Source organism: Pollachius pollachius (assembly GCF_949987615.1).
Source record: "Pollachius pollachius genome assembly, chromosome: 9".
NCBI lineage: Eukaryota > Metazoa > Chordata > Actinopteri > Gadiformes > Gadidae > Pollachius > Pollachius pollachius.
Window position 1 is genome coordinate 6870430 of NC_136942.1, and position 71318 is coordinate 6941747.

A 71318-nucleotide genomic window follows, 5' to 3' on the forward strand; every position below is an offset into this window, starting at 1 on the left:
GCGATGAGGTGAGCACCAGGGGGGGAGGAGAAGGCTGAGGGACCCCACGTAGCACTGAACGATTAAAGACCATGTTTCACTGCCTTTGTGAAACGAAACCCTATCTGCTTGTTAAACGCCTGTATTTCCTTTAAAATGCGTACGTCCCAGCAAGATTGTGAGGCACATTTGGGCCTCCCAAATGTGCCTCACAATCTTGCTGATAGGGGTTGCATTTTGCCCAAGGATGCCTACAGATACACTAGTGGTACTGGATATTGGACATGGGTTTGAATGCCGAAACCTTTCAACTGGGAGTCACCCTAGTACCCAATGGACTATCCTGCCCCAACTAGACCACCCTGCCTCCCAAGAGTTGAGGAGGGTGTTCTTCATCTCGTCAAGTGTGTGTTTGTGTCCCTCCTCCAGATCATCTTTGCTGACGAGTGCACCGAGGCGGAAGGTCGCCACTGGCACATGAAGCACTTTGCGTGCTTCGAATGCGAGACGATCCTGGGCGGCCAGCGGTACATCATGAAGGACGGCGGGCCGTACTGCTGCGGGTGCTTCGAGTCGCTCTACGCCGAGTACTGCGAGGCGTGCGGAGAGCACATTGGTAAGGCGGCGCTAATGGAGTTCGGCTAGGTTCTCCTGCTGTAACTCGACCCTGGTACATATGAGCTCATAGATAGGAATTCATTAGTTAAAAAACGAATGTTTCAGACAGGTGCCAGATGTGCACTTATTATTTCCCAAAACAAACATACATTTTAACCATTACTAAAACAATAAAGAATACTAAAAAATACAGCCCGAAGGACCCATAAAGACCTAAAGGTTATGGATGCTGGCCAAAACCCTGCTAATAAGCCTTTTAATTATTCCAGGTGTGGATCACGCTCAAATGACATACGACGGGCTCCACTGGCACGCCACCGAGTCCTGCTTCAGCTGCGCCCAGTGCAAGAGCTCCCTCCTGGGCTGCCCCTTCCTGCCGCGCCAGGGCCAGATCTTCTGCTCCAAGGCCTGCAGCCTGGGCGAGGACATGCACGCCTCCGACTCCTCCGACTCCGCCTTCCAGTCGGCCCGCTCCCGGGAGTCCCGCCGCAGCGTGCGCATGGGCAAGAGCAGCCGCTCGGCCGACCAGTGCCGCCAGTCGCTGCTCTTCTCCCCCTCCGTCAACTACAAGTTCCCGGGCCTGAGCGGCAACGCCGACGACACCCTGACCAAGCTGGCCCACGTGAGCCTCTCGGACGAGCCCTTCTGGAGGGGCCGCGGTGAGGAGGCTGAGGGCCCCGAGGACCGGGAGGAGGAGTGGGCGGAGCACGAGGACTACATGACCCAGCTGCTGCTCAAGTTTGGCGAGCAGGGGGTCTTCACGCAGGCGGACCCCGAGGCCCGGCCCAACGCCGACGGGTGGATAAGCGAGGCCGACGTCAAGGCCAAGCAGGGGTCCTCTCAGGCGGGGGGAAGCGGCGGTGGAGGTGGAGGTGGTGGTGGCGGTGGTGGTGGTGGAGGAAGGGGAAGTCAGAGCCTAGCCAGTAAGAAGTACCAGTCAGACATGTACTGGGCCCAGTCGCAGGACGGGCTAGGGGATTCGGCCTATGGGAGCCATCCGGGCCCGGCCAGTAGCCGGAAGATCCAGGAGCTGGATCTGGATCATGGAGCCGGAGGGGGCTACCAGGAGGAGCAGCAGTGGTATGACGACTCCCTGGAATGTATCACTGATGAGCTGAAGAAGACGGATCAGAGTGTGAGGGACTCCATGGACTCATTGGCTCTCTCTAACATCACCGGTGAGCAGAAGTTACTGCTTTTGAGTCACAGGAATAACAATCGCTACTCTTTCGAACAAAATCCGTACAATGACCATGCTTTAATTCTCGTTCTTCCTTCCTTCCCTTTCTCTTAGGGGCCTCGGTGGATTGCGACGGCAAGGACGGCCCCTTGGTGTACCCGTTCGCAGAGCTGGAGACGGGAGACTGCGACAAAACCAGCAACATGGGGACCCTGAACTCCTCCATGCTGCACAGGAGCGCCGCCTCCCTGAAGAGCCTCGTGTCCGAGCAGGACGAGGCGGAGGACCACAGCCCGGCGGAGGAGGAAGAAGAGGTGGAGGTCCCGCTAGCAGAGGAACGGGCTCAGCTCCCTCACCTGCCTGCCCTGAGGAGGGCCCGCTCCCAGAGCAGGCAGCACCAGGTCAAGTTCTCCGACGACGTGGTGGACAACGGCCCCTACGAGCTGCAAGTCCGCCCGCCTCCAATGAGCGAACGGACCCGACGCAGGGTGTACAACTTTGACGGGCAGGAGCAGGACGCCCAATCAGGCCGCCGCCACCACCACCACCACAGCCACCACAGGAGACGCCGCAGCCAGAAGTCCCGCTCCGACAACGCGCTTAACCTGGTGCCCAAGGAGAGGGCCCTGGTGTACTACAGAGAGGACCACAAAGGCCGTGTCACCCCCGCACAGAGGGGCAGCCAGGACCTGTACGGCCTGCCCCCCAATGGACGGCCCAGTCCCCCGGCGAGGTCAGACTACGGCCTGGCGAAGGGCCCAGCGATGGAGAGGTTCTTGGGGATGTGCAGGGAGGACGACGACTGGTGCTCGACCTGCTCCTCTTCCTCCTCTGATTCCGAGGAAGAGGGCTTCTTCCTGGGTCAACCTATTCCCCAGCCCCGGCCCCTAAGACATTATTACACCGATGACCTGCCCAGCCCGGTGGCCAGCATGCCCTCTCCGCCCTACGGCCCAAGGACTAAATCCAAAAGGAAGGGACACAAGGGCAAGAACTGCATCATTTCATAGACTTGTCGTTAACGCTTCTCATTTGAGGGAGTTCTCCGCCACTTTTCGCCATCTATCGTTGCCACTGATGAATTTGCCTGAACTGCCTGGTTACTTTTTGACTCAGTTAATGCTACATTAATGAACAGCACTCACATTATTGATCCGTTGAATAAAAAGCAAAAAGTGAACATCCACGTTTCTTTCAAGCAAGTTTCCTTTTGAAGCATTACAAAAAACGAGTCATCCGGGTCAAGGTAATTCAGAGCCATGCATATTTATGAGGCATAACTTAGAGGTCAGTCGAGATTGTTATTTAACATTACAGATATGAATGTAAATATTGTAGAGGTAATAAACAAAATGGCTATTTTTTATACCCCCCCCCCCCCCGTTTGAAGACCTGTTTTGTAGTCGAAAGACAAAATTATGAAACAGCTGGCCCATTGCTATTTTTACATCACGGTGTTCAATCCATAAATAAATATGGCCCATGCTCCTAATGTGTTGCTTCTGTAAGAGCTTGTGTATCTTTCCCCCCAGAAAAACTTTGTATGTAATATTAGAGCCTGGCTGTGGGGTGTATTTAAGGGTCATTTGTATTGTAAACAAATCAATGTAATCTGTACAAATGTACAAACTGGAATATAAGGCGAAGATTAATAATTGTAATAAAACTATATATATCATGACCTCAACCACGGTTTCCCATCAATCGAATGTCTGAAAGATGAAAGAAAACATACAAATAAATGTTACACAAATTTATTATCATTTATAACATCAATTGTTTTAACAAAGTTGCATCAAATAGCCCCTATATATAGGAACTATATGAGCTATATCTTAGAATCTTGCCTATACAATTTGAATCTAAGCAATGTCAACAATATTTGCCAAGGCAGAAAATCTGGAATACTTTATGTGTATGCTACGTTTTACACCGGACAGAAGGGGTAAATCGAAAAATAGGAATAGAATAACATACAAATTGGAATGTACATTGGCATAAAAATAAAACTGTTTGGTTTGCTTCACCCAAGACACAGGCGTTGAACATCATTTTTTTGTGCCGCTTACTTTGTACAAAGCAATACAAAATCGAAAAGTGAACGCCACTTTTCGATTTTGTGTCTTTCCTCAACAACCCAAAAATAACAAACATTATTTATGTACTGCAACTAGGGTTGGGCATCGTTTGAATTTGAATGATTCCGGTTCCGATTCCGATTCCTCGTTTCGATTCCGGTTCCTAACGATTCTCGATTCCGATTCTCTTAAGAGGCAGGGTCAAAAAAGTTTACATGTTTTAAATGAGCTAGCTAACCAGAGGTCTTTCTGGATGAAATGGTCTGAACTTCTCCATGAATTTTAATTCTATGAAATTTTTACTTTTTATGAACTTCATTTTGAATTTCGCACAGGGCTGTTTTCAACTAGTATAAAAATATCAAATCTATGAAATGAATATAAATGTTATGAATTCTCTTTTCACAGAGGTACACTTTTCACAAGATTAACGAGTTTAATTTATTTTTGAAAACTTCACATTTAGACATCCTGCAGGTACTTAAACATGTAACTGAGCTCCCACTGATGGGCTAACCTGGTGCAGAATATCGAACAAACAAAGAGGAGCAACTTGTACAACCTAGCCCAGATTAGCAGCAGGTACAGTATAAAATCAGAAACAGTTCTTGTTGAGGAAAATGATCATATCTGCCTTCTCAGGCAGTATGCGTGAGCGTTCTGGACAGATAGTGTCTCCTGCAGTGGAGAACACACGTTCACTGGGTGTAGATGAAGCTTGAACGCATAAATATGAGAAAGCAAGATCTGCCAGCAAAGGATAAGTCTTTCGTTGGTTCCACCACCATGCAGCATGGTCCTCACATAATGGCCGGTGGAATTTCCTGGTATGTCTGCAGCTCTCTCTCCACTATTTTCTTGATGGACATAGAGCTCTGCTGTGAGTCACAGCAGAGCTCCATGTCCATCAAGAAAATAGTGATAGATAATACTTGTTAGCTGCCTCAATGTTGGCATAAAACATATTCGTTACTTACCCGATAGTGCGGTGCTAGGGTGAGAGTCGGATCCGGAGGATGAAGCAACGGAGGAAGGCCGGCGCAGCGCGTCAAAGACGGGGCACGCTGTTATCTCTACACCATGACCCTGGAGATGTTTAATCATGTTGGTTGTACACCCTCCTTTGCACGATATAATCGTTTTGCAAGTGTTGCACCGAGCCGACTTGTCATTTATTTTATTAAAGTTAAGCCACACTTTCGAGCGCCGCCGCACAGTTTCCATGTTTACGCGAGCATAAACAGTTTCGCGTCTTCTCCGGAAGCTTCTTCTTCGTTAGTTTTCGGCGGCTTCTTCTTCCGGTCGGCGGACTGGGCATCGAAACTAGGAATCGAAATTTTAAAATTTTAACGATTCCGGGAGAACCGGAATGTTAGTCCTGGTTCTAATTGATGCTCGATGCCCAACCCTAACTGCAACTGTACATAACAATAGGAAATGGCACCGAATATCAGTCTGTAGTCCCTCCACACTCCCCACTGTACTCTTGCCCTGATACACACGGAATGCACACAGTGTGCATGTTTGTGTGAGTACACCACGGTCCTCAGGCGGTTATCTGCGGAGGTGTGGGCGACCCCGCGGCCCTACTGCCGCTGCTTAGCTGGTCCAGCTCCTTGATGAAGTGCCTGAGGTCGTCCAGGCAGCGCTGCTTGAGCTCCAGGAGGTTGGCCCTCAGCGGGGCCTGCAGCGGCTCCTCCAGGCTGGGCCTCTTCTCCACCAGCAGCTTCACCACCGTGCCAAACGTCTGGCACTCCCGCTCGTAGAGCTGTGGGCAGGACACAGAGCGGGACGCATCACAATCATGGAACTGATGAAGTGCTATTGATGATACAGTAATAATGCATAATAACGCTTTTTTTAGGCACACAAGGCGCACTCAGACCATAATCTAAGAACACCCTGTGTGTGCGAGTGTGTGGGTGATTGTGAGTGTGTGTGCATGTTTGTGTACATTTGTGTGTGTTTGTGCGCGCATGTGTATAAGTGTGTTTGTGTGTGTGAACATGGGAACGATAAGTTCCACAAGCTGTGAACACACCTCTCCAGATGCCTGCTCTCCATTCCAAACGCCTCCTCTGTGAACTTAACGAACCCATTCCAGCCGAGGAGGGTGTTCCACCAAACAGGTGTTTGAATGCGTCGGGGTGTACGTGCGGTTGTGGTTGCGTGTCCGAGCTTGTGGCCGTACACAGCGGCGAGAGCGAGGGTGAGGAGGTGTCAGAGTGGTGCGTTCGCCCCTGTGTTCTCCCTCGCAACATTACACCCAGCTCCCAGGTCCTACTCAGTGCTTCGGGGTCTCTTTCCCCCCCGCTTTTTTTTTCCCGTTTTACTGCCTGAACAAAGTGGCTGTTAACCTCTGTATTATCGGCCCAGGTGCCAGACCACTAAACCTTTTTCACCTGCAGGGAGCACAGGGGGGAGGGGCTATGCTCCAGCCCTGCATTTGATGCTCGCTAGAGGCTAGGGTCAGGCCTGGCTTTCACACCGCCCAATCAGAAGGCCTTAGAGCCAGGGAGCCGTCTGGAAGGGCGGGGTCCTGAAGAGGTCACCTGTACCGTGGCTGAGGCCAGACTTAAAGTCTATATGTGGCAGGGGTGTTTGACGCACAGCCCAAAAGGTACTGGGTTCAAACCCCAATGACCACAGCGCATGTCCGAGCGCAAACGCCCAAAGGCCCCGATATGCGCTGTAAATGAAGTACTCACCATCAACAACAAAATCGGTGTGTTCGAAGTGCTGTTCAACTGACTACGATGTGTGGGCAGTTTGTTTGATGACGCCAGTCACGTTGAGACGAGATGCTAACAATCACGTGGTGTGACTGCGTCAATAGCGGTTTGGTTTTAAGTGTATCGGGTTCTTAACCCCAACCTGCTCAATGATGACATGCATCGGAAAGGATGATGTTTACTGTAAGTGGCAGTTGTAGTAGCTTGGGATAATGTGTATTGACTTACATAATAGTAATAAGCAAGTCGACCAATGAATAATTGCTAAAAGGAGAGAAATATTTTTTTGCCAACTAAAAAACAAATGGTCATATAGTTGTTGCAATTGAAGGACTCAATATTTCTTCACTTGTATCCTCTTTGACATGTCAAAGCTAACCATATAACATTATGACCTATACTTATGGATTAAATGACTAGGCGATAGTATTCCCACTAAATAACCAGGTGGCATTTCTTTCTTGGGACTATAATACAAGCAAACGTTAATACAATCTAAATAAATGCTTGCAAGTAATTCATTTGTATATATTGATCAGAGCTGAATCATTTAAGCTCAACCAACAAGTCCCTCCAATATGTCACAAAAGTGAACGACTCATCCGTCTCAAAAGCAGACAGAAACAGACAGAAAGAAACACACACACAAGGCTCAGGATCTGACCGACGTGTGTGAGGGACCAGCAGAGGACTGGTCTGCTGCGGGCGCTGCCAGGGTCACACAGGGAGCTGAGGTTAACCACGGCCCGGCCTCATTCCCGTCAGGAGGACAGTAAATTTGATGACTGCATGGGTAGAGGAGGTGACTTGCGTGCATCTACCTCCGGACCCAGGCCTAACTCCTTATTATGTGCACTGGTTTCAAGTTCATTGACGGCTTCTGGGTTTGCTTACGCCGGGAAATGGAGTATGAGGGTATGACAGTGTTATATTAAAAGTACAGTCATTGATATTGTATGGTTTGCTTCACTGCCGGGAAGACTCAAGAATCAACGTTGGACTCCTAATTGAAAGGTTCTGAGTTCAAACCCCAGTGTGTGTAAGTGAGGCATCCTGGAACAAGATGCCAATCACCTACGGGTTCATTGGCATGTCTCGACAACAAAATTATGTAAGACGCCTTTGGTGAAAATCACTGCCAAGTGGCTAAAACCAAATCGAAGAACACCCCAAAACGTTAATTGAATTGACTATAATGGCAACCGTAAAACTGTTTGAACCCGCTGACATTCTATGTCTACAGCTGTGCAGATTCGAGGACTAGACACAGGTAGATGAGAATCTGAATAATAACACTACAGTCTGCCATGCTCTCCCAAAGAGGGAGGGGGGGGAATGAGTTGGGCTACATTTCACTGCTCTACATGCCAATTAAATGTCAGAGGAAGTAAAAGAGAGAGAGGGCGAGAGAGACGTGGTCCCTCTGGCCTCCTTGGAAGTCTGAAGCTCTCTTGAATTCCCATCCTAGACCTTCCCTCCCCCTTCCTCCTCTCTCCCCTCTCTCCCGTCCGACTTCCCCAACCAACCCTACAACCCTGATGGCACCCCGGATGAACCAGCTCCAGCATGTTGATCTGTCTGACACACACACACACACACACACACACACACACACACACACCAATCTGTTCCCTCCCGCATCCCTGAATCACCCTGACATTCCGCAGCGCGTCAGTCAGGAGGAGACAGAAGTGCGCCGGTCGAGACAGACAAAGAGACGCATTTATGTATCCAATGTCACGGCTCCTGGGATGAAACTCAAAACGAAACGGGAAAAACCGTGAAACCTGTTTAAGTGAGTAAGGATGCAACACTCTGTCTCCTCTGAGCCAGTCGGAGGCATCCAGCGGCGCTGGTGAAATGGTTGTCTTTGTCTGGAGTTTAAATCACAGTATTGTTACTGATAAAGGCGATTCAAATTTTCGTTTTTTTTTTAACTATTTCTGTATTTACCATTCAGCCTGAATATCACAAATAATTGCCAATGGAAATCGCAGGATAAAAGCCTACATTGACCTTGTGCTTTTGCTTGATTTGTCTGACAAGCAGCCAACCGAAACTGAAGCAAACCACTCATTTTTTTGTAAGAAAACAAAGAAAAAGACGACCCAACATTGGCCTCACAAATACCTGCAAAAGTGATTCACAGGTCAACTAAAACAAAACAAAACCAAAAACGACCGGCAACGCCTTGCTGTTCCTCCTCAAGCCTGGGAGAAGGCGGGACATCGGAGAAACATAACAAAAGCAAAAGCAACACGCGGCGTCCTCGCACTCAGGGGGCGGGGCCGAGAGGGGCGCGAACCCGCCGGGAGGACGCAAATAACCCCGGCGGTGGAAGATGTTTGGGCTGCGCCATCTCCTCCAACGTCTGGAGACGCTGCCGAGCGCGTCCGTGACCTCGCACATAATGACAGTGTTGCGGCGGCGGTGGCGGCGACGACCGCAAAGCTGCTCACGGCCCGTGTGGCCGAGCGAGCCCGGGGCCGGGTTTGTTCCAGCAGCTACGAGCGAGTCGACTGGGAGCTTTTCCCGGTTCAAGTCAGAGTAACGAGGTGTCGTGGAAGAGGGTGTGACTTTCCCTGCTGCGCCCAGTGAGAGTTGGAAGGTTTCGTTTGGACGGAGGATGAGTGTAGCGCGAGGGGAATCTGTAACCGATTGCGAGGGGTTAAACGAGACTAAAGTATGCCGTGTGCATACTGCTACCCACCCGCGCACACAAACGCAAGCCGACAAGCACGCACACGCACACTGAAGCACGTAGCACTGATTGTGTTTGCCATCTTTCAAAACAAAGTCTCTCTGTAGCCTCTCTCAATCCACCGTTGGCACCGGCATTGATTACATTTTCACCTCGTGTGCCCATAAACCGTTTATTTATTCTTTGAAGTCAGAAGGGGAGAGGGGCCTTGTAGCCCTAGGGTTTGGTGAATACCACTCCCATGTCAGTTAAAATACAGAAGAAAAACAAAAACAGGAAGAATGCACTGGGGCTTGGTGTATGCGAGTCCTTGTGCGACTGTTTGTGTGTCCTCTTGTGTGTGTGTGTGTGTCTGTGTGGAATTTGAATGTCCACTACACGCAATTAGACTACGTATATTGTAATTTGCCATTACAGTGGGTGTGTGGGCGTGTGTATGTGTGTGTGTAGGAAAGGCTGTGGGAAGGTTTCGCCCCATGTGACTGCTGATCCATAGGCTGATCCCGGGGCTGATAGTGGGGGCCACACACACGGGCCTGAAGCCCCAGAGATACAGCAACACTGGGGGTCCATGACTGGGGCAACCACCCAGATCGGATGTTTGTGGACTTACTAAATAACGGGGGTACAGACAAGAGATGTGTGTTTGTGAGCTGGGATATGGAGTGGAGCCTGGAGGGGAGGGTCCGATAAAGATTACACACACACACAAACACACACACACTTGAGTTCTGCTCAAATGAGTGGCTATGCAGGCAGGGGTCCGGCCTAACAAGGGAAGTGGGGTAATGAGTGAACGGCTGGTACACATTAGGGGATATTAAAAGAGCCATTTTAATCACTCAAGCTGCAAACCGGACCTCTCGACAGAGAGCGGGCTAATAGCTAAAATGGATCTGTTTCATTTGCGCTGATTGAAATAATGAATGGACTCTGTAAATCACTACCAGGCACTTAGCCAGGGCTGGGATAGCCACAGCCTCTGCAATAGCGTAATCAGCTTGCTTTTGTGTTTCGGTGTACTTCTCTTTCTGCGTACGTTCACTTCCTCCGGCCTGATTTGCCTGGTTCAGGTATCGAGTTTCCCTTCTGTCGGTCAACCTGAACCATCCTTCTCCCCACTGGTACGAATCAGGCCCCTCAGTGTGATTGCAGCCTTCAATACGTATACGTTCCCACTGTTAGGAGAAGATATTCTGATTTTCACATCGCCCTCCAATAGCCCTATGGGACACAAGGGTTGCTCTGGGTCAATGCTGTGTATTTGAGGTTGTGTTTCCTTGTAAAAAAAGAAAAGAAAAAAGAATGAGAATGAAATCCATCCGGTAGCGGACATGTGATGCAGACGTCTGTCCATCTCTCACTCTAGCAATAAGCCACTAAACCTCTCTCGACGCAAGGCTGCCTTCCAGGGATGTGATGGATCAGTGTGTGTGTGTGTGTGTGTGTGTGTGTGTGTGTGTGTGTGTGTGTGTGTGTGTGTGTGTGTGTGTGTGTGTGTGTGTGTGTGTGTGTGTGTGTGTGTGTGTGTGTGTGTGTGTGTGTGTGTGTGTGTCTCTGCGTGTGTGCGTGCGTCTGTGTGGTGTGGCCCTCGCCACACCACAACTGTATTCTGGTTGGGGAACGGCACACTGAGCATAACGCACGCTGGTGCCAAGAGACGTAGGCCCTCGTTGGGTGGCCCCTCATGGGCCCCGCGGGGCCGATTCTTCCCCGCTTTTAACGGGAAGAGATAAGTGGTACTGTAGCGGGCCGCGCTGCAGCTGTAGGGGTCGTCACACAATATAATAGCACCGCCGCGAGGAGGGCATCGCAACCTGTGGTTAATTAAGAGCGTTCTGCCGACTCATCAGCCCTCTCAACGGCAACGATTCCACCGCCCAAATTAGGAGTTTGCATGAGGGAGCAGGCTGCCAGTGACTGCGTTTCATTGGTTTTGAGGCAACCATGTGAAAGGCAGGGGTTGTTGAGGATAAACTCGCTCCTGGCAGATTTAGCATCACATCACGTGTTGTCGCTTTTCTGTTTTGTGTACCATAACGTGTCAAAGGTTGGGAAAGGAAGGTTATTTGGAATCATTATAATAACGACTACCTGATTCTGTAGTACTGATGCATTCAATTGAATACAGGAACGGTCTTTAGAAATAATGATAATAATAACAACAAAATGATTCCTCGCACAGCGCTTAAGAAGTACAAACCGGTAGCACCATGTTCAGGCGAGCATTGAGATTCAGAAGTAAAAGCTTGAATATATTGAAACCTCATTATGTCCTTCTTGCCGTGAAAAAGCCACCACTCTCTCACACTCTCAAACTCGATTCAGCAGGCCCTTCACCGAGCGAACACCCTTACCTCCTCGATCTCCAGAGCCTTTTTGGTGATGGCCTGGGCCCGGCGGGCTTTCAGATCCTCCGTGGGGGCGGGGCTCCCCTCAGGGCTTGCGGACGGAGGAACCTCCGGCGGACCCACCACGGACACGGGGACGCTCTCCTGGCGAGGTCAAAGGTCGAGGGTTAGAGCTCAGGTCACAGGGTTTAGAAAACTGGTTCAGATTTCAAAGTGCCGGGCGAATGTTGTGAGGGAGCCCTGCCTTTGCCCTGTGAGGAGTTTAGTTAAGTTTCCTGTGTTTGCCGTGTGTTGGGATATGTCACACAGCAGCGCGTTGGAGTGTGTTTCGCAGTACTGACCCCCTGATCAAAAGGTTTCCCGGAGGCCAGTGAACGCTCAGGTCACACGAGTGCGCTAATCAGCAGGATTTATAATTGGTGGAGGGGAAAAGTAAAGTTCAATAACTTTAAGTTTTAAAGCCCATTGAAATTGCTTTCATCTCTGCACATTACGCATTCAAAGTAGCACTCGTGTAACTGCTTAAATCGAACTGGTCGATGCATGTTATTTTAGTCCAATAAGCACTTCTAGTTTCATGGACCGCTCGTGTCCCCTTTCCCTGGTGACTCCCATTCTCCTTTCCTTCTGCTGAAACGCTGGTCGTCACGCCCGGTAAATCCCCTTTCCGATGTGACCATCACCCAACACCACAGCCGGGCGGGTGCTGTTAATTCACCTGAACGTCCTGCGGTGGGCAGTAAAACCCAATACATAGAACACAATCATCTGTAGCAAATTGTATTCACCACACCGAGCAAGAAGTGTTTCGGGGAGTTTTAATGGTGTTCCAGACCAATGATTTAAAGGCCCACCGTGTTATTCAGCCCCGGACAACTCCGGAAGACGCAAAGTTTTCCGGTCGGTTAAACCAAAATGGAGGCCGGTTTCATGTTTGCGACCTCCGAGTAGCTCATGTCATAGTGTGCTTGTCTCCCCACCCAACAACCAACCCACCCACCTTGGACACCGCAGAGCCGTGTGATGTTGTGTTGTCGGGCCTGTTGGAATTGTGTCTCGATGAGGCTCTGGACCTTTCTGAGGAAACACAGCCAGCACATACACAGGAAGAAAAACAAAATGGCTCAACAGAAATGTGGAGATAATTCGGAGCAAATGGACGTCGGGGAAATGTTGACAAATGTTCCTGACCGGCATTGTTTAATTTCGGGGCCATAATGGAAACATTATAGGCGGCAGTAATCGAGTTTGTGCGTGAGCCATAGCTGTCAATCACTTGGTTTGGCGCAGCAGGGGCAGAAGGAAGACAAAATGCTACGGGCTGTTGGACAGCTAGAGACCGGTGCTTGCTGCCAAGTCGTGGTCTTAACCAGTGGTTCTCAAATGGGGATGCTCATATCCCGGGGGCGATACTCGGAAAAGAAAAATACAAACAGATTGAAAATATGCAAATCCAAAAGACTACAGTACTCCCATATCAAATATAAATGGAGATGCTGCATCCAACACAACAACTAAAATCAGGCCCATATTTCTCATTAAAAGGCAATTATCGATGTACAAAAGTTGAGTGTTAAATGTCTAGCACACACACACACACATATTTCTATAGACGTTTTAGGAAAAAAAAACAACTTTACTTCGCAATTAAACAATGGATAAAAAACACTCAAACCTGGATTAGCCTACATACACTGAGGAAATTTGCAGCCAGCTGCTCATAACTCACACTGCGATGCATATACAGTCGGTCCATATGTAGAATCCTGGACATGCTGGGTTGTTACTCTACTAGCACTCAGTTATAGAGATGGCTAGCTCCCATTGCATGGACTGTGTTTGTGTTTACAATATGCCAATCTGGGTCCTTTACCTGTCATACTAGCTTAGTCAAGTGAGAGCTGAATGAACACCACCAATAGTAAAGTCAGTCCGTTTATTTGATTTCAGCCATATGGGGTGAGTATAAAAACATTTGGCAGTTCATTGTGACTATTTCATCTTCAGAAAGATAAAACCACCATCATGAAGGGGGGAAATGACTTGTCACTCAACAAACTGAGTGAAAGAGTTATCAAAAGATTTCAAAACATCCTTCTACAGTGAGAAAGATGATATTTCCAATAGCAAGGTAGCTGCCAACAGCCATTAAGAACAGTGGGTGAGAAGTTTTGAAACTGTACTCACCCTCTACTTTAGATATGACATAAGAACATTCTAGAAATAAGACATTCTGACCACATAATGACAAATGAATATCATTATATTTGCATTGGTACTCTGAGTCAAGTTACTATTTTAGTGATACAAACCATTTGGTATTAATACCTATTGTTCACCTGGACAATAAAGCGCATTATTCATCAGCTCCAGAGTATCCAATTGGTTAGTTCTTTGGTGTGTGGTCCACTATCAAAGAGATGTTTTAACCAGAGCTTGGTGTGTATGGTGATGGGTCCCATGTTCAGCGGCCTTTGATGTTTGGCCCTAATTAGTGTTGCAGATGAATGGGTGGAGGTGGAGGGGAGGGACAACTCTTTTGTAGCGCTTTTTTATTGCATCTTCCAAGGGGATGGAGGACATAAACTATTCAGTGTGGTGCTCAGAAGCCTCCACCTGTAACCCTCAGAGTGCAAGCCTTCACGACATCGGCTCGGCATTAACCTAAGACATACTGACCCATCTGCGCCCATGTGTTTCTACGTAGGTCACTGGTTCAAGGGCTTGTGAAAAGACTGAAAACCCCACAAAAATGGGTACAATTACAGGCCTGCACACATGGTTTCAAACCCATCTGTTAAGGCAGGGCACAAACGACTTAGTCACCGAGGTCAACCTGTGGATCTGAAGGCGACACACCTCAATAAAAACCAGAGCTTCTCCTTCTCCCAGTGTAGAACCTCGGTGTGGCGTTTATTAACATCTTAAAAGGGGGCCAAGCACACCTCAGCGCCCTGGCCCCCACCCCACCTCCCAAAACAGATGCTTCATCAGCAGCACCTCCATTCCTACAAGCCTGAGGATCCATGAATGAAGCCATTCAGTCTCCCCGAAACACAGGCGTGCACAGAGTGGGAAAAACGCTCATGCCGGAACCAATAAGTATGAATGTAGGTACCTTCTTTTGCTGAGAGGCTGAGGATATTCGTACTACATGGTAGTACATAAAACATAGAAGATCATAACCCTGGAAACGCAAGGTCACAGCACAATGTCCTCTGTTATATTGGGAGCATAGGAATCTTAATTATTGTGTTGGCATAATGTTTTTTGGTCATTGTTAAGTTATTATTTTGAAACGATTTGACATGATGGGGAGACAATTGTTGCATTTCAAACTGCCACAGCTATTCTCTTGATTCCTCTCAAAATGGTGGATAAGCGCCAACAGAACATGATGCTAACTGACGTACAAACCCTTTTCAGAAACCTAAGATGCCTTCGTATCACATTGTATTACAAGATGAGAGTGTATTAAAAGAAAAAAAACGGTGTAAAATGGATCTGGGATATGTTTAGTATGATAACGAGTTGGAATGTTTGCTTGGGAGCAAAAAAGCCTGTATAGACGCATTCTTAAGTTGGCTGTTTTTAGCCGATACTACCAAAACGCTATAATCTTGGAACAATGGGGGCATGTGTTATGGTAAAAACTAAATCGCTATTTTAAACCACTTAAAAGGCAAGAAGTAGCCCAACACTTCTTTTGTAGTATAATAAGGGTCTTGCCATATAAAACAAGGCATTGATAACTTTGTAAGTGTAAAGATTGTTTATTAAAAAGGATATTTTATACACACAATACCATCAATAGTTCACCCGTCGACGCCATCTTGTTTTTAAGACTCGAGTGGATTGGCAAACACAGAGCTTGCGCGTTGTTGATGGATGTCACAATCTCTGTGTTGGTCAATCTATCAAAATAAGATGGCGTCGACGGGTGAACTGCTGATGGTATTGTGTGCATAAAATGTCCTTTTTAATAAATAATTAAATACATTTTAAGTTATCAATGCCTCGTTTTATATGTTAAGACCCTTATTATACTACCAAAGAAGTTTCGGGCTACTTCTAGCCTTTTAAGTGGTTTAAAATAGCGATTTAGTTTTTACCATAACAGATGCCCCTATCGTTCCAAGTTTATAGCGTTTTGATAGAATCGGCTAAAAACAGCCAACTGAAGAATGTGTCTATATGCACTTTTTGCTCCAAAACGAACATTCCAACTCGTTATCATACCAAACATATCCTAAATCCATTTTACACCGGATTTCTCCTTTGACAACTTACCAGAGGTCCAGTAGTGACCATTGTCTTGTTCTTTCCCTGCAAGAACACAATCACAGTCATTCTCCATCGCACACAACAATAAGGATAGTAAATTTATTAATTATTAATCCCTATAAAGAATAAGTGGGCCGACACACAGTGTAGTCGGTTGTAGAAACCAACCATTTTTTTTACAATATATGTATATAATAAATTACATTTGATGGATGCTTTCATCCAAAACGTGCAATACATGAGTGCAAGCATTCTTAGCGTGGGCAGGAAAGACGGGAACCGAAACATAACTCTGGCAGTGTTTATACCACTGAGCAGTAGTACTAACTAAGCTACACAGGACACACAACAAACTGTGATTTTTTTATTCAAAGGTAGGACCTACTTCTTTGCTGGAGCTGCTGGTAGGTGTAGGAGTTCTCCTGGTCCGGGGAGAAGCTTCTGCCTCGGCCTTCGAACCCTGCGTGTGAGGCAGGCAGGGATGCATGGGGGTCCCTCCTCACAAGCGATCTCCCCCAGAGAGGATGACGCGAGTCCCGTCTCTTGTAGCCGTTATTGTCCTGGCTGGAGGGAAAACCGGAAGGACATGAAGGGGAGCACGGCCCATCTTCCTCTGAGCGGACGACGTACACAGGATGGTGGAATCAAGTAGAAATGGAACAGTTGTGCCGAGATCACAATATACCTGGGTATGATTTACCATTTAGGTTTGTATCTCAAAGACGTGTAGCATACATTTGTTTTAGAATATCAGGATTCTCAGCCTTTCACAGCCATCTTCTGCGGAATAGGTATATTTAGGCTCTAAGCCACATGCAGTATGTGTGCAAGTCATAAGGTATTGCTTTCTATTGCAAGCCCAACTGTTCTTATTGTTTTAGGTATTTGTCAAAAATCCATTTTTTTGTATTATTTAATTAACTGCTGCTTCACTGTTGATACAATTAAGTGAACATTAATGCTTTCAATTTAAATAGAGTGTGCCACTTTATGAACCGTGTGTGTATTTCATGCAGGAAGAGAAAGACATTGCAGAGTGAATAATGGATCCATCTAAAAGGGTCATTCTGCTTTCAAGTGGAACCCCAAATATGTAAAAAGTGGCAGACTTATAGGGCCGGGCTTCCAAGAAAGGAGGTCCAATTTCAAGCATGGAAGGCTAAATAACAAAAAGATCAGACACTGTCTGTTGGGAGCATGAGAATCCACACTTAAAACCAGATACAGGGTTAGATACATTATTATTATTATTATATTTTATTATTAAGAAGCAGTCCTATCTTAACGAGCAACGCTTCCAGTCAGGCTGCAGACATTAGGGTTGTAACGCATTAAATTTCCGTCTGGTCAACCCATCCCACTACCCTCTATTGCATTGTTAAAAATAGTGCATCATAACGTGGTCCAAATAAACGCAACGACGACAAAGGCGGTTAAAAAATGAGTGTGATAATAAATAATCCCCCCAAAAGCAGGACGTACCCCCGGTTGGCGTATAGAAGGGAGGGTAGGACGACCCGAGACCCCCGGCCATGGCGTGGCCCCGTCGGATCGGACGGCCTCCCCCTCGTCTTCCGTCCCAGATCGGGGGAGGTTCTTCCACGGCTCCTGGGTTGGACCGGATCAAACAGACAAATTGTCACTCAGTTCAGTTTAGACACCGCTTTAAACCAGCTACAGGCATGGTAACGGCTATGGACAGCATTAAAAGGAGAACAACAATACATAGAATAATTATGAAACTACTGATCCGACATCAAAGTTGGGTGTTTCAACCTCCGTGTTCACACCATCAGAGAAAGTGTATTGATGTAATGGTCGGTTGTGTGGGCACACAGTTACAGAGAGACTAGAGGGGTACTTTAACTTACAATTCAGCAATCAACGGAGTGGATTCCAACATGCTATTTCAATTTCAAATCATGGAATATGCAAAAAGACAAATCAACAATGGCTGATTATGGTTTGTTGATTACTCAGCTGTAGTCTTAATTGATAAAATATAAAAGTATAGCTTTGAACGTTTTAATGAGACCACTTGCATATTAAATCATTTCCTGTCAAGTCCATTGAACTTTGTGCTTAAGCCCTCGGTTGCGACCTGCTCACGGTTAAATATTCAAACGCTCCAACCCTGTGATACCTCAGCAACAAGCTGGAGAGTAGCAGAGGTATAAATGAACCAGCAGCACCTGGTCCTGCTGACCTACCCCTGAACCTGCGCCACATCCCCAAACAAAGAACAGGCCTAACTAGACCTCAACCTTTTATGACTTATGGCCTGTTTGAAGTAGCCAGCGCTCTGCTCTGCATTTAGCAGGAGAAACTTAATTGCCATTGTTGCATTGCTGCAGCACTCCTGTAAAACCAACACCACAGTGCTATTGACGAAGGAAAACTCAAACAAAAACAGACGTGTCGATATAGGATCAACTAAAGGGTGGTCTTATTCTGAGGAGACCCTTTACACAGTCAGTCCTTAACTTCAGGCAAACTACAGGGTGCTTTCCTTAAGACAACAATTAAAACCGTAAAATACATATTACTTGGTCCAGAACACTTTAAAATCTGAAGCTTAATCTCAAGAAAACCAACCAAAACATTAGGAAACATTCGGTCAGTACCTAATCTCAGTCATACTATTTTGTAGCATAACTATGAAAGAAACTAAAGATACCCAGTGTGCTTCTACCAGTGCCGGCCATACAGGCGGTAGCGTGGATAATTAATTGAGGAGGGCCGGGTTATGAAAACACTTCGCGGGACACAGCTTTGTCTGGCAAAAGGGTTGCTTTGATGGTTCAAAGAGGAACTCCTTGTTGTACTTATGGCAAACCCCCATACACTCATTATCTACCGTTTCTCCTTTAATGTCTGGAACCCCCCCCCAAGAACAAAAAGACACACGTTCTTTTATTAACGAGAGGCTTATGATAGGACACTTTTTTGTGCATTAGTGTGTAGCAGTTGCTCTATTCACACAACCGGAGGGGGGGGGGGTGCACTACGACCAAGAGAGCAGCGTTTTCACGGTCGCTTTCCCGCTAGGACGATGCGTTAACCTTTCGCCGCTGGGCCCTATGAAAAGTCTTGAGTTTCCGTTGGAAACGAGCTGACCTTTGCCGTCCGGACCCTGAGACCGGGGGCCTGGCCGAGGCACGGCGGTGCCGCTCTAAAACGCACCGTGCAGAGGTCAGGTTCGACCAATTGACCGGCCGTAAATCTGGGGGGGCGCTGGCAGACAGAGGAGCATTGGCCGCCTTCAGCCCTGTGACACAGGGCTGTTGAAGAGGTTTAGTTCGGGGGCATAAATGTCTCTCTGAGAAGCGGCCGTCTCCATAAGAATGTAGCACACATTCAGAATGCACCCATTGCTCAGGCTGGTTGTCTTATTGTTTTGTTTGTGTTATTTGCCGTCTTAAACATGCACATGGTGCTAAGCGTGCATCGGTGAAGTGAGGGATAAGGGCATTTTAATAATGGTCAAATAAAGTTTATGAATCCGTTCCTCCAAACTCTCTCTTTTTGCACATCCAATTCAGAATAAAATTCAAAGGATGTATAAGTACTTCCTTAACCGAAGCACACGTCGGATAGGTAAAATCTCTCCGTCAATACCTCAGCGAAGTCACAACTTTTCTCTGTTTTGGGACCTCAGTGGTGAACCGAGCTCCCTACCGATGTCAGGACCGCAGAGTCGCTCACCAGCTTCCGCAAAAGACTCAAAACTCACCTGTTCAAAGTTCATCTCGACTCTGCATAGAAACCAATGCACAGCCAACATTGAATGTTGTACGTCCTGGCACTTGTACATTGCACTTATTCAAGGTACTTAATTGTGTAGCATCAAGAGTAGCTGCTATCGCTGCTTTACACGGGGAATGGGTTAGCCTAGCGATTGTAATACTTGCACTTGGTTCTATGAACATCTTTACTGTACCGACAGCGATATATTGTTTCACTTCTTATGACAAATGTACTTATTGTAACAAATGCACTTATTGTAAGTCGCTTTGGATAAAAGCGTCTGCTAAATGCCCTAAATGTAAATGTAAATGTACCTGGGGGATACTCATCCAACAGCACTAACCAAAAACCATTCACTTGCATAATCTATATCAAAGCTTAAGCAGAGATGGAGGTGACACGCAACGTGGACATTATGGTTCGAACTCAGAATCATTTTGGAAGGGGCTATTCCCCCTTTTTCAGGGGATTGCCATTTAAGTAATCAAACAGAGAGATCTAGCGATAGAAGAGGTAGTTTAAAAGCACAAAAAAGGTTTGGTGGAGATCCTTAGGTGTGTGTGTGTGTGTGTGTGTGTGTGTGTGTGTGTGTGTGTGTGTGTGTGTGTGTGTGTGTGTGTGTGTGTCGGGGGGGGCGGGGGGGTTGGTTCTTTAGCCCAGAGAGTCCGGACAGTGCAGTCCTTTGTGTCCTGTTGGGGCTCCTGGTAGCAGAGTGTGTGTGTGTGGTGGTGGTGGTGGTGTCGGGCGGTGCATGAATTCTTGATCCATGAACTATTGCCACCTCAAACTGTCTGGGGCAAGATGGCCATCTAAGAGGTATGTGTGTTAGGAGACCCCAAATTGAGCTGCCCTGTGTGGGGGGCCACGCCTCGACCAAAACCAAGGACTGCTTTAGTTTAGAGTTTAGAAAAGTTTAACAATGATTGATACTTTCTCATGCCCCTCTCTCCTGACTGAAGCATTTGTATTACCAGAGCAATTATACTGCTGTTTTGGGAGTTTCGAATGAATGTGCAATAACGACATTCCATTGCTTTTCAATAGAGGTTAATACTAATGTGCTCATTCCTCATTACCGAATGTGTTAATAGGATGCTGCTCCTTGTTTTAGTTTTTCAGAACACAGGTCATATCTACCAAAATAATTGTTAAACTCGACCCGGTAAAATACAGTCCTCTACCACCTCCTTGTGGCACGTTTGAATATTACACGCACAGTGTAATAACGTTATATATAATACATACATACATACATACATACATACATACATTGATACATACATACTATTATTACACTTTGCGTATATACAGACACACATATATACAAAACATTTTGAACTCAAAGAAGAATGCAACAACACACACAATAAATACAAATAATCTGTTTAAATTACCTTATCTCAACCTGCCGCCTTAATTGAGTGTCATCTCTGGTTTCACCGCAATAGTAAGCCTGAACAAACATAAAACGATATGTATAAAAGATAAGTTGTGGTATTATGCACCGTTGCTTTAAATGTGACACTCTGGAAACCCATCGATAACAGCAGCATAAAACTGAAGTGCATGATCATATCTTACTTTCTTAAAGGACCCATATTATACCACCAGGTGTGAGTGTAATAAGCCGTTACAAGCCGTTTTGAAAATCTGCCTCTTCTTACATCACAAGTGGGCGTGTCCACCTAGATATGTGCTGGATATATCAGTCTAGCAGACTACCCAGTGGACTGTAGCTAACGTTGTTCATCTATCCGTCATACATCTAGGTGGACCTGCCCACTTGCGATTTCAGAAGAGGCAGATTTTCAAAACGGCTTGTAACGGCCAATCACACTCACACCTGGTCGCACAATATGTCACCTTTAATGTTGTGAACTGCTTCTTGAGCTTTCTAACATTAACAACGGTAAAGTCAAGATGGCCGTACCTCCGGTGGGGATGGGGTGGCTTTCCTGTGGATGCTGAGGAAGCCCTTGTCTTCGTCTGTGTATCGGTCCTTGCTCCAGTCAGGGGCGAAGCTGTCCTGGCTGTAGTCCCCCTCCAGGCGGGACACCGTGGCCCTTCTCTCCACGATGTTTACCACTCTCTGGAATGTCACCTGGAAGCACCGCAGCCATGATGTGAAAGATGACATATTATGGTGTGTTACAGATGCCTCGGACAGCAGCCTCCCAGAGTTGCAAGAGGGAAATCTCCCAGCTTTCTTGAGGCATGTCACGGAGGCAAGGCCCCTTTTGGTCGGTCCCCCTCGGAATTTTGAGAGTATACCGAGTTCAGCGAGGCGACTTGACAAACAAAAATGGCTGCGCCCATAAAGAGATTTATTTTCTTTGTATTTGTACCACGTTGGTCGTTTTATTGTCGATTTTAAATGCTCTGACACACTTGATTACGTTGTTACTTCATTCCGGTCCCCAATTTATGCATTGCATGGTCTTGATGTGCGTGAAATACAATGTAAAGTTGTGTTGTTTGTTTTCGAGCTGGTGTGCTAAAGAGGCGAATGTAGCTAACAATAAACAATGACTAGCCGATGACATGACACAATCACAAAGACGAACGGGATACGGGATAAATGCTACGAGACAAGTTACGCCACAAGTGCAACTCGGAAGGCTGGTGTCCGAGGCATCTGGAACACACATTATACCATCAGGTGTCAGTGTGATTAGCCGTTACAAGCCGTTTTTAGAATCTGCCTCTTCTGACATCACAAATGGGCGTGTCCACCTAGATGTATGTTGGAAAGATGAGCAACGTTTGCTACAGTTCACTGGGTGGTCTGCTAGACTGATGTATCCGGCATACATCTAGGCGGACATGCCCACTTGTTATGTCAGAAGAGGCCAATTTTCAAAATGGCTTGTAATGGCTAATCAAACTCACACCTGGTGGTATAATATGTAAATTACCGTGTTCTTTCAGAAAGTCGCAGAGTCAGGATCGCTTTTAACTCACTTTATTTGGTAAAGGTTTGGTATGATATCTATGAAGCAAAAGGAGGAGAATTGTATAGGCATGCGTCGAGATACGCTTAGCTGGGCATCTGCTGATGCCCTGTCTGGAGGTCCCTTGGGCTATGTGTTGTGACTTTAATAATGGGCAAGCGTGGCCTCCGTAATGTGCTCTGTTTAGCTAAGCATGGTGCTGAGCTCCCGCCTCCTGGATACCCGTATGTGTACTCAGGGCTGGTCCCTTGTGGCTATGTGCGTGGAATTACGCTTTTTTTTGTGGCCTCGAGCGTCTGGGATTCTCAGACACCTGGCCTGCTTGTATCTCTAGAATTGATACGTGAATGAATGGCTCCTCACATGAGCCGGACGCCTCCCTAGTCACCAAGGACAAATCTGGCCTCTTAGTATGCGTCAAACACCTTTAAATAATATAACATTTGAGTATGGGGAATCAAACCCCTTACCATGGTGATTATCATGACATGCTCAACAAGTTGAGCAGGTAGAGCACTGAAGCTGTCTCACTTTACAGCAATAGACAATAGTAACGATGGTATTATGATAACCAAGTCTTGCTCAATAAGAAGTCTCGCTCTGACTATGCAGGAAGAGAATGGTGTTGACGTGAGTGAGAGTTGGAGAGAGGAGTGCCGGCAAGAGTTTTTTGTTTTGGACAACAGAAAGCGTAGCAGAGTGTTAGCTCAACGATTGGGTGAAGGAGGATTGAGGTTTCAAGAATAGGGAGATTTCCTACAACAACTCGATTCTATCGAGAGCTCTCCCCGAGGGACACTCGGTTATGCGCAATAACAAAACAAGTGAAAGATCCCACTTTTTTTTTTATCAATCTGTTGGGATCCTGTCTATTTATAACTGAGCCGATCAGTGGCAAAAATAGGCACGCTGAGCCTGTTTTGCGACTGCTAGCGCTGAAGTGCTCTTGCTCAATTCTGGTCCAATGTCAGAAATTGTTTTTCACATAAGTCAGTGCACAGAAAATAGGTAAGAGGTTTAACATCCCAAGCTTATATTGTGGAACAATCTTCAGAATTTGTATCAAGTCATGCCTCCAAATAAGGCAACTCTTTCTTTAGCAGTGCTGGTTTCGATAAGCAATGTGGACTTCCCTTACCTCTCTTGTATCCGTTTGCATGAAGCATTCATCATAGGCCTCTCTGACAGATTTTTGATCGCGATGATATGCCACTGAAAAATGAATGATTCAACAGGAACAAAGATTCTGATGAGCCAATAACATACTTACAGCAGTTTACTTTGGTTTAATATATATTTGTTTCAAACTTACAACCTAGGTTAGTTCAGCAAAAGTGAAATGGGAGGCATAAATCTGAATAGATATGTTGCAGAGTGGAGGGGTTATAGTCACTCACTTCTTTCTCTGTGCGCTGTAGAGAAATACCAGAGTAGAAGGGTCAAATGAAGGGTCCTATGAAACAAAATACAACCAAAACAATTATAAATCATAATCAAACAGATGGCGGGCTCCATTTAGTCAAATGTGTACAAACACCTTTGAACCCACAACATTGTGAAAAGTTATAAAGAGAGTGGACCTTGTCCGTACAAGGGACACATTTCACCTGGTAACTTTAGGCCTATTTGACGATAATTAAACGAGGAAACAAGTTCACAGTATCATGCACAATAAACACAACAACAGGGTATCTTACCAATCACGTCTCAAGCCTCACGTCATAACCATGGTTGGGGAATGCATTTTACTAGTTATTTTTTTGCAACACTGTAGTTACTGGTTGCTAGAAAACATGTAAATAAAATATAAACAACACACTGCAAACACTCGCATGGATTAACAAGAGTATGTTTTTCTTCGCTGGTCCATTTACCCCACACATTGTGAGATGCCGCCCCCATCTGGCCTCCAACGGGACCACATTCAGTGTGTACCCAGAACTGAAAATGTGGGCGCAGAACTACTTTAAACAACAGTACTGTAAACCTATATGTACAGTAAAAATTACACATAATTGCATTTCTCAAATCAACCTAATCTCAACTGACAGGGCTGTTGCACTGTTGATCTTTTGAGAGGATGATTCTGATAATTACACGGAAGCTCAAGGTAAGATGAGGATAGCAGGGTACAATCTTTATCCATTTCTGGTAGGTTCATCCGTGAAGTAGAGCAGGCAAGTATACCAATTTGAAGTAGTATTTTCATTAATGTGCGCCATGTTTCAATTGATACGGGCTTGGTGTTATATCTTATTTTTTTCAATCAGTCTCTGAAATTCATTTCTGCCTGCCACAATTAGGTATAGGCCGTTTAACCTCAGTTATATTTTCATAAATACGGAGTTTCATCAAGGCAAACACATGAGATATGTATCTTCTAAATGCTTCTCACTTTTCGCTTTTTTGAAATGCTGAAGCTCTGCATCCCTGACATACGGCCGTTGTGATTGTCGTGATTTTACTTAACAGTGATTGGCTAAACCCCTACCACGTGACCGTCCTTCGTCCAGAGTGGACTTTCTACGACAGCTGAGAGCAGCTAGTCGGTTTCATGCACCGTGAGCAATTTTAACTACAATAATACTACTACAAAAAAAAGCATATCATGGGAGACAAAAGGAGTCCCACGAGGTAAGGTGATGTTCTTTTCTTTTTTTCCTTCATAGTAAAAAACCTGACTTGAGGATTTGTACGCAGAGCGCACAGCCAGTGGATGTAACTGTTCCACTCCAGGGTGCATGGCGCCTGCAGACTGGTTCATGGGGCCAGCAAGCCCATTCAAGGCTCATTTTGCATCATGCATTGACTTTGTGAGAGCCAGCAGCCAAGTGGGCGCTGTGTCCTTGTCCTTGTAGTGATTTTTATCGCGGGTGTTCTGCTTGATTTTACTAATAGAACTAGTTTCCACTGTCCGTCTTGTTTTTTTGTTTTGTTTTCTTTGAAGGCCGAAGCGGCAACCCAAGCCCTCCGCCGATGATGGATACTGGGATTGTAGCGTCTGCACGTTTAGGAACACAGCTGAGGCTTTTAAGTGTATGATCTGTGATGTCAGGAAGGGAACGTCAACTCGGTAAGAATGCGCGTATTTTCATTATTAGACGTTTGTTGTGTGTTGTCTGATGGAGCCTGGTGTTCCCCTGTGCAGCCTGTGTTACCTTCGTTTAAACCTGTGTTTTATGTTATACACATGTTTACTGTGGTGTCTTTGTAAACAAGGGGAGGAGGGGACGTCGAGGTCAGAACCATTTCAGTCCACAAGAACAACCCAGGAAAGGTTTTATTTAGTCGATGAAAATGCCTTAACTTTTCTTGTTCACAAGATTTTATATAATGCATTATTTACACAATACAATATAGCCTATACACATTTGGCATTGCAATCTTGAAAGTTTGGAGTAATGGTTTCTTACGAAAGATGCCGGTTTGTATTTAAGACCTCCCCAAATCTTGTTGATCCCCAATGAGACCGTTTTAAAGAGCTCTTGAGTAAAACACACTTTGGTGGTATGCAGACTGTTGGAAAAGCTAGGATAAACTTGAATTGCTGAAATAAAGCATGCAGTCTAGAATGTAATCCCAAATTGCAGTTCCTCTGTTGTTCCAATTCCTTTCCCACTGGGAATGAAATTGGAAGTCAACAAGTCTAGGTGACGAAAGGATGGGGGCAATTTGACTCATGGTACTTTTCCATTGGCAGGTCCATGCTTTACCAACCTCCAACCTAACTGCACCATGTCAAAGCACTTATTCTTATTTAAAGTTGTGTACCTACCAACCACGTTCTGTTTCATGCTCTGTTGTGGGGTGTAAACAAACATTAGGGAATTGATGAGGATCAGATTATCAGTTAAGTCTGAGGTTCCAATACTGTAATGGACTGAATAGTAATGAAATGTCAGTGAATGATTTCTTATTGTATTGTTCAAATACCTCCATTACAAAAAAGCAGCCTATTCTTCTTTGGCATCCAGGGTCTACTCCAGACGTTAAACACGGATCCCTACAAAGGGACTCTGCTCAGACAACATTTAAAATGAACATATTGTTTTTAATTGAAGGTGCTCATCCTAATACCAATATCCAACAAGCCACTTTGCTATCTTTCATCTGACAACTCTGTGTCCTATAGATCTGTTGCAGCTTCTGACCCCTTGGATGGATGTTAGTTTTCAACTTGAAAGCATTAATTCTAGCATATGGGGTTCTAATGTCTAGGATTTAACTAAATGATAAGGTGGCATCAACTATTTGAATCCCAGCCTGTCAGTTATTTCTTGTTTGGACAATGTTTTTGTATCAGTACAAAGGGGTATTGACATATGATCCCACAATAAAATATACAGGCTTCTCAGTGTGGGGACTGACCAGTCATGTGAATCTCTCTTACAGAAAGCCACGGCCTGTTCCCCAACTGGTTACACAACAAGTAAATCCGCAGTTTGCACTACCGTCTCCGCCACCACCACCACCACCACCACCACCACCACCACCACCTACACTACCCAAAAAAGAGAAAAAAGAAAAGGCAGAGAAAGAGAAGAGCGACAAAGAGCCGACGCTTAAAAAGAACAACAATAAAACAATGAGGTAATGGGGAAAGAAATCCTGGCATGCTCTGCACAACGTTCAACACTTCCCCTCCATTTTTGGCCTTCCGTCAATGCTCAAACGGCTGGGGGGAAATGCTGATAGTTTTGATGGCCAGAGATTTGAAAATTGACCCATGATGAAAGTTTGGACACAGCCTCTTCTAAACCTTCTGCCTCTTGTCTTTTTTCCCCATCAGGCCCAGGTTGAAAAATGTGGACCGGAGCAGCGCGCAGCATCTGGAGGTCACCGTCGGAGACCTGACCGTCATCATCACAGACTTTAAGGAGAAGGCCAAGCCTCCTCCGGCCACCGCTACCTCAGCAGACCCTCACAGCCACAGCGGATCCGGCTCGGACAACCCGGAGCGGAAGGGCTCCCGGGCGTCCTCGCCGCGCGGGGAGGGTTCCTCTGTGAACGGGGACGCCCACTGACGCACCACTACAGTCCTCCTCCTCTCGGGATGATCCACATTCCCCAGCTCCCGTGTTCGTTGTAGGACATACGACCAATACAATAATCTTCAGTTATGCACAAAGCCACAAAGGGCTATATCGACTGAACGCTTGGTGGGAGAACTATTGCATTAAGATGAGTGAACTGACCCAAGCCACAGAGTGGATTGGAATCCTGAGTTTTTTTTCTGTGCCATGAGTCAAAGTGGCCAGTGGTTTGATTGTTCAGTTATTGTATTGTTCCTTATACGGGTGGTCAGAGTATTGGGATTCATAGGATGAGTTTATATGCACTGTGTAAAAATGTGAAGCGGTCATCTCTGAACAATAGTTAACACATGTTGTTAGATTGTTTGCACTTGATATGTTGATTAAATCTGTTTTACTTTGACACGATTTTCTTTTCACTTTGGCAACATTTAAGAAGCCCATCCCATCCGATGAATCACTTTGCTGTTGGTGTCTAACCAAGCCGTTGTTGGAACATGGCTACGGATTATTTTGTGAATTGGATAAGGATTTTATAGTAACATTTTACATTGCAAGATAAAAATGAATAAAACAATTAAAGATATATAGATACATAAATAATGTCTATTGAATATAAGTTGCCAGTAGCAAACCTTTTCTGAAATATGGTCTGCTTCGAACTTCATACATGTAGATGATCTGTCAATCAACTGTCAGTGTAAGATGTTTGATTCATTTTATGGTGCAAGTGTTTGCATCACTCGCCTAGAGGAGAACACTATGGAGCCTATGCGACAGGTTGTGATTTAATGATTCTGTTAAAACATGTAAGTGGGTGGATCAGAAGATTAAAAACAACTGTCTTGAGCAATCCACAAGTAGAACCGGTCGGTCTGTGCGTCTGTCAGACCTTCAAGATGCTGCGGCGTTTATTCCAGTGACTTGTCAACCCAAAATGCGATGCTATCTTCATGCACTTCTCATATGCATACTTTTAGCAGTGTTTTCTTCGCTTTATGTGTTGAATCAACTAGCCTCTAGTTTAGACGCGCAGGACGAGAGGACCCTCGGCAAACTGCAAGGCGTACCACAAAGCGGCCGCCATGCCACCGGGTAGGTTGTCAGGAAAGAGCCCGGTGTGGTTAGGCCTTCTGGACGTCAGAGGCCTCGAATACCTGGCCAGTACTTGGACACGGCTTGGGAAAAGTTATCAGTTAAAATCTTTTATTGTAACGACCTAAAAATGGGCATTGCTTTACTGGTTGGAGTCGACTTGCTGCCGTGTGCTGGCAAGCATTGGCTAATAAGGGGCGTTAGCATGGAGCTAGCGGGTTAGCTACGCGTTAAAGCCCGTTGTTTTACTATTGTCGCTAAGGTTAACGCTGTCGTATGTAAATACGCCAACCCATCTTATTGTTAACATGTTTCTGAAACGTAAATGCGTTATGGTACATCCATCATTCCGTCTGTATTTCCGGCCTTTTTCAAAGCCTGAAACCTGGCTATTCTGTTAATCTTAGTGATTATAATGATGCTTAACGTTACGCCTGGATTTAAAGTAACCCCAGCTGCTGATTGAAGGGACACTTTTAATTTGAAGCGTACAAGCACATATGAATTACACATTATTGTGGCTTTTCACACGAGTGTCCAGTTACAGTATCATGACCAGTATTGTGTAATAACTTATTGAACAGCATGTACTTAAGACTTGGAATAAGGTTAGGAGTAGGCAAATACCTTCAACCCTACTAGGGCAGGGTTTGGTGAGGCTTTTCAATAACGTCATTGCATTACGTTCATCAAGCTTTTACATGTTATCCCTGTACTTATTACCTGTGTAATTACACCAATGTAAAGTGTTAACTTACAACAATTAATTTGTTAAAGACCAAACTAGTAGTAGTACCTGTATTGGCTGCACTATTATGTTACACCCTTTCAGTCTAGCAACATGTGACGAGTGTCCACATTGTCACATTATCAACCGATTTTCTCCAATCTAAAGCATACTACTACACACTCATGCATGGCATTCAACTCACCCAGCGAGAGATCCCAAAGATCACATGTTTTCATTCTGTCAGGTGTAATCCATTGCCAGTATCTCACTGGAACCCGTATTGGAGACAGCCTGCTGATGTTTGTGGAGTGAATTGCTTGTTGGAATCGCCACATAGGTACGCCCAGCTTTGCTGTAGCAATGATGCCAGTCTCCTTTCACTTAATCACTGTGACAATCACCAGAGCTTTCTCCTGCAAAAGCACAGGCAAGACGTTACACACTAAAACATCTCCCCTTAGATTCCCCATCTTGACATCAGCTCCTCAGCACCTGTTGCAGACTAACGTGTCACTTCATTGTGTATGTAAACTCCTAGGGAGAGGCTAAACACCAAGACAAGCAAAGATGAGAGGATGCATCTGGCGGTGGTGGCCTGTGGCCCCAGGCTAGAGGAGACACTGGTGATGCTGAAGTCTGCTGTCCTTTTCAGCACAAAGCTTCTTCACTTCCATATCTTTGCAGAGGACCATCTGCACGAGAGCTTCAAAGAGGCTGTGAGTTCATAAGAAAAACATGACAACAATAAACGGCTTAGTATACAGGATTTGGCACTGCATCCTTGTCATGCTGACACCAAGGTTTTTCTTTTTTAATAAATCACACAAATTGGGGGTGGGGGGGCATTTATTTCCTGTCCTTTCTGAGTAGGGATATTAAATCCTATTCCTTCATAGCGACCTAGCTTTCATGTTTCATCTAACATAGGAACCTGGTTAACCTTCATTCAAAAAATCATACAGTGTGTGTGTGTGTTTTGAATAAACGTGCAGCTTACACTTTTTTTTTTAAGCTGGACTCTTGGCCTGCTGAGGTCCAGCCACAGTTCAACACCACCGCCTACCCCATCACCTTTCCCAGGGACAACGCTGCAGAATGGAGGAAGCTCTTCAAGCCCTGTGCCTCTCAGAGGCTTTTCCTACCTGTGAGTTGTATGAAGACCTCGGGACACTGAACCCAAAGCATCCCACATTCCAATGTTAATCAATGAGCCCTTCCACACCGCAGCTAGAGCTGAAGCTCTACAGAGAGTGATGCATTTTTCGAGGTGTGGGGTCTATTTATACCGCCTACGCCTGCTGTTTTCTACGCATTTATGAAGTTTTGAATGCAAAACCTTCAGCGTCTATAGCGCTCTACGCTTGAGCATTTGTGTGTGGTCTGTGGAGTCCTTAATGTTGGGTCCTCTTCTCTTTTAATCAATATTCAGCCACAGGGGACAGGAGAGTCTAGCCGCTGGCTTTCTAAACAATTCAATGATCTATATCTGGATTCACTGTCATTTGCTTTGCATGAAACCATCCGCTGAACAGCAAAACAGTGACACACCCTCTTGTGCACTCTGGTTTCCAGCTGATCCTGAAGGACGTGGACTCAGTACTCTACGTGGACACGGACATCCTCTTCCTGAATCCCGTGGACGAGTTGTGGGCCCTGCTCTCCCGCTTCGACGCCAGCCAGCTGGCCGCTATGGCGCCGGAGCACGAGGAGCCGCGGATTGGCTGGTACAACCGCTTTGCCCGCCACCCTTACTACGGTGCCACAGGGGTCAACTCAGGGGTCATGCTGATGAACATGACCAGAATAAGGGAGAAACGTTTTAAGGTAGTTTTTGACCTTTTTTGTTTTTAGATATAATTATAATTATATAATGTTTATATGTGTGTGTGTGTGTGTGTGTGTGTGTGTGTGTGTGTGTGTGTGTGTGTGTGTGTGTGTGTGTGTGTGTGTGTGTGTGTATATTCAGTGGTATTAGTGTTTATTTTATTCATAATAATTGATAGGAAAGGAAAATTAGTTTGAAGATATTTTGTGCATTCAATATTTACAAAAATCCATTTGGCAAGTTCTGTTTGTCAAAAATAATTTTGGGAAAACCTCAAAAATACATTGTTCAGGTGCTGTACCACCAGAGTTAACCACTAGAGGTCACTGTTGTCCTTCCTCTTTGCCTGCATTTTTGAAGCACCGGCAGAATATTAATGCAAGAAAGTATTATTGAAAGAGCTCATCTTCTACGTGTGTTTCTCCCCTAACAGAACGACATGACATCTGTTCCACTACGGTGGGATGAGATGCTCATGCCCCTCCTCCAGAAGTATAAACTCAACATCACCTGGGGTGACCAGGATCTGCTTAATATCATATTCCACCATAACCCAGGTGGGCAACCCTGGGCCTATTGCACATTGAGTGACAGCTTCAGGCATACAAAGATTGTTTTCTCTCAATAACCATACTTGTCACGTTGGATATGTTTTTTCACTCCCCCCTGTGTTCACTATGTCCTACAGAGAGCCTGTATGTGTTTCCATGCCTGTGGAACTACCGTCCAGATCACTGTATCTATGGCAGCAACTGTCAACCGGCTGAGCAGGAAGGCGTGTTCATTCTCCATGGCAACAGGGGTGTTTACCATGACGACAAGCAGCCGGCGTTCCGAGCTGTCTACGAAGCCATCCAAAAGGTAATGACATCTCAACCTGAGATCTTGACCCAGCCATCGCTGGCTTCCCGTGTGTGTGTGTGTGTGTGTGTGTGTGTGTGTGTGTGCGTGTTCTAAGATCAGGCTGTAAAAACTCTATGTTAACTATGTATTCCATAAAATATGAAATGTGATGCACGCCAATGTGTTGCTCCTGCCAGTTGCAGTATCAACGCAGTGGCCAACCCACAAAAAAACATACCTTCAAGAGAGCATCTTCAGTGACCCCTGTTTAGTCCCGGTTCACGCAGAGGCACATTTGGTTTTCCACGTTAATGGAGTTGGAAGCCGTAGCGCTGCAGAGCCCCGCGGTGCCTCTTTCCATCGTCAAAGTGCACTCTAAGCAAACTACTTGGAGTACCGCCCGTTACGGGCAGGTGGAACCGCTATATCAAACACGTCAATACGTCATTATCACACAGCTTTCCCATCATCCTCCACAATGCCCGCTGTCATTTTCTTCCTCCAGCATCAGAATCCTTTGCAGAGCTCAACGCTACCACCTGGAGAGCTCTCGCTCGCTCTTTCGCTCTCTCTCTCTTTCTCTGTCACTCTCTCTCTCTCTCTCTCTCCCACTTTCTCTGGCTTTCGATCTCTCTCTCTCTCTAACTCTCCCCAATCTCATTCTTTCTCTCTGTCTCGGACGCTGCTCTGCCTGCGACCCACTTTCCACTGGGCTCTCTGAATTCAACTGTTGATTATTGGTATGCAGACGGGCTCACGGGCGACGGCCGGGGGACGGGAGCTTCATTAGGCGCTCTCCATCCATTAGCGCCGTGCGCTCCGGACTGGCCACTATCAGTGGGGGCAATGTTCTCAGCCATTAAGTAAATGAGCAGGCTTCATTACAGTGCCACTCCCCCCCCCCCCCAAACCCCCTCCCCCGTCCCGTCTCACCGCCCCGCCATTCGTCTCCAAGGCAGTGCACGCACACGTTGCCTATGACGCACGCACGCAGGCAGACACACACACACACACACACACACACACACACACACGGCTCAGTCTTGATGTTTCACCTCCCCCCCTTCCCGTCACTCTACTTCCCGCTTCGCTCATCTTCCTCCGTCCCCCCTCTGGGTGTGTCTGCTCTTCCTCATCTTTCATGCCCCTCCTCTTCCTCGTCTTCATGTCTCTCGTCTTCGTCTCTCTCATCTTCCTCTGGCTCTCTCACCTGTTGTCGATCCTCTTCCTCGTCTTTCTGTCTCTCTCCACGTCTTCTGTCGTCTCGCTCCCCTGGTCCAAGAACCTTTTAAAGGTGTGATATCATGCCACCAGGTGTGAGTGCGATTAGCCATTACAAGCCATTTGAAAATCTTTTAGTGACATTACAAATGGGCGTGTCCACCTAGAAGTATGCTGGATAGATCACTCTACCAGCCTACCCAGTGGACTGTAGCAAATGTTGCTTTTCTATCAATTATACATCTAGGTGGATACTCCTACTTGTGATGTAACTAAAATACAGGAAAAGGCTGGCTTGTAATGGTTAATCACACTCACACCTGGTGGAGTGGCATCACCCCTTTAAGAAGAGAATGTTTTTGGTTGGTACAGATGTTATATATATGTCAGATATTGATTCAGGCCATCTCTATGTGGCTGAAAGGCAGCAGTGAGATGTGTCGTTGTGTTTTGCTGTCTTTACTTACTTTGACCATTTTTTGGGCAGCCGGTATCTGTCAATATTTAATGTTTATACCATGAGCACCATTCCACAGAGGCGGTGAAGGTGAGCTAGCTGTTTATTCAAGGAGTAGCCACTGACTCTGCACATGCCCGCAGTAATATTTATATTAAAAACAAAACGGGTATAAAGGTGTGTATGAAACCCTTCTGTGAATGTTGATACATGGAAAAACAGAATTCTTGCCAGCGTTGACAGGTTCTTACACCTGGCTTCATCCACATCCACCTCCTAAATCTCTCCTCTTTTTTTCTTCATAAAAGCAGCCCAAACTCTAGAAGTCCAACGACAGCATCCGCCCCCCCCTCGCCCTTCCGCCCTCCCCAGCCAACGCAGCCCGGATTCAATTTCCAGCCAATTCGGAAGAAAACTCTCATTTCCCGTCCCACCCATATCCTACTAGTCAGCTCATCTCCCTGAGGCGGGCCCGGCCCACCTAGCGGGGCAGGCGTTGGCCATAAAAGACCCCCGGCCATTACCCCACTCGAAGGGCGACCCATAGCAGTTGTAAAATCTTTACTGCTGATGCAACGTGGAGACGGTGTGATGCTCCGTGTGGACAACACCCACCGCTGGCCTCAGCACGAAAATCAATAGGCGGCCTTTTAATGGGGGCCTCATTGCCCTCTATCACACATGGAAGATGATAAAGCCCAGTGTGCTTTTAGTGACCTAATGCACGGGCCAAAGCAGAGTCCGAGGAGACCTCATAAAACTATGATTTATTGCCTTATTTACTATTGAAGTAAAAAGACAGAGATACACTTTTAGAATACCAAAGAGCCCGCTTTGTTATTCTGCCTGGTGATTTAAGAGCTTTGGTCTGTACAATTAAATAGCAGTTGGCTTTCAATTCTGCTTCTGACTTGGTTCATGTCCTGAAGCTGTGCATCCATTCTCCATGCAACCGTTCTTTTGTATTGTGTCTGCACAATACTACTCAATCGTTCATTCATATTCCACGTCAAAATCGAGCGAAAATAACCACAAGGCAGCAGGAGAGAGCCATCCCGCCGTTGTTCGCACAGATTGCCACAAAGTAGTCCCGGCACGATCTAGAAAACGGTTATACTGGAGGTGTTTTATCGCCCATCATCATCATCTTCTTCTTTTTTTTTGGTTTGTTTTTGTTTGTTGTCGTGCCCAGTATCCTTTCGGGGAGAGCATGGCGCGCGAGCTGCTGCTGCCTCTTGAAGCGGCGCTGCAGACCACCACACACACCTACTGCGGCAGGGCCAGCCACCTGTTCACCCAGAGACTCCAGCACAGCGCGCGGCACTCGGCGCACTCACACCGACAGCAGCGGTGAGGGCGACTCGGAGGGTGATGGTGATGATGATGATGGTGGCGATGGCAGTGTTTGATGATGATGGCATCGTCATCCGCTTGGCACATCAGTGCCGCTTCAACGTTAACGACTGATGTCTTTCTTCCCGCCAGACTTCCATGCTATGAATGTTTTAAACGAGGCCCTGGTGGGGATGTGGGGTTCTTTGGGGAGACTCGCAGCTTTCACCCTAATGAGCCCGGCTCAGACACTCCCCAGCCTCCAACGCACAGGCGCGCACACACACACACACACTGGAACACACGCACACACACACACACACACACATAGGAGCATACACGCACACACACAGGCACACAGACACACACACACACACACACACACACACTGTAACCCAAAAACAAAGGGACATACACACACGCACAGGCACACACTCACACACACACAGTAACGCACAGGAGCACAAAGACACACACACACGATCTGTCGCCCACTGCCGCCTGGGCAGTGTGATTATCTCTTAAAAGCTGCCACATGGGGCTGTGTGTCTTTTCATAGTTAGTTTTTTATTTGAGACGGTTAGTGGTATATATGCGTCTAATGGAGGCAAAATCAGGTAAATAATATCCTCTTTTAGTACGGGAAAAGAAGCACTGAAACCACTTTGCCCAGCCAACCTTGTACACAACGTACCGTCTGTATCGCTGGCAATCAGCTGCCACGGCCTCATGGGCAGGGAAACCGACAATCACTTTCACCAATGTCATTACTTCTTAAACAGAAGTACAGTTGGGTACTTTAATGAATTGAATTTCATAGTGAATGATAGGGTAAGACGATCACATTAGACTGATTGATTGCATTATTTTATATTATTATGGTTAGTATAATGGTTATTATAATTATATGTGACTGTGGGTCTTACAGGCAGTGTGTTTATGTGTACTCTAGAAATGGGATTTTTAATCTAATTGAGGCAATGGCCCCAATGTTGCGACTATAACCACACGTAAGTCTGATTAGTTTTACCATTCCATAAACAAATGCGTGCTTTTTCTACATTTCTCCGAAATGGGTTCCTGATCTCCGGGGATATTGAGTTCATGTTCGTCTACTGGGTTTTAGACAGCTTCTTACATCTGCAGGAAAAAGCTTTTCCTACAAACCATACTCTGATAATAATGATGGAAAACACAAATGATTGTACTCCTCTCATGTTTGTTTTCATGTTGGTCAATGTATCAGGATTATTAATTGTGTCTGCATAATCTACTCAGATTTCCTGATACAAATGTGATTAAGATGTCAATAATTTGCACTATTCATTTTTTTGTGTACTTTGCTTGCTGCAACGGTTGTTAATGATCTTTATTTAAGTTTAAATATTGAACATTTCCACTTAAATAAACAGCTTTTATGCCAAAAAAACAACATGGCTGTATATCAATTCTTAATCATGACATGTCATTCATTCTCAAAAAGATACAATTGTAGCAGCCACATAAGCCTTTTAAGCGTTTATTAAGTCAATATTTGGCCCAAAGCACAGAAATAACTACAAGACCCAGTTACCACTGATCGGTCTTAATTATAATTGTACTTATTTGATCATTTATGAACGATAAATATCAAAAGTACGTTGCATCAGTCGGTTCTGTTGTTAGTGAAGCTTGCTGCCACTGAAACGGCTGTTGCTCAGTGGGTTCACAGAAAGCAGAAAGCATGACCAATGAGATTTCTGTAAGCTCAAAATGAGAAATCAATGTGTGTGAAGACTTCAGAAAGACTCGTCGGCTAGCCCGAAAAAAGAGTTGATGTGTTGCGGCCTGTAGCCTCTGGGCCCTCGTTTCACAGGCAGATTGGAAGACGTGCGTCGAATGAGCTGGATGGACTTGGTGAATTTTAAATTCCTAAAGAGACGGGAAGGCTTTTTTTTTCAACATTTCAACATTTTCTTCTAATGCCACCATTCCAAATGTCTTATTATAGCACCAACATTGACATTTTCAAGTACTTGAATGATGGAATAAATTATTGAACATCTAATAAGCTGCATACTTCATTCGTAATCAAAGATGTTTTGATAAAATAGGTTCAACCGATAAGAAAAGCACTGGATAACCAGCGGGCATGATGTACATATTTAGGTTTTCAAGCTTGGCCAACGTTGTACCTTCAACGGTGGGTTCAATGGTTGGTGGAAATACTTGTTATGAATATGGCTGTCGCTCATGTTATTAGTGTTACGAGCAGGACTATAATGAGGATTTTTCTTGTGGCGCTTTCAGGTCAAGTAATAGACTGATGAAGCCACATTCATTGGAATCATTCATTTGGTATAATTTGAATACCAGCCAGCACGTCTCGTAAGATGGATGCTTACAATAAACAATCCCTCTTTTTTTGGGTGAAAAGGCTAATGCTACGGAGTTGCACTGTGAGTGTGATGGTAATTGAGGTCTGATTTCCTTTCTTTCATTTTGACCTGAACTGCCAATGGATTATTCATGCCATTGCTTGCTCGCTTTGCTTCCCCTGATGCTCAGTAGCACTTTAAAGACACAGACATAAATTACATCGGAAGTACTTTAGGAAAAAAAGGAGAAGAAAATGGCAGAAGACAGAGTATAACAGGATGCGTGAGTGAGGGAAAGGTCATGTTGTGTGTAAGTGTCTGTGTTGCTGTACCGCAAGAGGCTGTTGGTTAAGTCTGGTCGCTTGTCTCCTTCGAAATAAACGATGTCGTGTTTGACAGATATTATTATAATATTCTGACTTGGCTACACAGGAACGAAGCAATGATTTGTAATTAATTGTGGAGGATAGGTCAGCCGATTGAACAAAAGATTTAATGATACACACATTTTTGCAACAGATAGCAAGGTCTTTTCCCTTCTCTGTCCAATATTATATTTTTGGTGTTTATGACATTTTAAAAAACAATTTGTTCTGACGTTTGAACGACTGGAACTGAATCTATGATTTCAGGAGGCATCTTGAGCATCAAAACCTATCCTTAATGGTTCAGAGATTCACAGTACTCAGTCAGTGCTCACATTCCTACTTTTCGGTCAAATACACTTTAGTGAAAAAGTTCAGTTGGGGAAACCGTCAGACCTGACTTGGCGGTCCGACCCAATACCGAGTTCTCAAGAACATAATAACCTTGTTTCCTTTTCTTCAGTCAAAGTACTGCTTTCCTGTTAATATTCCACAACAATGACCCGTACGTGAACACTACTACTCGGCTTCCATTTTCTTTCCTTGGAGTTTGGTGTTGGGAGAGAAGCTAAGTTACAGCCATATCTCCATTTTTTTCCCGCCGTTTCCATCATGGCTGCGGGCAGAGTGGAGATAGAGCGTTTGTGGGAGAGAGGGAGAACATTTTCACGAATCCATCTGGCGGGGCTGCTGAGACAGGTAGAATAGTGCTGATAAGTCAAGCTTTAAAACAATGAATATAATTTACTCGTTAGCATTAGCTATGCATGAGCTCTTCTTTATCATGCCGAGCAGCGAATTTGCTACTGTAAGCAGGAGCCGAGGAGGAGATATATAGTATGTACACGTATGGAAATAAAATGGAAATGAAGGGCCAATTCAAGAGAACCAGCGTGGGCCTCGCGGGATCCCAGTGTGAAGTACGCTTACAACCATGCACAGTTAAGCACAAGCTCTTTGCTAAATGGCTGGATTGTTCACCAAACTGTTCAACTTTTAACTCTGAACTGACCAAAAAATAGACGTTTATTGAGCTTTTGTACAACGCCGCTTTTTTAGAACATTCACATTCTCGTACTAAAGAATGATCTAGTTTTGCCATCCAACAGTTTCAATTTTTATATTTAAAATGAAACAAAGGCCAGTATCCCGTACTGCTACATGGATCAACGTTTAACAAATCCATAGACAGGCAAACCCTGGGAGCAGCAGTCATCATTCCCACCCCAGAACCATAAACTGCCACTGATTCACAGTCTCAGCCCCCCCCCCCCCGCAGCTCCTTATATGGGCATCCCAGAAAAGTCTGCCGTGGCGGCAGAATGTTTTATAGCAACGCCGCCCTCCGCACGAACACAAAATAACGACGTTATCACTCGGACCTACTCTCACATTCGCCCTTTTGCCAGGCGCGGCGGCAGCAAAAGTCAGCTTGATTCATGGTCTGAACTCCTCAAGTAATACTATCAGTAATACTATGCGTATAAAAGGATATCAATCTCTTCAATTGACGTTTTTTTTCTTCTTTTCTTTCTCTCCCTCCTGATAAAGCGTTGTCGTTAATGAGCCGCGTCTCGATGCCCCCAGGCCACTGGGGCCGCGGGTCGGAATCAATGGCTCGCCAAGTGTTGTGAGTGAACAAAATGCCCTCCGATTCAAAGGCGCTCACTTGATTGTTTTCGCGGGCCGCAGCAGAGAAGGCGCATCCATGGACACGCGAACGTGAACCCACGCAATGATTTCCTCGACGATTACAAGGCTCTCGTTAGTTGATAAAGATTGCTGCTTAAGCGGATTACATACGTTACACACTTTGCTCGGATGGTTTTCACAGGATGTGTGGGCTGTGTTCCTGCATGCCTAAACGCATGTTTATTTGTACGTACAGTGAGCTTGGATAATGTAGACTGATGACTTCTATCAATGGCCCACATGCACTTTGTTTCCTTAAGAATATAGTAAGGTACCAAGCAGTGTAGTTAGGTGCAGTGGCCATAGGGTGTCTGACTGCCAGCCAAAGGTGCTGGGTTTCGACGCCCAGTGTTCGCAGTCTGTCTGCAGGCATGCTCCAGCAAGAGGCCTAACCTCTACCTGCTCAGTAGTAACTTGGAACTGAAAGAATATAAGCACTAGTAAATGTCAGGCATGTGGCTACTTGAGCTGCAGGTTCAATCCTATCTGTGCAGAGCTTTGTGGCCCATCCTAGCGTGGCACACATGGGTGTCGAGTGACACCACACGACTCTACGCAACGTTAAATCCCATCCTCTGTTTTTCCGTTGTGACCTCACTTCTCTCAAAGTTTTAAATGATTGAAAATGATCGATTTCACAGGCATCGAACCGAACCCCTTCCTCTTTTGTTTGTGTATCTCTTGTCGTAACTGTTGGTCATTTTGGTCATCTTTTTGTTTCCACCCATCTGTCTTCCGTCTAATTTTCCTGATCAATCCTCCATTGCTTCGGGCTGCCCAGTGCGCGGTTTCCTCGCGGACTACTAGAGTGCCTCCATCCGTGCGTGGCAGGGAGCCTTTCATAGCGTCTCCCCCCCCCCCCCCCCCCTCGAGCATGACAGCTGACGAAACATGATGGATAGGCCTGGTAGCACTCATCTCTGACACGGAAGGAACCGTCACTGATCAAACGGAGAATATGTATATGAATAAGTCAGTGCACACAGGGGCATGGGAATATGGAGTAAGTAAATGTGTATATTAAATGTCTTCATGTATTTCTTTCATAGGCGCCAACTGTGGCGTGTTATATGCCAAGGGAAGTGGGGTGGAATAGAAAGTAGGAACACCGTTTAGTTTGAGGCCCATTATAAAGGATGGTACTGGATCCGCCTTCCTAAGAGCCGGTAGATCGGTCTAATCAGACGAATGACTTCGGAAACACAACTCGACGAGTGCAAGGGCTACAAAATATACATTTGTTAAAGTGCTCAACCAGAACTAGTGAACAAATTGCCTCCAGACTGCCTTATTCAAATGTCCTTGTTATATTTCAAGGACACATTGCTACTTGAAAACCAAAATGTAATTATAATTTAATTATCATTACTTACGCGTGCTCAACGGTCTGAAGAACCCAACACTCTCAGATATGATTGATCCGAGGTGAGTGCAGATGACAGGAAGGGCGTCCGTTTTATCAAACAAGTCTCGATTAAACACAATATTCTCTCTTTCAGAAAGCCATCACTCATTCTTCTGCTTCTTCATAATCTTCTTATAATTTGCAGGAGTAGGAGTCACTGTTATCAATAGTCTTGTTATTAAACCAGGCACAATGTTCTGACAAATGTACCTTTTGTAAGTCACATTGCATAAAAGCGTCTGCTAAATGCCCTAAATGTAAATGTAATGTCCATTCCTATTTAGACAACAGGTAATCTGAGGTCCAGCAGTCTTGCTATGTTAGCAAAACTTTTGGGGGGAGATAGTAGTAGATAGGCCTTGTTTCCTGTTCCTGTATCGGTAGATATTCAACCGACGAGAACTCGGATGAAGCTTCCAGAAAGGTATTTTAATATGTGTATTTCTACAGTGGCAAGCCAACCACTGGATGGATGACATCTTAATGTACACTTTTTATTTTACAGCTTCCTAATCCTGGGCAAATTTTTGTTTGCCAATTACACACTTACATTTCTACAGACCTAAATGAGGCAAAAGACTGTGAAACGCCCCAGTCCCCGAGATTCAAGCTTGTCTGCCATCAGACTTTAGATTTGGGGAGACTAGACGACCGGTGAAACTGAGTTATGTTTCATATAATATTACACCCTAATCATGCATCATGTATTATTTGGCGCAATACAGAACACTTTATTTTTCAGCTTTATAAATAACCACTTTATGATTTCCTCCATCCCAGAACAGCCAATCCTAGACAGCAAACACAGGTTATTCCAGCCAATCCCATTATCTCAGAACTGCCACAGAACCAATGATGAACCATTGATGCCAAATTGGCTCACATACTAAACAGGATCATGATCACTAAGGCATAGTGAAAAACAACTAAAAACTGATTAAAATAAAAATGGCACACAGAGCCATCTACTTCCTTTCGGCAACAGAATGGAAAAGATTGATTCCCTTTGCAAATCAGTGCTTTTGTCATTACCTCAGATACCCACATTCTCTCAAGGTTGTGGATTAGGTTTCAGTTTCACGTCACCATTTGGAAAATCCCACACAGCATTAGTATTTAAACTTTAAAACGTTTATCTAATTAATTTGTCAATGCTCTGAATTCATTATTTGGCCCAACCAACCGAAATATGTGAAAACCCAACTATCTTAAATAAGTATACAAAACCTAATGTGATTTATGCAATTGAAAGACAATTGACCAGCCTAAAGGCATAAATGTACTTTTCCTATACAAACTTATCGACAGGGATATTACCTGTTTAATAAAGGATTTCTGCAGGTTTTAGCACAAAGGAATTCCATAGTGCTTTCCCATTATGTTTAATTGAAATTCCTTCAAGAAATCTATAGGTCGAAGGTATTGAATACCAATTGGCTACAGGGGATGGAAAAGGAAGTCTGTGTACGGCGAGAGAGAGAGCGACGGATAAGGAAAGAGGCGTGAAGAGAGACCCTGCAGGCTCCTATGAGTGATGTGTTATCCAATCCCGTGAGAATTCAGATTTTCCTTTAATTGAAAGTGTTGTTTCCGTGGTCTTGTTGGAACACAGAGCATTCAACGCTGAGGAAGCCAACCCCCCCTCCCCTCCCCTCCCCCCTTCTTGCCACTAATTCCGTTATCTATGAATCAAGTCATTGTGCAACTTCAAACTGATAGAACCCCCGGAGACACTGTTTGCGTTTACTTCCTGATTGTTCTGAAAGACGTCTGGCCGTCCCCGATCGCAGGAGTAAACAGAGTGAGCGTGCGTTATTGAGAGATTACAGATGATTGGCGAAACGTTTCTTCCTTGTTTCATTTGGAAATGGGAAAGCCAAGGGTCTCAGGAGAATGAAGCGGCACATAAATCAGAAAGATAGAGAAGAATGGAGAGATGCACCTGTGATCCATACATAAAATGTCAAAACTGCCTTTGGAAATACATTTGCATTTCATGCTTGGTACCTATGAAACGTTGACTTAATGTCTGTGGCTAGCAAACCGTCCATGGGTAAGAAAGTTGGAGCGATGATATGAGGAAGAAAACAGACAGAGTCATAACGGTTAATCAGAGACGGTTTGAGATCAGAGAACAAGGGTTTATTTAATGTTTTCAGTTCTGCTTTGTTTTTCCAACTATTATTTCCATGTCATTTTCTGCAGCAGAAGAAAGATAGACTGAGGAGGTTTGCGAAGATATTCAGTTTCAGGACAAATCCTTTTTGTGTTATAAAGATCCCCAAATGTCACTGAATTTGGGGTGAGAAATCAATTCAATCACCTACGTAGAGAATCACTTATTCAAAGGCAGGCACCTTTGGCAGCTATTCACCCATGAAGGGAAGTGGTACCTTTTTGTAAATACCTTTTATACAACGTTGCTTCAAGATGCATCGATCAGTCGGAATGTTAGTGTTAACCACTGATAAAAAGTACATGTGACACAACGTGACCTCATTGGAGCATCTGTGTCATGTGATCCCAATTTTATAGCTGGGGCCAGACCTCTTTCTCTGAGAATGCAGTGAAAAGGATCACTTGACTCTGGCCACTCAGAACGTTCCCTAAAGAATACCCAGCCTAGTGGTGAGGAGGAAGGCCAGTGTTGGCCCAAGGTCAGCCCACTAGCAGGGGAGCCAGCGGGGTGCACAGAACCCGAGGCCAGATGGAGTCATGACCTTCTCTCCACAGGGTGTAGATCAAGTACAAACTAACCCCTTGTAGTGCAGGGAAAGGCTGGGGAGAGGGGTTGGGGCTTGTATTGGAGTTATTAGTGAGATTTTCCATTTTATTTTGTTTGACAGTGCAACACTATTCTTTTCCCCATTGTAATTATTTAAAATGAGCAGTGAAGAAGGCATGGATGGAGCAGAGGTGGGGATGGTGTCGGCAGGGTTCCAGACAGCCTGAGATGCATACTGAATAGATAAGAGCTGTTTGGCAAGGGACAGTGTAGGATTGGTATGGAATATTCAAGTTAAGAATGATTTGATTGACTGTTAAATTTGTTAGAAATATATTGTTACAATCGTTTGTCTTTAAGACATTTTCAAACACAAGGCCATGAGTTTAACATAGGTAGGAATCACATTAACACGTAATCATTTCAAGGACAATCATTAAAAAAAGAAATCGAAAATTAAAGTACAAGATGGTTAAAGAACCTAAATACCGAAAGAAATGCTTAAAAGCTGATGTCTCAGCACTAAGGAGAGTGAATGAATGCAATTGAACTTAATAAGTCAGAAGGTTGTCAGTGGATGTCAGTGGGATTCCCAGTATGATGAGAGAGTAGGCCATATACATTTCTTGTGACTATTCCACAAGCCTCCTCAACCCTTCGGGGTTCAACCCTCCATTGATCATGTGATCTGTTAAAAGAAAATCACCCAATCCTTTCTCCTCAGCAGCACAGCACTCGATCTCTAGCATAAATTTCTTGTTCCTTTTAGAACAAAAGTCTTGTTAAGGAGAGCGAGCCAAACTGAAAGGAGTCTGCGAAAAGAAATAGCCAAGATAGAGAGGGCACGGGTTTAGTGGAAAGAGTCGGGGCCCCTCAGAAGGGAAACACAAGCACCTGTTGAAAGTGGCTTTGTGAGTGCAGTGCCCTTGATGGCTTTTGTCACAGCCAAACCAATCCTCAGAGAGACCTTTCTGTTGATCCCTTTCATCTCATTGCTGCTTGGCAGAGAAACAGAGAAATAGAGACACACACTGAGATGGGGTTTTGAAACAGGCGGAAATTGCATCCTCGTCATTAGTTTATGCACTGCTGACTTTTACCCATCTAGCCTCAAAGAGCAGGATTCAGAGATCTGGATTGAAATGTTACCACTGAGCCTGAGAAGGCTAGAGTTATTGTTTACACAGTGGTATTTGAAAGAATACAACTGATACAAACTGAATTAACTACACTTTGTTAAAGCTGGAGTAGGCCGCTTTGGAGATACCAACAAGAGCGCACTGGCAGAGTGCGTGCAGGTGTCTAGAAAGACAGGTAGGCTAGCAAATCAAATCATTCTGCCCAAATTAAGGGCTTATTACCGGCCTGTGACATCCACATCCAATCGTCCTTTGATTTAAGGATTGCTGACGGAAATGTAAAGAGAATTTCAAAACATATTTAAGCAGTTTTAAATGCACAAGGTTGAATTGGTGACAGTTGGTGAAAACACTGTGTAAAGCACTGATGCAGCATTCAATATTTATAGTGTGTGTGACTAAGGACAGAGAGATCAGGCCTTCAAGGTACCACTGTGTCAGTACAAACATATGCTGTGAATGCGTCCAAAGCCATTTAAAAACATGCCACATAATAGTCTATAGCAAATGTGGCAATGATGTACTATAACTGTTGTTTAAAAGAGCTTGTCATTAATGAGTGACCAATACTGATTCACCAATACTATCCTACCCCTAACTAGCTTAGAAAATTTAAAAATAAATAGTGATAAATGATGTAGTGCATATTGCTCAGGGGCTTTGTGAACAGCAAGGTAATCGAATACCAGAATCAAGTGTATGTGGCATATTTGCATGCCAGACACTCCATGTGTTTGCGATGGCGTGTTTAAATGATGGCATATTCAACGATCACACCCCAGGCCTTTTATATGAGCCGAACATTTTTGGGTAGGGGAGGGAAGAATCATAAAAGCATCGTTTGGCTTTATGCTACCAGTTTGAGCAACCTTTTTGCCTCTGCTCTACCCCCTAATTTCATTAGAAAGCGTGCAATGCACCAATATGCAAATTGCCCCAGTCTAGCAGAGCCATCTACGCATTCCTGTTGAATGTAATCAAGTTGAATTCAGCCCTCTTTAGCCGCAGACATAGGGCTGACTCAAACATTCATCTCTTTTCTGGTTTAATCCAAATTTCCAACTCAATTAACATTTAAGGAGAGATGCCTGCTTCTCATTATGATTATATATAGCATGGCATTTATATGGCCGGTCAGAGAGAGAGAGAGTGAGAGAGAGAGCAACGCACCGTTTAATCTTCCAAAGCATGCACTACCGGCTTATCCCTTGACTTCGAATGTCCTGATAGAGCTTCTAATAAGTTCACATAAAACGCATATCTGATTAAAAAATGAATGTAATCGACCATGGATTGTAGGAGCGTGAACAGAAAGTACAATGAGAGAGGAACGTAGAGAGACTACGGTTTTAACATGAGTGATTTGCTTTTAGAACGGATGAGGGTTGAGGTCTGGAATGAGAATCCAGACCAGATCATGCAAGTCAAAGGACCCTGTGAAACCGTGGAAACGGATGACATCCTCTGTGTTAGGGATGGTTTAATAGTCATCCTCATGATGTGATCGGGGAGTCGGATAGTCAGTGGATAAGAGTGGTACTGGGTTCGATCCCCCATGGCCACAGCCTTTAGGGAGCCTTGAGCACGTTTACTAACCACCCTTACCTCCTCCTAGACATGTATCTGTATTCCCTGAGGCCGCTGGGGACAACATCGTCTACTATTAAACAGTCAAATGTAAGTCAAGGTAAATGGTGACATTCAGGCTAACCGCATTCCCTAGTAGTGGGAGGGTCCAGAGTCCCTCCTACTATGTAAGTTTTAAATCAGAACTATTTAAGTTTTCCCATTAGCAGCTTAAATTGTAGCTATAGTTATAGCTTCATCATTTTCAGACAACAGTAGGCGAAAATTGTCTTGATGGATTGGCTCACGGGTGGGCACATTTTAATCCTAAAAAATATTGAGTTATTATTTTAATTTGATATTTTGTTTTAACTTGGTTAATAGCTCTAGTAGACAGGTAACATAGTGCATGGTTAATGCATGATAACACTGAAAAGCAATGGAGCCTAAGAGAGCTACATAAAGCCACACAGTGGCGTTTCTTTCCAGCTTTTCTCCTTTCATAGGAGCAGGCCGTCCAGCTTATATACCAACATTATAGAGCTGTGTGTCTGTGGGGAGTCATGGTTATCTTAGAATAAAGAACACTACTCTTGTTTGTTTCTTTCTTGGTTGTTACGTCAGCAGGGCTGTTCTCTCTTCCCCAGGGAATTCCTCCTCTTTCAGGTTTCAGTCAGAAAGAATAGCAAATGCCTGTGGTGCTGAATCACGATAGAAAGAGAGATAAGGGGGAGATTAATATTAGGTTTCTGATGATGATGATGACAAAGATAAATTATTTATTTGTTAACAGTCACCTTTTTATTAAGATTGAATTAAGTGAGTCTCCGATAACCATACCTTGATTAGTACATTCATATATATATATATATATATATATATATATATATATATATATATATATATATATATATATATATATATATATATATATATATATATATATATCGACAAGGCTTTGGGAATACAACATTGAATGGCAATAAACCCCTGTGTGCATATAACTATTAATTCATAAATTGAATTGCCATGAACAAAAGATTTTATCTATTTTCATTGTTTTAACAGCAAGTTCATTCAACCTCAGCAAAGGAGTCGAAAAAACCCTCAATATTACTCCATTGTGGGTCACAAATTAACATGGTAAATTAATGTTTTTTGTTAAGTTTAAAGACAGAAGGAACGTGAAATATATCCCCGGGGAAAGTGTATAAAATAACAATGCATCCTGTAAGATCCAATATATAACGCAGAGCTTGATTGTAATAGTCCTCACGGGAGCACTTCATGCAATAGTCTTTCCTTAGCTTTTGACAGCCTATATTAGAAACTATCATTACTAATATTCCTAGTGTGAAATAGAACGACCATTTGCAAGAAACCACAGGCTTTGAGTTCTACAACGTCAACAACTGGTGTTACGATTTGCTTCTGTCTGCCGTTGCAACTGAATGCCGAAAGCTAGGGCTACGTTTCATGCAATCTCAGAAACCATCAACTATCGTCTGATGACGATTGACCACTGTGACAATGGGGAATATTTTAGAGATCCAGGGATCCGATGTTTCTCGACAGAATACGCAAAACATAGATATTTTGGTGGTGTTTCAGGTCTGACATTTCGGCAAATGAACAGATGCCATGAACAGATGTCAAAGGTAATAAAAAATGTTTTGCTCTACACAAGGACTGTTTACCTCAATGCAAGGAGGTAAACATTGCCCGCATGATTGGTTAATACTGCTCTACAAACTACAAACAAAAACACGTGTCATGTAACGTGACTTCCATTATTAAACCTACTAAGACGTTCATTAGTTAATTTCCTCTTCCCACAGACAACCATCTTAACGGTTATCTGGCGCCTTCTCAAATGCAGCAGACCATATCCCGTGTTTCTCACAGCGAGGCTGATTAGCAGTGCAGTGTGATGTAAATCAGGCAGATCAGACATCATTCACAGCAGACTGGTAGCTGCAGAACAGGCTACAGCGTGCACAGAGGAACAGCAACTTTGTCTCTTCTTTCTGCTCCTGCTGGAAGCTACAGCAGTTGGAATTGGCACTGGGTTCTGGAGGGAAACCTACTCCCCTCGGTTCCTCTGAACCATCAGTGGTTGTTTACGCTGAACTTCTCCTTCGAACCTCGAAAAAACAAGCTTTTAAACATTTACTGCTAACGAGATGTAGCCTGCCAAGATTTTGAGTGAGGTTGTCTAGACAAGAAATGTGTTATCTGCAACGAGACATTGCTAAGCTCTTTTACTTTTAGACTATTTTATTTATTGTTTTCTTTACATATTTGTAAAGTGACAGCCTATCAGACTATCTGTGATCAAATAAGTGATTTGAACCTGAATCTGAACACCACATTTAGGTGCATTTTAAGGACAGAAGGGACAGGAAATATCCAGGGAGAGACGTGTATACAATTAAGAAATATGAAAGAGAATACAGAGCTTGATTATAATAGTCAAGATAGGACCGATTCGTATATAATTTATCGCCACCTTATTAAAATTGTTGTATACATTTGTTTTTCTCTTCATAGGAGTAATGAGTTTTATGGTGCATGGAAGATCACAATATTTCTACCAGGGAAAAATAAAAAAACATATTTGACTATATTTTTCCAGGACTACATTTCAATAATTTACTAAATATGCAATTTGCATCTTAATAAATGATTCTACATGGAATCTGGGAAGAAGATTAGAGACATTTTGCAATCCGAGCACTAGAAACTGGGTCATGTTGTTGACCCAGTGCGTGGAATATGTGGAGCGTTTCTCCGCGCTCAATTTAATTTTGTTTTGAGCAGATTGATTAATAGGAATCCACACCAGTCCTGCACTGGCTTTCAATTAAAATGTAATGTATAGGATAAAGGATTAGAAAAGTACACAAATCAATTGTTGGATATTATTATGTTTTTACCTCAGTCTTTATTTAGAGAAATGATTGGGTTGTGTAGATGTTATGGTATTACTGCAGAATTGGTTACACCCCGTTGTACACCCGCCTCTGACTAGATAATAACAATTGAATGTGTTTTGTTTTTGTTGGGCTTGTTTCCCCACCAAGCATGGATTTATTTTTACAAACAAATATTTACCCTTTTATCTAAAATGTCAATAAGTTCATCATAACACTGCAGTGATAGATGGAATGCAGTCTCCACAAATTAAAGACGTAATTACACATATTTTCTCATTTGGTTTTCTTAGCCATAATGGAATTAAAACACAACAGAGGTCACACAGGGTTACGGTCTTGTATTGATTGGAAAAAGTAATTAAATACTGCAGTCCAAGTCTCACAGATTGCTAGAACAAACATGCAAATGAAAAATAAGTTTTGTCTTTATAATTTATTGGACAGTAACATTGTTATTTTTTGAGTACATAAGAAGAGGCACCTGTCCATGCGCAATTTCAAACAACATATCCAACTGTGCGGCCATGTTCTTCTTCTCCTTTAAGGATGATCTTTCTCAAAGTCTCTGATCCTCAGGCTCAGAGATCCATCTCACTGGCATGGCCTCCTGTTGTCTTTCATCCGGTTGCAACACTTATCCTATGTCTCCTACGTCCTCAGCAACACCAGCTTTTCCAATTCCCCAGGACAGCAACAACATTTTACAGCAGGGCACTTTGAGAGGGAGGTCAGCCTTTCATCTCAGCTGGCTGCCCTGCATTATCCCTGACACTCTCCCCAGCTCCTCCACCTCTGCCACCTCTATCTGAATTCTCATCTTGGAGCTTTTTCTGGGTTTTGTTTGTGTCTATTTAACTTTTATTCACAGTCCAAGGAAACCTTTGGAGTTTTTGTAAACCACCCTTACCTCCTGGATTCTCATGTTCTTGTAAACAATCTTGGTTGTAATATGGTTCATGAAGAGCTTATTTATTCATGCATAGTAATAGTAATAACAATCATCATCAGCGTCAGGAATAGAAGTAGTATTAGTAGCACTTAAACTGCTTCCAATATTTCATAATTTCAGTCAGCAAAAGTGTCATTCAAAGACACATTTAAATAGCATAGAGCTCAATCTGCTCTCATATCCTCTGAAGTAAAAAGCTGTCAATCAGTTAAAAAAGCACATAGTATCAACTGGCCCTGAGCTCAAACAAATGTAAGACATTTTGAACTATCTTTACGTTCAAGTACTAATTAATCTTATAAAGACTGAGTGAGACTCATCATACAGTGTCTTCATATGCAAGTACTCTTCTCCCATTCAACATTGTCTATGACTTTGGGATTGTGGATTACAATCCAAGTCATGACCTTATTTGACCTTCCCTGATGGGGGGGGGGGGGGTGGTATTAAAGTATTCAAAAGAAACCTAGCCGTCAAAAGAAGACATATTTTATGTTGGACAGGTTGGCTTCACAATTCGTGCCTGAGATGGGGGCGCGGCTCCCTTTATTAGAAGTATTGACGATAGAAGGATCTGCAATCAGGTAGAGTGGAAGAGCCCATTCATTATCATTAGTTCGCTGTATAGCTGTGTGTGTAGGCTGTGATGTTCACTGCAGAACTGAAGAGGCCTATATCGGTCTGGGTGATCAAACCATTGTCACCGTCTCTCCTGGTTTCACCGACATATCGGTTACCAACTTCTTTTTTTTACTTGTCAAGACACTTTGACTAAGAGCATAAAGCGCAAGCGCGAATAGAATGGCACTTCTTGATAAGACGTTGTTGTGTAAACTTCTGGTAAGGCTGTTCACTGTTTTCTTTCTGCCCACAAACTTTCACAAATTCCCAGCTGACGTGACCCACATTGACTCCGAAAGAGAAAAAGCTGCTCCTGTTGTTTACATTCAAAGCGAGGGTGCACTCAGTCTAAATGCTGTTTGTCAGAATCGGCAAAACAAAGTCCTTTTGACGAACAAGACTGGCAACGGATGTTTTAGGGGAGACGCCAGGAGAGACGCTGACAATAGTTTGATCACCCTATCATACCAATGCCTATCCAAAGCTCCGCCCCCCCCCCCCCCCCCCCCCCCCGTCCTTATTTTCATTTGATGGTATCCCGACGATAGCATCGCTGTTATCTAGACCACTGGTATTACCACATCATATTATGTCAAGAACTAAATGAAATATTGCACCACACCATTAGATACGAATTGTTTAGACCGTGAGCCTTATTGCATACGGTATCTACCTCATTACATTGCCAATATCAAAGTCATTTAGCGGGGAGGGCATGTGAAATGGACTTTTTCTAACGGCGCACAAAAGGGTCCCTGTGTATTGTTCTGCATACGTATGTGGTGCGCTCGTCCAGGGCCCGGAGAATATACGAATAGACAGGTTGAATGAAAAGATGATATCTCTGAAGGAAGCCCAGTCTAAAGGGCTGACTGAGGCTGACAACACATTATATCCCCCCCCCCCCCCCCTTCACACCATTCACACCATTCATTCGGGGCAATTTCAATATGGAGTTTCTCCTCTTCGCAGCCTCCCTATACTTTGCATCAAATGAATATTGTGGCTGGAGGTGACAGTCTCTTAAAGGTGCTTTTAATATTCTCTTCGTCATTCATGGTGGACAGATCCAATTCCCGGCCGGGTTATTAATAGTTTTGCGTGGCTGTGACGGACCACGTTGAGCAAGAGACAAGGCGAGAGAGAGAGAGAGAGAGAAAGAGAGAGAGAGAGAGAGAGAGAGAGAGAGCTATGGTGGAAGCGAAATGTTTTTTTTTCATTTCAATATACCTGGCATCTTTTAGGAATAAATACTGGTTATTTGTAGCATCTGTTTATTCGTGAGGCAATGCCATTGCTTGCTATCTACAACTTGCTTTCTCATATTCTCCATGTCTGAATTTCAATATCAACTATATCATATTACGGTAATGAGATTTAGTGCTATGTCTTTAATCATCAAGCAGCTCATTTGATTGATGTGACAATGGGAACATAACACAGAACTGGGTGTGCTGGGTTGCCTATTTTTCATCCAACACATGATGAAATACATACACAGTAGGACGGCGTATTTCATTACCAGATGACGGCGTATTCCTTGCCTGGTACCCCAGGAAAAAGAAAGTTCAATTTAGTCAGAGGCCATTAAAGAAACAGCCATGGGAAGCATTTAAAATTGATTGTTTAGTACCACTGACATCTTGGTTAACAAAACAACAGGTAATTATAATCGAACGACAGGTGATGTAAATCAATACACAAGCGTGGCAAATGAGCTGTGGAATAGCGCCAAATTTGGTGGGCATTAGGATATCATGTGATGAATTGAAATATGGCCAAATGATTATTTGATTCCAAAGTGCCCGTGAGTTTGATTGATTTGAGTCCAAAGTTCTTCCCAAGCTCTTTTCATTTCAAACTTGTAACATTCCTATGGGCAAAATCCCATGTGAATTGATGTTCTCCATGCTGAACATTTTCAGTACCCTAGCTATAAGTAGATATTTGGTTTGTTTTCTATGTATGGTTTTGTAGCATTATATTATATTCTAAGTGGTAACTGTAAGAGTTCTGTATCAGCTGTTTTAAAGCACCTGCTGCCCCCAACTAATACTTTTTCTACTTCTTCTCCTGCTAGTTTACTGCTACTTACTTCAATATAAGTGTATTATGCTATTTCGCTCAGTTTTATACACTCCAAGTCTTTACAAATTGTATTAATAATACAAATATTTCATTGCATAAATATGACATTTTGAGCGTATGTGTCCGTGTATGTGTCTGTAGTTATGCATGCGTGTGGGTGCTTATGCATGTGTGTGCGTGTGTGTGTGCTTAGGCGTGCGTGTGTGCGCGCGAGTGTGTGTGAAGTCCGGCAGCCAGCTTGAAGCAGAACCCCCACCACACCTCACAGTGGAACGGTGAGGAATGGAAGGGGGTTAGGGATCGGTTGGTTCGACAGCCACGGTGGGAATCGGACCAGGACACCGGGGGTTTGCACCCCTACTCTTATGACCAGTGACCCCAGGGAGTCAGGACCTCGGTTTAATGTCTCATCCCAAAGACGGGGTGTACAGGACAGGGTACCTGTTGTGCCGCCTGTGCCTCCAGCCTGGTACACCGGGGACATTACATAGACCATCGTAGGCAGGGTAATGGCCTACGATTTCTAGGACTTCAATGATTCCTACCTGTCTCTTATTCCAACAGACAGGCAATAAGAAAATCGGTATATTAGACAGCTAGAGAACCCCCGTAGAGCGAACTGTCGCCTGAGTGACTCCTTATACAATCTGTGCCGTCATCTTAGAGCCTCAGGGATTCTAGGGATCGGGTGAGGACACAAGGGGGTAGGATCTAGGAAGTAGGACACGCAATGAGGGAGGGAAATCAGCTTAGAAGTTACCCCCCAAGGCCCTCTGTAGGTGTCTGCACATAATGCGATGTTAGATACAACACATCCACGTGTGCGTGTGCTTGCGTGCGCGCACACACACGTGCATATTTCAACACCTACACGCATTCAACACATACACATGTATGCACACACCTACCCACATTCACTCACACACACACACATGCACACACAAACCCAAACAGAGCCAACCACACACACACCCAGGTACACGCACATGCAGACGTAGCCACACGTGCACACACTCGCGCACCCACAAAGGTAAAACACAGCCGCTGAAGTGAATGACAGAGGCGGTATTTGGCAGCAGGAAGACACTAGTTCTTAATGCAAATCCTCCCGTCTCATGGCAAAATGAGAAGTCTCCTCTTCAGGGAAATTCCCGGGCAGAACTTCCTTCCTGTGCGGCTTAACCGGCGCACTGCACAGGAAGGAGCAGTCAAGAAGAATCAAAGGGCTGCGGTTGAGCTCCGTCGCCGTGACATTTCTGCTCGGCGCGATTAATAATGAAGGGGGGATTAGAGGCGCCGCGGTGGGGACACGCCGATCAGACAACAACCAGAGGAAGCGTGAGCAGGCCGCCAAGCCGCGCCAAACAATAACCGGGCGTCACACACAGCTGTGGCTGAAATTAATATTTCATAGCCTTCCGTCACAGGAGCGCGAGGAGATGGGCGTCCTCAGCTCTGAAGCAGGGGGGGTCTGCGTGGGCCGTTCATTCTCACCTCATAACAAAAGTCTGACAGCCCCCCCACACGAAGCGGGAGACCCCCGCCCATACCTAGAGCTTGACACTGACAGAGGGGGTTAAAGTGGCCTAATGATTATATTTAGCTTGCACCTACCGGCTTTGTTGTTCGAAATCAGGCAGACAACAATTGTTTCGCTAGTGCAACTTTGCCCTAATTGACAGCAAACGGGTACAAACGTTGGACAACTTTGCTGCCGTCTTTTGTTGGAGGAAGTATAGAAGTAGAGGGGGGGTGAGTGAGGGGGGGGGAGTGGGGGATCTGCCTGGGGTACTACCTGACCTGTCTTCATTGCCTCTGCTCGTCAACACAAGGTGGTGTGTTTTGTTTTTCGACCGCTCCCGGGGGACATGGCAATGTGTGACATACCAGTGGTACATTCACGGCCTGGGGATAGGGTGGAGATGGAGGGGGGCTGTGGAGCCATTTCGGTTGATAATGCAATTCCTTGTGACAAGTTATTTGTATAAACAGCCCATTATAGCACCGGTGGGGAGTCAGACCGTGGAACCTCTGGAGATGGCTTCCTGATGCATAGTTATGTCAGAGAGCCATCTCCGGGTGTGGTCGGCTGTCACCCGGCCCGGCCAAGAGTGTTCATCAGCGGGCGTGTTGTTCACAGTGCTGCCCTGGGGAATGGGATTCATCACCGCCGTTATCTCCTCCCCCCTCATGCATTTCATTAGGGCCACGCTACAAAGAGCATACGGCGATCTGAGAGAGCCGTACAACACTGCTGATAGGACGCCCTCGTATTGAGGACAGTTTAACAGCGCTATGGCACAGTGCGAGAAAACGACAAACAGTGTGTCGGAAATGTCTCCTGTCACGTGGATGCTTATTCTGCATCAACTCCCACAACCATGCCCATATATAACAAGACAACCAGACTTCTACCATCATGAGGAGTTCCCTAACCCACAACATGATCAGGCAGTAATACATACGTTCCAGTCATTTCTATATGCCTCATTTTGGTAACACTTTATAATAAGGTGCTGTAATAAATAGCAAACTTGTCATAACCTAACCCTTTGTTAATATTTGTTAATTGTTACTAAAATATCTATTTAGCACAAGTCAATAGTTTTTTCATCATTAATTAAATATTAGTTGTTTGCATAACCCTCACCCAACCCTAACACACGTCAATAACCCTAACCCCAACCCTTACACACGGCCCTAACCCTAACACACAGCCCTAACCCTGCACGACCCTAACCCTAACCCTAACCAGCGACACTCTGTGGTCAGTGAAAAAAAAAAATTAACTTGTGCCAAATAGATATTTTAGTAACAATTAACAAATATTAACAAAGGGTTAGGTAATGACTAGTTTGCTATTTATTATGGCACCTTATTATAAAGTGTTACCCTCATTTTTATTCGAATCATCTAGATTTATGGTAAATAGTAGTAGTACTCCTACTGTAAAAGGGGCTGCATCAGGGACTGTACAATACAAGGAAGTCAAGCAGTCTTGTTTACATATGCTTCAGTAGCACAGCGGGCTCAGTTACATAATACATGTTTTAATGCCCCACAGGCTTTATCGCTGTCCTGATCTGTTTAATTATTTTCTATTGTTTTTAATTATTTAATCACCCGTGGTGCACTCATTTACATACAACTGTCTTTCCATGCATTTTCCCGAGCTAGATTTAGATTCCATGGGGAAACTCCTCTCAATTGATCGCATATCTCAACCCCTGTTTGGCGTGGCACATACTGATCCGGTTGAACTGTGTTCTCGAAGCAGTAATAATGCAATGAATCACGTTTATTTTCTTCTCCATGTTGGCAGGAAACATGAATTTGCGCGCAACAAGAGGGAAATGGGAACGGCGAGGATTTCAACCGCTACTTTCCCCATCATGCTGGCGGATCTGTCCACGGTGCTGAAAAACACCCAAAACAACCTCCTCTTCAAAAGAGTTTCTGAGCACTGGATGAGCTCCAAAATGCCCACTCACAAACAGTGGAGCACAGGATGTTACGCTTGTCAGCCTTTTCCAGAGCCTGTCAGCCTTTTCCTCTCTCCTCAGGAGGTCTCTTTGAAAACATTTTGTAAAATACCGCATCTGTCTGTCTGGAATCAGTGCTGGCTTCACCTGTTTACTCTCTTCTACCTGAAGAACAGACAGACGTCACGTTCAGCAGGTTTAGGTTGGGATGTTTAGTACTCATGTGATGTGATGTTTAGTAATGTGAAAAAAGTTTCTCAAGGTTAAGACGAGGTCAAGAGGTTGGACAGAGATATCAGACCGGGAGCTTCGATTATTGTAGAACCTTATTTAAGATCGATGACTCAACATTAATTAACTTCTTGGAGGGAACTAGTACTTCAATATTGTAATAAGTGTATACTAAAAATAAAATAATAAAAATAAGTTTTAGATTTTCGTACCGCACATCAATATTCCAAAAGCCCATATAACCAAAATATTATTCATCAGAATCATTATCCTCATTATCAAATGAATTCTATGGTTCCTTCAATTTACCAGGGAGGACGTTTTGCCAACAAGGTGTAGTCGAGCAAAATGCTCAATTTATCTGTGTACATTTTCCTCACAAAGAACGAATCTGCTGTCCTGTATATCTCTACGTATTAAAATAAATATTGACCTTTCTTTTCAAGCTTCCATTGTTCCGTGGAATTAAATTTTTTCCATGTGCCCACTGGCCCCCCGATTTAATTTAGGGAACGCCAGGCACATGTGAGAGAGCGAGATAGAGAACATTGTGGAAACCAGATAAGAAAGGACACCGAAGAGGGGGCTGCTATTCATGTGCAGTGTGACAATACAGCGGGCATATTACCTTCAATAATAGGTTGTTGAATGGAGAACAAAGCAAATGGCTGTCATAAAAGCTTGAATAGTGAGCCAACTACTCTTTTGTCCAGTTAGCTGCAAATATTCTAATGTGTGGTGGGCTCTACTGACCAGACCAGCGTTCATTCTCTCTTTAAGCCTTAAGCAATATGAAATGATCGCCGCCACATTGAGTTCCTCTACATACAGTGGTTGAGACAATACGTGATGTTTTAATTAACGGCTATGGCAATTCAAGGTAAACGGACTGTGAGTGACTAGGTAGTGAATGCTGAAAGATTGTTTGGATTGAACTGCAGTTCTCCAGACAGTGCTCAATTAAAATTGTGAGTTTAAACATTTTATTGTGATATTACAATATAACGTTAAGTACTTCTATGAGGCATCTAAGTAGTTATGCGTGGTTGTAAAAATCGGATCATTAATAATGACTTCTCTTCAAGAACATATGACTGAACACAGTGTCAGCCAGAACAAATGTGTTGTAAATTGGTTTCCTTTTGTCATGTTGTCCAATAACTGGAGTGCTGCTTTCCATTGGAGCTACCCATTCGGAATTCCTACTTTAAAAAAACGCCTGCATTCCACTGGATATGTTTGGGAAAACATGGCAGGTAGAGTCCCCTAGGGGGGAAGTTCTCTTTATAATACCCTTCCAAGGCCTCCTCCTGATCTCCCTGCTCCTCCTCCTTCTCCACTTCAAGTCATGCCTTCTTTTATTCTTGTTTGTTTTCTTCACGTTGTACTCCTGGTCTTCTCCTCCTCCTCTCTTTAAAGTTCTCCTCTTCCTCTGTATAATATACATCTGCTATCACCCTGCTATTCTAGTTTATTTTTCTCTTTCTTACCTCTGCTTATAATCTCATCAGAAAAACGCTTCCCTCCTCCTCCTCCTAATTGTATTACTTCCTCCTAGTCTTTTTCAGCCTTTTCTTCTGGCCCCTCGTTGGGCTTTCCCTGTTCGTTTTCCTTTTCCTCCTATTTTTCCTCCTTCTCCTCATCCTTCTATTCATCCTTCTCCTCTTCATGTAGGACTTTCCCCTCCTCTTTATAATATCGCACCTGTCTTCAGAATAGGTTGGCGGTCTGTCCTGCTCCATACCCACTTTGTTATAATATGAGTCTACATATATTTGAGAATATTATACTAGTTAAAAAAAAAAAAAAACTTCACATATTGCGGATTGCCACCATTGCTACTGTGCTGGCCAAGTTTGTGTGGCCAATAACGCGCTTACAAATCCCCACCCTGTGACAAAAATGAAGAGCAGGAAAGTGAAACGCCCCCTTCACCCAGATTTGATCTCGTCTGCCATCCGATTGGTGGGACGAGAATTAGATTGATGTGATCCATTGACACGGATAACTGTCAAGCAGACAACCCCCCTCTCCTGCACAGCCTTAAAACTACCTGCAAGCCCTGGCAGACAGCTCCTCTCAAACTACCTGAACAACCAAACCCTTAAGTGATGCTACCCCCACTTGTCTTTAAATGCCACTATGATGAGAAGCATTCGGAGAGAGCATTGAAGCAACAATCCGAACGGTGGGGTATGAAAAGGTCCCATCACGGTGGTGTTGTGTGTTGTGTAAGACACAAGCCACAAACAGGTAAGACACACACATGTCGATTGTCAGATGGTTTCATCACCAGTGTCAAAGGTCAAACTTTAAAGGCGCTTTCACATGTCGGAGATCGATTTCAAAACCTATGATGGCATTGCCTGCAAATTTATCTGGCCTAGGACATGACAAACCACGTTGCAACAGTAGAGCAGTGTCAGGTGAAATTGCAATAAAGCTCGGAATTATTCTTGCAATTATTCTTGTGTCACGCAGAGCAGAACTGCATGTATTGATCAGATACAGTTAAGTTAACAATGCACCTTTCGTTTCTTTAGTAACAAACAAACGAAATATCGTCTCTACAAGTCAAATTAACCAAGCACATAAACGTAGAGAACATAAAGAGAGCATTTTCATAAATGTATTGTATTCTGGGACAAAATTTCTCTCAGCAGGTACCAATGAGGTACGGTGAAGGTAAGATTCACGTAAGATGTGCAGGTAATATTGGATAGTAAGCAGTAAGATGCGGTAAAATAGTCAGGTTACTGTTATTTCGTCTAATTACCAGTTCCAACATTAGCATATAAGGTAATAGTAATAATTGTGGGAACTACACAGCACAACAGAAGGAGTAAGGTGCGTGGGTGTGTGGCGGGGGAGGGTAGGTTTACGTTTCTTTGAGAAACCTGCTCAGAGCGACATCAAAGCATCTTTCCGTCCTTTTCTGTCCTTTGACACAGTGACAGTCAAGACAATCAAGGCGCACTGCGCAGAGCACACCAGGGGGAGGAAGTCTTTGATGCTTCGCCATGCTGACTGCTATTTATTCTACCGTGGCTATGGCCTTTCTGCTTTGTCAGGGGCCGAAGTAGCCAGCTCCATTCCCATTCGATTGGGGGTTTCAAAAACGTGTCCAACCATTTTTAGCTTTAACAAGATTAGAGCGTTTCCTAATTAAAAAATCAATGCCAACAAAATAGTGATTTGATAAATTTGCCGCATTTAAACGAAAGGTTGTGTGCCGGGGAAGCAAAATCCTGAAAAGGAAGCCAATCAATTGAAACTGAAGGAGAAACTTTATGCACTTGCTTTCCCGGTACGCTACGGTACGCTAGAAATGTCACCCATGGCTCATCCCCCATCTGTGGCTCATAACCTTTGCTCAGTGATGATGCCGTACCAAAGTCTCATCCCCACCCTGCTGACACACAAAGGAAGGCATCTGGCCTTTCCCAGATGTTGCCAGACGTTGATAATAAAACCGTCTACAAGGAAATCAGTTGCACTTAAGCTAATGGCAGTAATCCAATGCGGTCGTCTTGGTTTAGCCTATAGATCGACCTCATGAGTAATGTTGCCGTCAGATAGGGTTTTTTAAATAAATGGGATTAAGGAGGAAGAGCTGCGATTAGATGCTCATGGTTTTCCATACATTAGCAGTTATTTCTATGCATGTGTCCTCTGGTGCATTGCGAGATCAGGTATGGTCCGTCTTAGTGGTTTGAGGCTTGAGGGCAATTCAGCTAATAATAAACCACTACAAAACCACTGAGAATAAACAAGGAATTCACTGTCCAAACAGATACATCTTTTTATCCGCTGGGCTTACTCATGGCTCCGAACAAAGCCTCACTTTAAGATTCTATAAACAAACCACAAAACTTCTCTTCCATCTTTACACAAGCAGAAGTCGGTTATCTTTCGCAGCAGTGCGGAATTAGCATAGCAGTGGCGTGTTGATCCTATGTAGCGTTGAGAAGTAGTCTTTCAGTCAGGTATTGTCACACGGAACCAAACGCAATAACTGGTGCTAATCGTTGCTGATCAATACCTTCTCACAATTGCAGCAATATACAGAAGAGTCAGACCAACAGATCAACCCTTGCCTATGCGACGGCAAGGTAAGGTTTTGAACCATGGATATTCAGACTGGAACAGGCAAGGGAGCCTTGACAGTGATTTACGGCCTTGCTATCGCAATCTTGGGTTACTTTCCCGGTGTATGTCTCTCTCCATACATATTTAATAAAAAACAAATATAATTGAGTGTTCTCGTGGCATTGACTAGTAGCTACTATGAGCTATTGCTTCATATTTCAAGCAAGCCATCAGCGGTGTATAAACAGCTCCTGGACTCTGACCTTCCTTTGAATTATTTGAATATATGTTGAAAGTGTGTGAGAGTGTGTGTGTGTGTGTGTGTGTGTGTGTGTGTGTGAGTGTGTGAGTGTGTGTGTGTGTGTGTGTGTGTGTGTGTGTGTGTGTGTGTGTGTGTGTGTGTGTATGTTTAACCTGTAGGCCGTATGTATGTAGGGCATGAGTATGTGCATTTGTATTCTAAGACTTGTGCACTCCGACACACACACACACACACACACATACACATACAGACACACACACACACACACACACACCGATGGGTATTTGTATTGAGAGGTTTGTATTTTTGAACAAGGAAAAGCTATTTGACATATTCGATTTCCAACGCCAAGGTCATTGAAAACGAGAGATCTACAATATACTGTCATAGCCTGCCTCTCGCTCACAAAGTTCTCTCAGGTGACAAAACTCAGCCTTGTCAAATGGTCTGCAAATCTTAATGCAATCTATAGCCAAGACCCCCATAATACTTTTACAGTCTGCTTGTAACTTACCCTAATAAAGAGTAACGTTGCATCTCCCTACCAAGGTCATCCTCGGAGGAGATGTGCAGTGGAGTGAATTAGCCTTGCTCTTACATTCATTTGAGCACTCTCATGTCAGTTGCTGGCCTCTTAAGTGCAGGCTCGTCTTCCTCAGCCTTGCTTCAAAGGGCCGGGCAAAATGTCTTCTTCCAAAGTTGAACGACAGCCTTTTTCTTGTGGTTCTCTAAATAACACTTCAAAGAAGACCAAATAAGCGTGAGAGAGAATGTTGTTGACATGCAGAGGTTATTTCAGTATTTGGCTGGCACAGATATTTATTTAGTTTATATATTCCGTTTCCTATATGTTCTCTTCGACAGCAATCCACAATTTCTTGATGTTTACAGCATCAAAACACCACAACAGACATTATTGTCAATCCGCTGATGATTGATTATATAAGAAATGAACAGCATGCTGCCTTTGAAATCAACTGACTACAGTTAAATAGAAACCACCGTCATTTGAATACTGTATCTGGATGAATACCATTGCCATTCCCCCCCCTGTAAGTTCTTCCATTACCTAGTCCAGGCGGGGCACTAGGTCGTATCCCATTAGCCACCTCTCGGCTGGGCATGAGGTCCCAGGCTATTAGCCTGCTCTCTGCTGGGGCTCCCTGCTGGGGCTTTCTGGAACATGCTCCAGTAGTTCTTAGTATTCCGTCGGAAAGAACAAAAAGTTGCAAAGTTATGGTGGGGAAGAAAAAGTGCTGAGCTTTCGTTGGCCTGACCTCCTGGCAGTCTTCTCATTACTTCCAGTGCAGGTGTGTTGGCTGGTCCTCCTGGGAACTCCAAACTGTGTTCTCTGACTCTGCCCCACGAGGGAACTGGAGGGGTAGAAAATAGAAGGAGGAAGTACAGGAGGTTCACAGAGCCACCGTACCTCTCATGGTAACCACATCGCCTGTGGAGCTCTGGCAGCACAGCGTGGCATCATGCTGGACCTTAATGTAACAACAGAGGGAGGGAGCGTTGCCATGGGGAGAGGAAAAGACAAGACATGTACATAGTGTTGCCTGTAAGGCTTCAAAAGGTCGTCTTGAAGTTACAAGATTTATAGAGAAAGAATGGAGCGACGTCAGATGGTACACTCTGTATAAAAACTGTGCATTTTTACAAGAACAATAATCCCCACTATCTCATTACATGAAGCTATCCCTCAGCCAATCAAAACATCACTAGCCCCCGTGCGGGAATAAAGCCTTCTTCACTTCATAGTTTACGTGTTGCTAGTCATGAGATAAAGTGATTGATTAAACTGGAGTGGCTAATGAAAAAAGGCTCCTTCCCACTATAATACCACAACAACGGCATACACCATCATAAGGAGAGAGGGGGGGGATGCTGTTTAAATGGTGTAATAAACGCACAACAGACATATACAATGACTTGTCAGCAAACATTTATTAACTCTGGAGCCTAGCCAGGCGGATCGCTGCAGATGCCATCGGTTATTTCAGTCATATTTATTGGACACAGAGCGAGGGGTTTCACGGCTCATGAATAAGGAAAACACAACTCTTTTTCTTCTTTGCATGAATGTCAGCAGGCGCCGGCCAGCCGAAGAGCTAATGCGGCTACATTTGTAAACAGCGCTGGTTTAGCCACGGTTGACCACACACGCCACTCCTTCTCACCTTGGGCAGGGTATTAAAGTCGGGTTTATTTGGTAGAGGAGAGAGAGAGAGAGAGAGAGAGAGAGAGAGAGAGAGAGAGAGAGAGAGAGAGAGAGAGAGAGAGAGAGAGAGAGAGAGGAGAGAGAGAGAGAGAGAGAGAGAGAGAGAGAGAGAGAGAGAGAGAGAGAGAGAGTGAGAGGTAAAGACATACAGAAGGGATAAAGATAAAGACATACAGAAGGGAAAGAGATAAAGAAAAAGGGCAAACATCAAAGTTGGGTCACTTTGGTAAAGGAGAGAGAAAGAGAGAGAGAGCAGAAGAAAGAGATAGAGTATTTGTAGTTAACTACTCCTCGATTGCCTTCATTATCATCATCAACTTTCATCTTGGGCATGTTAATCTAGTTCTGTAAGAGATAAAGGTCACCTGCTTGAGGCCTAACATTCATGATGAGCTTCAGCTAGCGGCCTAGCAGACTTAGACTCAGACCTAAACATAAAGTGAATTATAGAGACACACACCCGAGCAGTACTTTGGACATTGGTTAGAATTTTCCTATATTAGCTTCTGGCATTGGATTACTTTAGTCTATTGAGTAGTTAAAAAATGGAACACAGTTGACTTTGACATACTTTTCAGTGACTTTGGTGGCAAGAAATTGAATAGAACAATGTTATCACACACATCTTAGATTACATTACATACACTGCCTATGTGCCAAGGTTGTAAAATAAGAATTGCCTTTATAAATATTTAGATGGCTATTAAAAGTTTAGTGGTTCAAAACAGAAGGCGAGATGGGAGTGCATTACATGGGGAAGTTGAGCCAAATGTCCCTCTAAGATATTCATTAGATGGTTTCACATTATCAATAATGAATAATATATATAACATCTTGGTCTCAAATATTTTAATGTCCTTTTTTCTTTTTTTGCCCATTATAACATTATAATTATACATATCGTCACCCTCAATATAAGGGATACTTGATAATGTGACTATGTCGTGCATATTAAAGCATGAGGTTAGCCCATTTTATGAATAATGAATTATAATTAGCGTTCCAATTAGAATGTGAAATATTCACAGGTTTTCCGTAATTGGCCTCTTAATGGATTTGGTAATGGTGGGATAGAAACAACACGACGCATAAAGCAGCGGGAGAGGAATGGGAGGAAAGACCAGATCTTGGAGTTGGGGAGCAATAGAAAGCTCCCTGCCAATAATAACGACACACAAACATTTCCAGAAGAGATTCGCAGAACATTTCCAGCCCAGATTCGAAACACAACTAAACTGCATGCGCTGAAAATTAATCAGAGGCAAAAGGGCTATTCGACTGCTCCCTGATTACCTGATGACAGCTGGTTCAACGCGTAGATCTGATTAGAGGAGCGAACACAGAACGAGAACGGGAAATAATGCGTTTGGCTTTCACAGGAGATGCTCCTATGTTTGTTTGTGTTGGAGGATTTTTAATAATTTGATTCTGCTCTTGCCCCTGTTTCCGAAGCTCTGTGGAAATGGTGCAATAGCAACAACAGGTCTGCGGGCGGGCTCTGTCTGTTATAACTCATCACTGACACACAGAACCCACAAGAATCCACCACACTATGAAATAAATGTACACTTCATCTTCCATTCAAGGCAAAGCCAGAAGCACGTATGATAAATGCATTGCTTGCTTTCAAAAACCTCGTTCTCTAATAGTACCAGACATACTTTGATGATGCAGAGTGACTAAATTGATTCTTGGCAAACCGGTCCCTTATGTATGCCTCTGTGCGTTCACTCGGCTATATAAGCTTGATTATGGCTAAGAGCGTTGGTCTCAGCCGTAGCTGGGGCTGTTGATAGCATCCACCGTCACCGTCGCTAAGAACTAGCACGTTAGGGCCAATCACCGGCATATTGCCGTGATGATATCAAAGATCAAAGCCTCCGTCGACTTCTGAAGCTGAATCAAGAGGCACCTCCTTCGAGGCAATTACCGAATGTATAACATGCATCAGAGCCGAGGAGAGTATGGTAGAGAGAGAGAGAGAGAGAGAGAGAGAGAGAGAGAGAGAGAGATAGAGAGAGAGAGAGAGAGAGAGAGAGGATGGAAGAGGAAGGTGAAGGTGACGCAGGAGAGAAGATTGCATCGAAGACACTACAGAGAGGAGTGCACTGTCACATATTGAATGTGCTGCACCTCAGGAAGTTGGCTTCTCCTCCATGAATAATGATAGTGTGGGGGCTGGGCTGGTATGGCGGCTGTCGTTTTTCGTCGTTTTTTTTAGGGATTCATAAAGGTTACCCGCACATTCATAACAGCAGCATTGGATGTGCACACGCGAGCAAAGAGCCTATAGCATGGGGGGCCACTGCTAGGAGCCTATCTGTCTGACATTTTCTCTCAGTGCTGGTATTTGAACTAGCGTCTGGCACTGACAAATGCCATGGCTGTCGCAGGCACCATTTTAATTACACCTGACCTGCTCTTTGAGGGGGCTTCTGGGATGAACTTAATTAGTTAGGGTGGGGGCGACATAGCCAGCGCTCCTAACCCTCTCCATTGGTATTTTAATGGCCTCTCTCCACACTATGCGAATTAACAAATGAGAAGAGGACCAATTAGTGGCAGGTTGGGTTGGGTGTGTTTCCTCAGTGGTTGTGGGGATGCTAATGTTTCCTCTTTGTGTGTGAACTGCAATTCTTTGAGTGCCATGGAGATGGATCCTAGCCAGGGGGGAATTTGTCTGACTTCACTGCAAATGCGTTGTGCTATCCACTTTCTAAATCTAGATGAGCCTTTAGCATTCGGTTCATGTAGGCGTACAAAATGCAGCTTAGAAAGCAGGGTGGGGCCGTGATCTGTATAACTTTCTCTATGGCTGCAAGGGCCACTTCTTCATCGGCCATTAGAAAGGTGTGAGGTATTAGGTCTTGTAAAAATGTTTTTTAACGGAAATGTTTCAATTAGGTATGAATCAGAGCAGCCCACAACACAGTCAAGGTAACATGTTAGACATTTCCAATTTCCGCCATAAAGCAATAATTGCTTAAGATAAAACAGGAAGCAAAAAGTTTTCCACAACCTACCTCACACGCCGGACCTGGATCATGAAGTTGATAAATTGGTCGGTCAATTCCAATGAACGGAAACTGGTTACAAGTGCAATGTGATTAAATTCCTCCTCCCCCCTCTTCGATCTGGTTCATGGCCCAAAATATCACAAATACTCGTGGAGCAGGTTGGTGTTTGAATATATCCAACGAGTCTGTATAGCCAAAGACCGAACTTCAGCCATATGGGAACTGAACTTTATGCTATCGCTGTCTTATATCAACAATTTGATTGATTGTTTTACAATGTTATGGTCAGCATATTTCCTCTTCCTTCGGATTTCATTGAGAAACAAAACAACAAAAACAATGCTTTTTGAATAGAAAAACAATGTCTCATGGGAGGTTTTATTTCAAAAAACAATAATTTATTATCATTTATTTTCATTGAGCACAATTATCACATGTTTTACCTGGCTACAAATGCGCCAACTACATATTACTTGAAATTAGAATATTGGACATTGACTTAAACAAATACAAGAGTCGGGGTTGAAATCGAAACAATTCTTTACAACATTCCAGTAAAATAATTAGGCCTTTTGGAAATGACATTGCTGTACATGTAACCAAACCGGAAATGTCTGTTGATGAATTGTGAACTTTTTAAGACAAAATGGAAAGCGTTGCTGTGCTCTGAGCTGAGTGGCTCAGTAGGATTCATCAAAACATGTTAAATGTTAACATAAATGATGGCGAACACTTTTCATTCAAAATGAATTCCATATCAGAGATTAACTTCTAAAAATAAAAATGATGTAAAAAACAAACAAAGAAAAACGGGGAAAATAATGCTCCTATCATTGTGTTGAACAATGCATTTTTTTTATGAAATACTGCAACAGAAATCCGGTTTCCACTTCAAACGTTACATTAGTTCAGTTTCAACTGTTAAGGCTATGCTGAGTAAAGTTGTCAAATATGGAGAGTAAAAAAATATGTAAAAATACTGATATGTAAAAAGGTTATGAGAAGGTCCTTTGTTACGGAGTATAAAATATATTTAGATTAAATGCCATGAAACAAAAAGAGATTCATACCTGGAAAAAGTTGCAGTACTCTATTGTCAGAAATCCATGGAGTTCTGTGCCATCATGATATGTCTTTTGGACTTAGAGGTGAGATTTTTGTAACGCGGTCAATGCAGTTTAAGGTGTTAACATCCAAATAACGGTTCATGTTTAACTGTAGCAATCCTGGAGTGAGATGTTGCCTTACCCACAACCTGCTCCCTTAATGAACTGTATCTGGGTTCACTGTAAGTCGCTGTAGTAAAAGCAAAATAAGTAAGTAGTAAACCGACCTGGTCTTCCATTCACAGAGAGTTGATCAGCAGCAGAACCTGTGTCTTCGACAGTACTCAGAAGTCTTAGCGGTCATTTGGGGGTAAAACCATTTTGTCGCTTAAAAATCTGTAGAACTGAATCGTACAAGATAATCGTAAAAATGTATGAAGAGTATCATTGTAAAGAGAGATAACCGCTTTTTTTCTTCATAGAAATGTCCCAACTACTTGAAAATATTTGGTGTCTGGTTTGTAAGAATTGTATGAAAAGTTTTGAACAAGAACAGATACAGTACAGTGATACAGTTGGCAGTATTAAAGTGAAACACTTATATGAAAAACAAATCATGTTCTGTTTGATTCCTACCGTTTGCAGTGGGATCTTCTGTGGTGGTAGACTGATACTCTTTCAATATTTTCTGCGCAAACTCCTTGTGGCTGCTTCACTCCGTGATGTGGTTTACAGTGCATGAATACACTCGTTATTACCGTATTAGTACGGGGATCCAAATAGACATGTCACACCATGTAACAGTTGATCCAAAAGCCACTCATAAATAACAAGTGTGGCATCTTTTAAATAAAATGGGAAAAGCAGAAGAATAACCATTTTACAAGTTGAACTAATGATATGGACTTTATATTTTCCTTCCTGATTACAGCACTGCAGTGATGCAATGTAAACCCTTTGAATGTCATCGAGTCAAATAAACAGAATCGTCTATCGCAAGATTAAGTAAAACAGTCATATAGGGTCACAAGCAAACCGAATGGACGCATGATTGGCTGGTTTCGTTTGCACTTAAAGACATTTAAGGGACTGTTTGCGGATTTAAACGTAATAAATCAACCAATAGCCAAAAGGGTACCATACACAGATTAAACTAAGAAAATTGATTACAGTACCATAATTTCATAGAAAAACGATTTCTGGAAGAGCAACATGAACAAAATACAACAATGCCTGGAGAACCCAAAGAATATACCATGACACCATTGAGAATTTGCTTACAAAATGATCTATGGGTTACAAAGTGTGAAAAATATTCCTATGGTCCTCATAAAAACGCCACATTGAACGAGGCAAGTATAATCATACCGCATGGGGTAGACTGAGTGGATTTCTCTGTCGCGTACGTCTGTGTGTGTGTGTGTGTGTGTGTGTGTGTGTGTGTGTGTGTGTTTGTCTATCCTTTATACAGTAGTGACCGAGAGGAAGGCGTTGTGCACCTGGGCTCCCTCAGGCGCCTTGGTGCCGTGGATCATCAGCTCCTGTATGGTCATCCAGTTGTCCAGGATCTTCTTGTTGCGCTTCTTCATCATCTTCTTGTGGCTGAGCTCGATGATGCTCACCTCCTTGCTGCGTCCCTCCCCGCTGCTCTGAGGGTTCTCCTTCAGGCTCTCCAAGCGGCTCCTCTGCATGAACTCCCGCCTCCGCCTCTGCTCCTTGGCCCGCACCAGGTGCTGCTTGCGCTCCTCCTTGCTCCAGTACCTCCCCATCTTCATCTCGCTCATGGCGTCGTCGTCCGTGGTCATCCCGCCGCTGCGCTCCTCCTTGATCTTCAGCGCTCGCTCCCGCAGGATCTTGTCCCGCACGGGCCTCTTGGTGATGTAGCGCGTGCCGTCGCTGCGGATCTTCACCTTCCACTCCATCTGCGGCGCGTCGCTGGGCCGCTGGGGCTCCTTGCACACGCTGAGCAGGCTGAGCTGGCTCTGGGCGTACTCCACGGCCGAGCGCTGCTGGATCAGCTGCATGTAGCTCTGGTAGTGGCGCGCGTGCGCCGGGATCACCGCCTGCCTCTGCTGCGAGCTGTGGGACGGCGAGAAGTACGGGATCTGCGAGCCGCTGGCCTTGGCCTGGCCCCGCCTCTCGTCCTCCGCCTGGGTGGTGTGGTCCGACTCGGAGGGGTTGCTGTGGTCGGGGCTGCTGCTCTTGGCCGGCGGCCCCGCCGCCCGGGGGTAGAAGGGCCCGGGGCTGGGGCTGGGCCCGGGGCTGGGGCTGAGGGAGCTGCCCGCCGCCAGGCTGCTGCTGCCGCGCAGGTTCCTCTGGTTGGTCAGGCTGACCATCCGCTGCAGCGAGTGCTCCGGGGAGCGGTCCATGGCCAGAGGGGTGCTCCTGGAGCTCTCCGCCGTGTTGTAGGCGCTGGAGCTGTCCTTGTCCGACTTCTCCAGCCGGCCGCCCAGCCCGCCCGCCACCTTGCCCTTGGTGTGGGCGTGGCCGCGGCGCAGGCTGTGCTCCTTGTTGTTGTGGTTGAGCGGGGAGCCGCCCTCGGAGCGCGTGCCCCCCTGCGGGCCCTGCCGGAGCTTGTGCGCCTGCATGATGTTCTGGCACTCCAGCTCGATGCTGCGCAGCTCGTCGTTGAGCATGCGCAGCTCGCGCTGGACCCCGCCCTGCTCCGCCAGGCTGACCTCGATGGTGCTGCGGCGGCTGTAGAACAGGTCGTACTCGCCGCTGTTGCGGATCTGGCACTTGAGCTCCAGCAGCTGCTGGAAGCGGTCTCCCTCCCGGCTGTCCTCCACGAGCGGCTCCTGCTGCTCGCCGTGGCTGTCGTCGGCGCCGCGGTTGTCCCTCAGGCACTGGGACAGCCGCCGCTGGATGTGAGCCAGCACGTCGTGCTCCGAGCTCTCGCCGGGGGTCCGCTTGAGGCGCGCCCCGCCCGCCTTTTCGCCGGGGAGGGTGGAGCCGCTGGCCAGGTCGTCGTCCGCCTCCTACACGACCGCGGCAGCGCGGAGGGGACACAGATCACAGGGTTGGGGAAATGCTTCTTCTGGAGGAAGTTTCATCTCATTTGCATGTTTGGATTTTTTGAGGTCCGATTTTTGTTCCAAAGTGAAGGATGGGGGATTATGTAAAAATATTGATATTTAAAATGGTTATCAGAAGGTGTGCTTCTGCAGAGTATGAAATATGTTAAGAGGAAATGAGAAACAGGCCTGGGAATTGCAGATGTACTTACTGAATAGATTTAAATATGGTTGTTATACCAATGTTTTTCAGTCAATTCGGTTGCATTCGAAAGTATAAACTAGACTAAAATATAGATGATTATTCTACTTCGTTTAAGAATGCTTGATTCTGATTGGCTGGGAGGAGGGCATTGCTGACTTGTCGGTTGTACTTGCTGCTGACCGAGCACAGCTTCAAATAGTAGATCAATAAACATGAGGTCCATTGTAAAAATAAACCTTGTTTAAAAAAGTTTCTAAAATGTATCAGAAATCTATGAGTCAGTCGATGCATAGTTTCGCAAGTGATCAGATGCAGCCTTGTGTGGTTGCTATAGAAACGAATTAGCTACAGCTGAGCTAACGTTATTTACCATAGTTCTAAACATTGCAGCGTTTTTAAAAATGGACGAATTCATTGTCAATTTTAATGTATTTGGAGTAGGGAAGACAATTGAGGGCTGGTTAAAGAGCGACGAGGACAACGGAATGACAAAAGCAAAAGGCAAGGCCCAGGGTACCCACTTCATTTAACCGTTTACCATTTTGTTTGATCGATAGTAATAAAAGGGGACTACTTTTTGAGGGAGATGAACTCAAACAGAGTATACATTTAATAAGCATGCAATACGAATAAGATAAAAAATAAAATTATTAAAGTATCTGAATTGTTTTATTATGAGGGCAAGCAAGAAGAAGAATAAATGGCAGTTTGATATGCCCGGTTCGTGGAAGGTAGGCCGTCCACTAAC

General features: G+C 44.5%; 5 protein-coding genes across 10 annotated transcripts in view; 3 read left to right on the forward strand and 2 right to left on the reverse strand.

Moving 5' to 3' along the window:
* Positions 1–2790, forward strand: part of prickle1a (prickle homolog 1a) — a 27890-nt gene extending 25100 nt beyond the window's left edge. For both annotated transcript variants that reach the window (XM_079743759.1, XM_079743760.1), the window contains exons 5-8: positions 1–8; positions 409–595; positions 867–1775; positions 1892–2790. The exon at positions 1–8 is cut by the window's left edge and continues 202 nt beyond it. In XM_079743759.1, the coding sequence (XP_079599885.1) occupies positions 1–8; positions 409–595; positions 867–1775; positions 1892–2787 (2000 nt within the window). In that variant the 3' untranslated portion in view covers positions 2788–2790. The remainder of the gene's footprint in view (positions 9–408; positions 596–866; positions 1776–1891) is intronic.
* A 1838-nt stretch (positions 2791–4628) lies between these two features.
* On the reverse strand, positions 4629–24472 carry LOC307080835 (uncharacterized protein). Its single transcript, XM_079743761.1, has 12 exons — positions 24319–24472; positions 24019–24074; positions 23760–23833; positions 21601–21771; positions 21065–21123; positions 17406–17531; positions 16309–16487; positions 15930–15965; positions 12640–12716; positions 11646–11783; positions 4788–5623; positions 4629–4733 (listed from the first exon to the last, which is right to left on the reverse strand). Coding segments are annotated over exons 2-11 (1083 nt in total). The 5' UTR covers positions 24020–24074; positions 24319–24472; the 3' UTR covers positions 4629–4733; positions 4788–5401.
* A 146-nt stretch (positions 24473–24618) lies between these two features.
* On the forward strand, positions 24619–28057 carry LOC307080596 (YY1-associated factor 2-like). Of its 2 annotated transcripts, XM_079743370.1 has the most exons (5): positions 24622–24731; positions 25094–25255; positions 25569–25694; positions 27014–27211; positions 27411–28057. In XM_079743370.1, the coding sequence occupies exons 2-5, from the start codon at positions 25230–25232 to the stop codon at positions 27643–27645; spliced, it is 585 nt and encodes a 194-aa protein (XP_079599496.1). In that variant the 5' UTR covers positions 24622–24731; positions 25094–25229; the 3' UTR covers positions 27646–28057. The 2 variants fall into 2 exon arrangements, with proteins under 2 accessions (XP_079599497.1, XP_079599496.1); XM_079743371.1 differs by lacking the exon at positions 25569–25694 and having other exon boundaries at positions 24619–24731.
* A 463-nt stretch (positions 28058–28520) lies between these two features.
* gxylt1a (glucoside xylosyltransferase 1a) lies at positions 28521–36589 on the forward strand. Of its 4 annotated transcripts, none has more exons than XM_079743294.1 (8): positions 28521–28749; positions 29724–29906; positions 30018–30195; positions 30492–30623; positions 31052–31303; positions 31738–31861; positions 31993–32165; positions 35018–36589. In XM_079743294.1, exons 1-8 carry the CDS (start codon positions 28592–28594, stop codon positions 35177–35179), a joined length of 1362 nt encoding a protein of 453 aa, XP_079599420.1. In that variant the 5' UTR covers positions 28521–28591; the 3' UTR covers positions 35180–36589. The 4 variants fall into 4 exon arrangements, with proteins under 4 accessions (XP_079599420.1, XP_079599421.1, XP_079599422.1 ...); XM_079743295.1 differs by having other exon boundaries at positions 29724–29816; XM_079743296.1 differs by having other exon boundaries at positions 29817–29906.
* A 32225-nt stretch (positions 36590–68814) lies between these two features.
* The window catches only part of LOC307080209 (PDZ domain-containing RING finger protein 4), a gene marked incomplete at both ends in the record, with an annotated part of 49585 nt that continues 47081 nt past the window's right edge, over positions 68815–71318 (reverse strand). The window contains one exon of the mRNA XM_079742846.1: positions 68815–70329. Within this exon, the coding sequence (XP_079598972.1) occupies positions 68815–70329 (1515 nt within the window). The remainder of the gene's footprint in view (positions 70330–71318) is intronic.

Excerpts from the sequence above, each read along its gene's own strand:
- LOC307080835 (XM_079743761.1), bottom strand. Across the intron at positions 21,124-21,600 it reads CCACCCCATCCCCACCGGAG|GCTTACTATTGCGGTGAAAC; the intron begins GTACGGCCATCT and ends ATGTTTGTTCAG. Across the intron at positions 15,966-16,308 it reads CCAGCAGCTCCAGCAAAGAA|GGAAAGAACAAGACAATGGT; the intron begins GTAGGTCCTACC and ends GTGTTCTTGCAG.
- LOC307080596 (XM_079743370.1), top strand. The coding sequence starts at position 25,230 with ATGGGAGACAAAAGGAGTCCCACGAG. Across the intron at positions 25,256-25,568 it reads GACAAAAGGAGTCCCACGAG|GCCGAAGCGGCAACCCAAGC; the intron begins GTAAGGTGATGT and ends TTTTCTTTGAAG. Across the intron at positions 25,695-27,013 it reads AGGAAGGGAACGTCAACTCG|AAAGCCACGGCCTGTTCCCC; the intron begins GTAAGAATGCGC and ends TCTCTCTTACAG.
- gxylt1a (XM_079743294.1), top strand. The coding sequence starts at position 28,592 with ATGCGATGCTATCTTCATGCACTTCTCATATGCATACTTTTAGCAGTG. Across the intron at positions 29,907-30,017 it reads TTTCTCCTGCAAAAGCACAG|GGAGAGGCTAAACACCAAGA; the intron begins GCAAGACGTTAC and ends GTAAACTCCTAG. Across the intron at positions 31,862-31,992 it reads CATATTCCACCATAACCCAG|AGAGCCTGTATGTGTTTCCA; the intron begins GTGGGCAACCCT and ends TATGTCCTACAG.